This window comes from Martes martes (assembly GCF_963455335.1).
Source record: "Martes martes genome assembly, chromosome: 1".
In the NCBI taxonomy this organism is placed as follows: Eukaryota; Metazoa; Chordata; class Mammalia; order Carnivora; family Mustelidae; genus Martes; species Martes martes.
The window spans coordinates 206687907-206759995 of NC_137888.1; the positions used below are offsets into that span (position 1 = coordinate 206687907).

A 72089-nucleotide genomic window follows, 5' to 3' on the forward strand; every position below is an offset into this window, starting at 1 on the left:
CAGTGTGAATGAGTTGGTCAAATCCACGCTAACCTTCCATTCTCCCTAAGCCTCTAAATCCATTACTTTACATTAAACCACAATAGGTCTGGCATTTCCAACTCACTCACTGCAGCCTACATTTAGTCCATGTTTCAACCAAATAAAGTAAGTTCCCAAGCTGCAACATTAAATGCAGAATATCTGCTTAGTGAGCCCATATCAAAAATTCAGCCTGTTCCAATTTTATGTTCCTTCTTTCATTATCCCACACTCTTAAAACATCCATTCCCAAACATGTTCTCTGGATTTCTGTCTGTATAAATTAGAAAAATCAAGTAGTTCTTTTGGAGTGTAGCACACCTCCCTATAGGTCAGTCTGCACTTTACATTTAGGGGCCTGCTGGTACCTCAGTCTAGTTATGTAACTAAAAACAGAAAGGAGTGGTTTGGATGAGACTTGAGGAGACAGCATTGTCTTGGGCAGCAACTGCTTTGTGGGGAGCCATGAGTTTCCCTAGGTAAGGCAGGGAAAATCCTCAGAATGAAGTGGAAAGGTGACACCACTGGGGCTGTGGATGACCTTGTCACTGAGGATGGGGAAGTCAAACCCACTGGGGTGGGGAGGCAGCTTCCATTGGCAAAGAAGACTTATCAAACTTAGGGGTTCAATTCTCCAGCTTCATCAAGGCCTTCCCACTTGCCCTCATTCCAACATGCAGGATCCCATTCCTTCCCAAGTAGTGCTTCAATTTAACTGTGGACCTCCTACTTGGCTACTCAACCAACTTGCATTATAATGTAGACAGTCACAGGATGAAAGATACTTAGCAACCTTAGCTTTACAGATACAGGAAATAAATGTCCCCTTCAGGGCACACATATAACTTTTCAGATCATTTATGAGGTATTTGAACTAATAATTCAACTGTGCTAATCTTCTCCTTTCCCCCACTTTGTTCAGTGACATTAGGAACAAGCCATCAATCTCAGTATATTTATTAGTTTGCAACAATGTTTGGAGGTATCGGATACACAGCCATCCAGATCCTCCCTTTTTATCATTGTTTTAGTAGGAATATCCAATGGTAATATTTTGCAGATCTCTATTGCTCTCTTCCTTACTGGAAATAAAAGTTATTAGTCTCTTTAAATCTATTCATATTTGAGAACTAATTCTAGAAACTCCAGAACCAATTCAAAAAACTCACATTGGCAAAAACTAATGAACAAATGAATGAATGAATACATGGAAAAATATGTGCCAAAAATATTTCAATCATTTATATAGATATTCCATATTCAAGGAAGCAGAAACTAATTTACCAATAGTGAATTGTGGGCTACACATGGTAACTCCCTTATAAAGAGTACAATGTGGAAAGGAGGAAAAACAATGACTTTACAGTGGAGAAAACTATAAACAGTAGTTTATTCGTATGTTCAATACCAGCGCAAAGTCACAATGATAGTTTGTATCCTTGATATAAAGTGATAAAAATGACAACCTCTGTGTGTTTCCCTCCTGCCAAAAAAAAATCCATAACACTAGTGTAATCATGAGTTAACCATCAGACAAATTTCAAATGATAGAATACTTTTCAAGATATCTTACCATTAATTCTCTAAACTATCAAGTTCTTCAAAACAATGAAAGGCTGAGAATTGTTCCTAACAAATAGATGCTCAAGGAGAAATGATGGCTAAATGTAATGCATTCTGGATGACCAATGTTAAGAATGGGGAAACCGGTGCAGATTTATGGAACTACCTGTAAAATTTTTGCAACTTCCTTGTAAACCTAAAGCTGTTTTTAAAAATGAGGTTAGTAAACTCTATTAAAATAAAATTATTTTTTGTGTTGAGTTTGGTAAGTTATTTATAGATTTTTGGATACTAACTCTTTATCAGATATGTCATAAAAATATCATTTCCCATCCCAAGGATTGCCTTTTAGTTTCATTGATTGATTCCTTCCTTGTACAGAAGCTTTTTATCTTAAAGAAGTCCCAATAGTTCATTTTTACTTTGTTTCCCTTGCCTCTGGAGACATGTCTAATAAGCTGCTATGGCTGAGATAGAAGTGACACTTAATGATAGAGAACAAACTGAGTGTTGCTGGAGGGAGAGTGTGTGGGGGTGGGCTAGATGAGTGATGGATATTAAAGAGGGTACTGGTGATAAGCACTGGCTGTCATATGTAACTGCTGAATCACTGAATTCCATTCCGGAAACCAATATTGCATTGTATGGTAACTAACAAAATTTAAATTAAATTAAATTAAAATAATGAAAATTTAAAAAATAAATAAAATTTAAAAAGAACAAAATGTAATATATTTATACAGAGAAAAAATAATTTAAAAAAGAAATAAGATTATTGGTGAAATGCAAAAGACTTGGAAACAGTGATCTCTGAGCTGACTCCAGACTCCATTGCATGTTTATTGTATCTCACATTGTTCATACACAAAGTCCTACCGCATTGTTACTGAAAGAATTAAGCAAAATAAACAAAACAAAATTCCCACCTGTATCTAGTATTAACAGTAAAGCTTGGATGACTTTCTTCAAACCTCAAACATTCATCCCCCACTTCCCACCTCCATGTCACTCTCCCTATTTCCACCCGTCATTATCTATGGCTTTGGCTTTTACAGCAGTGATAATGTATTCCTCCCATTGACCCAGATGACCTTTCCACAAGGAGAGTTTAGTCATGGACATCATCTGATATAAACTCTGCACTGATGTCGCACTAATTTCAGGAGCATATATCAATTCTGTAGTCAGAATGTAAGACTTTCTACTATTTGGTGGCTCTTTCCTGGCCAGGCCCAAATTTTATTTTTCATTCCGAACTTCACATTGTTGGCTGAGTATTTAGAACTATTCCTCATTACCTAACACAATACACACTTTTTTAAAATTTAAATTCAATGAGCCAAGGTATAGTACATCATTGGTTTTTTATATAATGTTCAATGATTCATCCGTTCAGTATAACACATAGTGCTCATCATATACAGTTTGTTTAATCCCTGTATTTGTTGCTATTCCTCTGGAGGACTCTCTCACTTACCCCACCTGGAATAACTATGTGCCTACTTCAAAGCTCTGTCCATTTATAACCTAGACTGTGAAGACTTCATTAATCTCCCCAGGAAAAGTCTACTCTTTTATGACCCACTTTACCAGAATTGGAACACCATATCAGATATTGCATTTATTTATTTCTATGTTTCTTTCCCCTTTTAAACCAGAAGCACCTTGAGATAAGGAACAATATCTTATTAATTTCTTTATTCCCAGAATATAAGTTAGTGCTTACCATGCAGTAATTTCTCAATAAATGTTTGTGAAAAGGACAAATGGTTAAGTGATAATAAAGGAGATATAATAAAACAACAGAACAAGCCAGGGAGACAGGGAGGCCCTATGACTGACAGCCAAGACCAGAGGAGACAGATGGGAACAAAGAGATATTTCAGTGCATCCAACATTGATCTCCAAAATTTGGGATCTTTAACTTGCCAGAATTTTGTATTACCAAACTTTTCTTGTTATGCTTTTGCATAACATTAAGTTACTGCCAAAAGAAAGAGATTTATGCATCATTATCATACTCCCCAGTACCTGTAAAGATGCTGTGGTTCACCCAGATACTGTCACAGAAAAGGCTGAGCTCACTCATGAAGCTCCTTCCCTGTGTGATTAATGAATTTGCCCCCAGAAGTGGTAGGGAGACAGAACCACTCATGAGGCCTCTAGAAGGTAAAATTGTGTTTTCTCATCATCTGAAATTAGTAGAATAGACTTGAGAGGGTTTAGTGGAAGGATTTAAGAGTTTCTGTGGCTGGAGGAGCTGAATTCCCATGAGCCTCATTGGTGAAGTATTCTTTTGTCTCTCTATTCCTTGAGAGATTTAGTTCCCTGGAGCCAAAAAAGAAAAACAGAGTGCAAATATGTCCTGGATTTAGTCCCGAGAGATGTCTTTGGAGTTCCTATCTCTTTGGACTCTTTCATCTCTGGAGGAGGTCACCACTTTTTAGGTACGGCTGCTATAAAACCCACAATACCTGCTGTATCCCTGATTCTGGAGGGACATTGTATGTTCACCAGAATACCTTCTTTCTCGCATCTGTTTTCTCTGGTGGTGTCCTCAACCATGACTTTAAACAAATTCTCTTTTGAACTCCAGGCTGACAATCAAGCTAAAAGAACAGTGATATCAGATACGACACATAAAAAAGAATGCAGTTTTTACAAAAATCATTTAGGATAATACCCAACAAACTATAATCTGTAGGAAACAATAAGACATTTCCTGGGGAGCATGGATACTGATGATTCTCATTGTTACCATATCAAAATATTGAATATGTCTCTATAATTTTTAGAAATTGAAAATAATATCAAACATCTTCTCCAACCAAAATTAACTGAAACCAGAAATCAGTATCGAAGTAAAACTAAAAAATTGCTATATACATGACCATTTAAACCTTAATGACCTTAACCATGACCTTAATCACCTTAACATGACTTTAACCAACCAATGGGTCCAAGAATAAATAACGAGGGATATTATAAAATCCTTTGAGAAGGATTTTAAATAAAAGTACAACATCCCAGAATTTATGGGATTTGACAAAAACAGTGATCCAGGGGTAAGTTTATAGCTGTAAACCCCCACGCCTTGAAAAAAGGGAAACTTTATTTTTTTTAATGTTTTATTTCTTTTCAGCGTAACAGTATTCATTGTTTTTTCACCACACCCAGTGCTCCATGCAATCCGTGCCCTCCCTAGTACCCACCACCTGGTTCCCCCAACCTCCCACCCCCCGCCCCTTCGAAACCCTCAGGTTTTTTTTCAGAGTCCATAGTCTCTCATGGTTCACCTCCCCTTCCGATTTCCCTCAACTCCCTTCTCCTCTCCATCTACCCTTGTCCTCCATATTGTTTGTTATGCTCCACAAATAAGTGAAACCATATGATACTTGACTCTCTCTGCTTGACTTATTTCCCTCAGCATAATCTCTTCCAGTCCTGTCCATGTTGCTACAAAGGAAAACTTTAAATCAATATCCTAGTTTTATACCTTAACTGAAATAATAGTAAGAACAAACTAAATTCAAATCTAGCTAAGGTTATAATAGAGATTTGTGATAAGAAAATGTAGATTAGTGGGCTTAGAAAAAAATGGGATTTTAGAAGTTTTTTCTTTTTTTTTTAGTTCTACTTAATTTAATTTTATTTTTTCAGTGTTCCAAGATTCGTTGTTTATGCACCACACCCAGTGCTTCATGCAATACGTGCCCTCCTTAATACCCGCCACCAGGCTCACCCATCCCTTCACCCCACTCCCCTCCCAAATCCTCAGTTTGTTTCTCAGAGTCAGCAGTCTCTCATGGTTCATCTCCCCCTCCAATTTCCCCCAACTCACTTCTAAAATCCCATTTGCTCTAAGCCCACATGCTCAGGCACTACATACAAACATCTTGAAATATATTTCTGGAAAATCCTTTGTACACTTACTTTAAAAAATAAAACTCTAAAATAAGAAGAAAATGTAGATTAGATTGTTCTGAAAAACAATCTGAGGGTTTTGAAGTGGCAAGGGGTGGGAAGTTGGGTGAGCCTGGTGGTGGGTATTATGGAGGGCACATATTTCATGGAACACTGGGTGTGGTGCATAAACAATGAATTCTGGTACACTGAAAAGAAATTTACAAATAATAATAAAATAAAATAAAATTGAAGGAGAAATATTTTTTAAAAAGAAAATATAGATTAGTAATACAAGAAAGAAAATCAATGAAACAAAAATCTGGTTTGTTGAGAACATTAACAAAGTTGACAAAAGTTAACCTAAACTGAAATGAAGTAAAATAGAGTAGACTCAATTTAAGAGGTAAAAAGAAAATAAGGCAAAATCAGAGAAGGAAACAAACCATAAGAGATTCTTAAGTATAGGAACAAATTGAGGGTTGTTGGAATAGAGGCGAGTGGGGGGATTGGGTAACTGGGTGATGGGCATCAAGGAGGAAACTCGATGGAATGAGCACAGGGTATTATATGCAACTGATGAATCACAAACTTTACCTCTGAAACTAATAATACGCTATATGTTAATTGATTGCATTAATTTTTTTAAAGTGTGAACATTAGTATGGACCATATAAAAACAAACATAAGAGAATATTATGAAACATTTTACACCAGACAGGTGAATTCATAGAAAAACTCTAAAAAACTGGCTCAAGTAGAAATGAAAAATCTCAATGTATCTACAAGAAATAAAGAGATTAGAGCAATAAAAAAAAAATTCCCATCAAAGGAAAGCCCACGATTTGATGGCTTCACTGGTTAATTCTATCAAATGCTAATTTACACCAAACTTTCTCCAACTCTTCCAAAGCACATTTGATGATACCATTATCACCCTGATACCAAACCAAAGACAACAAGAAATGGAAATTACAAACCACTCTTCTTATGAGTACAGATGCAAAAATCCTCAACAAACTACTAGAGACCAGAATCCAGTAACATGTTGGAAGGATTCTATACCATGACCAAGAGGGACTTTGACAATGACTTCTTAAATATGACACCCAAAGCACATAAAACAACAACAACAAAAAATAATGTTATTTTTTAATCATGGTAAAAACTTTCATGTGTCAACAGACACTAGTTTTTTTAATCAAAATTGGGTGAGTGTGCATGAAAATGAATTCTACTGGTCACACTTCATTGAATATGGAAAGGAATTTTTGAGCAAACCAAATATATTGATGGAATGCTCTATCAGAAACTCAGGTCTCTATGGGAGCTTGAGCAAATGAACATATTTAAATACTTTTCATCATTTAGTTGACTGAAGTTTGGATTCAAAGTGGCCTGTTCTAAAAGAAGTTCAGTCTCCTAAGTATATTATTTTAGAAGATAGCAAGAAAACCAAGGCACAAGCCAACAGGAATGTGGCAGTTGATTTCTCTTATGTGCAGTCACTCACTTCCCATATACCCTCCCAGAAGGGTTTCAGAGGTCATTACATTCACCGAGAGATTGAGAAAGTAATTTGTATGGTGTGAAACAGCTTCCTTGAAGAGCTCTGTAGTGGTTTTCCATGTATGATAGAGCTCAGATGGGGGCTGTTGAAGTTGAAATGAGCTCCTCCTGACTCCAGGAGAGAGAATGTCATCTGTGGGATACTATGTGGGAATCATTTGACTCTCAGAAGGATGGCATTCACAGTTAATGTGATGGGCATCAGGGCTAGCTTATTTTTCCCAATACATTAAAACACTGGGATCATTGGAAAAGACAATTGATCATAGTATTTCGGTGAATAAAGTAGATAGGAAGTTTTCAAGGACATAACCACCTATGTAAATATAAAAACTACTTCTAAGTTGAGGAAGTTTGACCTGAGATACCAAAATGAGTAACAATGTCTCGCTTGATTCTCAGACCTGAGACTTTTCAGTGACCGGGATCCTCACTGCTATTGAGGATGGACTATAAAATTGCCATAGATTTATGTTCTCCATTGCTCCCTTAAGCTCCCTTAACCAAATGTTTAAAACCTCTTTAACTGAGAAACATTCTCTACACATTTCTTGTTTTCAGGATAAGAGAGATGATCACTAGGTCACTAGGACTTAAAAGTTTTGAAGAACTAAATTAAAATAGTTTTAGCAGTTTGTAGAAAGATGTCTGCATTTATCTTACTAATGTTTTTAAAGGGAATAGTTTATGTCCTTTTTTTTAGATTGTAGATAAAAGGGTTCAGCAAGAGCACAACCATCCTGTACTTCACTGAGACTATGGCACATGCCCTGGAGTTTGGAGTAACAGTAGAACTAAGATACATTCCAAGGCTTGTACCATAAAACAGAGTGACAACTGAGAGGTGAGACCCACATGTGGAAAATGCTCTATGATTCCCTCCAGATGAGGAAATTCTGAAAATGGAGGTTACAATTCCAGAGTAAGAAAAAAGGATACCAGTGAGAGAAGTAAAATCTAGTTTTATTTCTGAAGACCAGTTGCACAATTGATCACAATTCATCATTGAGGAAGGTGCCAGAATGGGCAAGGGGGACCACTTGATTAAGTGCAAGGAAAAAGTGTGGAATGCCAACTCTCTGTAAAAAGACAGTTGTAAAATCATTAGGCCCTTTAATAAGGACTCCAGAATGCTCAGTAACCAGCATGCCAGAATCAGGATATGAAGTATAACTTGGGATTCATGATAAACATACAGTGCAGTGGGTGACAGATGACCACAAACCAGTCATAGGCCATCACTGTCAAAAGAAAGTTGTCTAATACTCCAAAAATGATGAAAAAACTATATCTGGCTGAGGAAGCCTTTGCAGGTGATTACTTTGCTCTGTGTCTGGATGTTCAGCAACATCTTAGTGGTGATGGAGGTGAAACAGATGCCTACAAAAGACAGATTGGAGAGGAAGAAGTACATGGGTGTGTGGAGGCAGGAGTCCAGAGCAATGGTCAGGATGATGAGCAGGTTCCCACTGAAGGTGACCAGGTACATGGACAGAAACAGCCAAAAGACCAATGACTGCAGCTTCCTTTCTTCCTATAGTCCAAGGAGTAAAAATTCTGAAACACGGGTTTGCTTTCTTCATTCCATGTAACTGCTGAAACCATTAGAACAGAGATGAGAACATTGCAAATTTGGCCCCAGGCAGCGATTGATACATTAAGAGAAATTATATGGTTTGTGTTTTAAAAACTCAACATGGGTGGGACTGGAGGAGATTATGCTGAGTGAAATAAGTCAAGCAGAGAAAGTCAATTTTCATATGATTTCATTTCTGGAACATAAGGAATAACATGGAAGACATTAGGAGAAGGAAAGGAAATGTGAATTGGGGTAAATTGGAGAGGGAGATGAGCCATGAGAAACTGTGGACTCTGAGAAACAAACTGAGGGTTTTGGAAAGGAGAGGGGTGGGAGGATGGATGAGCTTGGTGGTGGTTATTAAGGAAGGCATATACTGCAAGGAGCACTGCGTATTGTATGTAAACAATGAATCTTGGAACACTGCATCAAAAACTAATGATGAAAAAAAAACTAATGATGTATTTTATGGTGACTAACATAACACAATAAAAAACATTTAATGAATTAATTCTTACATTTTTTTTCTGGTCTGGTACTTTAGCTAAAAATTTCAGAGAATCCCAAGTGCTCCATGTTCTCCATGATATTGAAACTGATTAGCCATCCTTGTCCCAATCTAAACGTTTACTCAAGGTAATGTTTCCTTTTATAAGTTCTCTGGAGCTTTTTTCTGTTTATTTAACAAGAGTTTGATCAATTATTCTATGTGAAGTATTGTTGAAGACATTGGGGAAAGCACTGAAGTTAAATTTAAATACCCTTGGCATTAACACAATTTATTATAGGATATGTGTGTTGTGTTGAGTTGCAGGAGTTCTTTATATATTCTACTTATAAATATGCTATCAATATATGAAATACAAAATAAACGATGTTTTCAATTACTTGATGTAATTTAAATAGATATTTCTCCAATAAAGAGCATACAAATTATCCGTTTTCAACAACAATAACAGAAATATAACCATTGGAATACAGGGAGTATAGAAATAAACTCTTATATATATGATCGAATGATTTTTGACAAGAGTGCCAGGACTGCTCAAAGATGAATGAACGGCCTTTCCAAGAAATAGTGAAGGGAAACCAGAATATCCACATGCAAAAAACAGGAGAGATTCTTCCAATCACTATCTACAAACATGATTCCAAATTGATCACAGATCTAACCACAAAAAAATAAAACTGCATCCACGTAGAAGAAAACACAGAAGTATATCTACATGGCATTGGATTTGACCAAGATTTCCTCGATATAACACCAAAAAGACAGACAAGAGAAAAAAATACTTCAGCAAAATTAAAAGTATCTGTGCAACAAAGTGAACTATTTCCCAAGTGAAAGGTCAACACACAAATGGAGAAAAGATAGGCAACCTACATACCTGATAATAGATTAATATCCAAAATATGTACAAAAATTCCACAGGAAAAAAAAAACTCAATTTTTAATTTTTTTCAGTGTTCCAAGATTCATTGTTTATGCATCACATCCAGTGCTCAATGCAAAAGGCAATGATTTTACTTACATTCCAGTTAGTTAACATGCATGCAATATTAGTTTCAGGTGTGTAATAGAGTGATAAACATTTCTATAATAAAAATATTTTTTAAATTATATTTCAGTTGTTTGTTAAGGGTGAAAGTTTGAGTTCTTCTCTGCCGATTTGGATGCCTCCCATTTCCTTTGTTTTCTGATTCCTGAAGCTAGGACATGATACACTATGTAGAAACCCAAAAGACTTCACCTAAAAATTTCTAGAACTGATACAGGAATTCAGCAAAGTTGCAAGATATAAAATCAAAGCACAGAAGTCAGTTGCATTACTATACATTAACAATGAAGCAGAAGAAAGAGAAATCAAGGAATCGATCCCATTTATACTTGCACCAAAAATCACAAGATACTGAGGAATAAACCCAGAAATGGACTCTCAACTCTATAGTCAACTAATCTTCAACAAAGCAGAAAAGAATATCCAATGGGAAAAAGACAGTCTCTTCAATAAATGGTGTTGGGAAAACCGGACAGCCACCTGTAGAAGAATGAAACTGGACCACTTCTTATACCACACACAAAAGTAAAATCAAGATGGATGAAAGACTTAAATGTGAAACAGGAATCCATCAAAATCTTAGAGGAGAACACTCTTTACCTCAGCCACAGCAACTTCTTGATAGACACATCTCTGAAGGCAAGCAGGAAAAATGAACTATTGGGATTTTATCAGGATAAAAACTTTTGCACAGCAAAAGAAACAGTCAACAAAACTAAAAGGCAGCCTACAAAATGGGAGAAGATATTTGAAAATGATTTGTCAGATTAAGGCTAGTATCCAAAATCTATAAGAACTATTCAAACTCAAGATCCAAAACAATGAATCCGGGGCACCTGGGTGGCTCAGTGGGTTAAAGCCTCTGCCTTCGGCTCAGGTCATGATCCCAGGGTCCTGGGATCGAGCCCCACATCGGGCTCTCTGCTCATCAGGGAGCCTGCTTCCCCCTTTCTCTCTGTCTGCCTCTCTGCCTACTTGTTATCTCTGTCTGTCAAATAAATAAATTAAAAAAAACAATGAATCCAGTCAAGAAATGGGCAGAGGACATGAATAGATATTTCTTGGGAAGAAGACATACAAGTTGCTAACAGACACATGAAAAAAAATGCTCACATCACTCCTAATCATCCCTCATAAATACAAATCAAAACCACAATGAGATACCATTTCACACCAGTAAGAATAGCTAAAATTAACAACTTGGGAAAAAAACAGGTGTTGGTGAGCATGCAGAGAAAGGGAAACCGTCGTGCACAGTTGGTGGGAATGCAAACTGGTTCAGCCACTATGGAAAACAGTATGATGGTTCCTCAAAAAGTTAAAAACAGAACGACCCTTCAACCCAGACATTGCACTAGTAGGTATTTATCCAAATGATATAAACATAATGATTCAAAGGGGCACATGCATCCCAATGTTTATAGCAACAATAGCCAAAATACGGAAGGGCCCTAAATGTCCACCGACAGAAGAATAAATAAAGAAGATGTGGTATATATAAACAATGGAATATTACTCAGCCATCAAAAAGAAGGAAATCTTGTCCTTCGCAAGCACATGGATGGAACGAGAAGGTATTATGTTGAGCAAAGTAAGTCAGTCAGACAAAAACAAATACCGTATAATTTCACTCATATGTGGAATTTAAGAAAATAAACATGTGCAAAGAACAAAAAAAGAGACAGAGACAAACCAGAAACAGTCTCTTAACTACAGGAAACACACTGATGGCCATTATCCAAAGAACAGATAGGAATGGCTCATTAACACATGAAAGATGCACAACATCACTAATCATTAAGGAAATACAAACCAAACCATAATGTGACACCACTTCACACACACTACAAAGGCTATTTTCAAAGCTAAAACAGAAAGTAAGAGTTGGCAAGGATGTGGAGAAATTGGAACCCTGTGGTGCTTTGCTGATAATGATAAGAAGTGACATGGTAGCTGCAGGAAAGAGTGTGCCATTTCCTCAAAAACTGAAACAGAATTATATGATCCAGTTGTTTTACTTCTGTGTATATGCCTACTTATATGCCCCCACAGAATTTAGAGTAGTGCCTAGAACAGATATTTGTACACAAATTTTCATAAAGCTTTATTTAAAGTAGCCAAAATGTGGAGACAACCTTAATGTCCATCAAGGGTGTGTATGAACACAGTGTGGTGAACACATACAGTGAAACATCCTTCAGTCTGTAAAACCAATGGAACTCTGGCACAGGATACAACATGGATGAATCTTGCCAACACTAAACTAAGTGAAAGAAGCCAAACGCAAAAGGACAAATATTATACTATTACACCTATATGAGGTATCTAGAGTACTCTGTTTTAGAAAGAAAGTAGGATGGTGGAAGCCAGGACCTGGGCAGAGGGGCAATGGGGAGTTTGTGTTTCATGGGGACAAAGGTTCAGTTTGAGACGTTGAGAAAGTTCTGGAGATGGATATAGACAGTGGTTGTGCAATGGGGAGAAAGTCCTCAATCCCACGTAATTGAATACTTTAAAAAATTTTTAAAGATTTTATTTATTTGTTTGACAGAGGGAGAGGTCACAAGTTGACAGAGGGGCAGGTAGAGAGAGGGAGGGAAGCAGTCTCCCTGCAGAGCAGAGAGACTAATGTGGGGCTTGATCCCAGGACCCTGAGATTACGACCTGAGCTAAAGGAAGAGGCTTAACCCACTGAGCCACCCAGGCACCCTATACTTTAAAATTTTTAAATAATATATTTAATATATATCTAACCATGACAAAAAATTCTCTAGAAGATTGTCAGTGCCATAAATAACCTCATATGATATAGAAGAAGGAACCCACAGTTCAGGAGATAAGGGCATTGTAATGGCTTATCTTGTGTGATTCAATACCTCAACCCCAAAGTATACCTAAAATAAGATTTCAGAGGACATAAAACTCAACATAAGGTCATTGAGAAATAACCTGGTGAGGCTGTAATATCTTCCTTGACAAGCTCTACTGAGTCATACAATCTTGCAGGACATGGTTAGTATGAACAAGCTCAAACTGAAATGGATTTGTCCTAAGGTCGACCCATCCTGAACTGGCAGACAGACCATGTCAGCAGTCCACAACCATCTGATATTGTGTTCATAGTTCATGTAAGAGTTCACCATTCTAGTATACACTGGGTGAGCCACGGGGATTTCTCAAAATGGCAAATTCTTCATGGCATCTCCATGAAACAAATTTATGGGCAGCTTACTAAGGACCCTTTTAATCTGAGTAACCAAAACAATTAAAAAACATAAAAACTCTCTAATTCTCATGAAGAAAACTTGACGTGAGTCACCACAATGAAGGGTCCTGATCTCACAGGCCCAGTTCTAGATTGATAGAACTAGTTACTCCTGAGTGAAAACTCTAAAATGGCAACAAATGTGTTACATATTCCTCCAAATCCAACCCAAAGACTCTGAAGCCGTGGTGCTAGGCAGCTGACAATGACACCTGAGGACTGTGGTCTGAACTAAAATTGGTAGCTTGAAATTGGGCAAGATGAGGGGTGTCTGGTTGGGGAAGTCGGTTCAGCAACCAACTCTTGATTTTCCCCTCAGTCATGATCTCAGGGTTGTGAGATAAGCACAGACCCTGCATAAGATTCTCTATCCCTCTGCCTCTGCCCTCTCCGCCCCTCATTTCTCTCTCTCTCATAAATAAGGTTTAAAAAATAAAAATAAATTTTCTTTTTTTAGTTTTAACTTTTATCTTTTTAAATTTTTAATTTTTCTCTTTTTATTTTTTAAATAAAAATAAGAAAGAAAAACAAATTTTAAAAGACATTGGATTATTTGCTCCAGCTCTTTGAAAAATGCTGGTGGAATTTTGATTGGAATGGCATTAAAAGTACAGATTGCTCTTAGGCAGTATAGACATTTTAACAATGTTTATTCTTCTGATCCAAGAGAATGGAATGGTCTTCCATCTTTTTGTGCATTCTTCAATTTCCTTCATGAGTGTTCTGTAGTTCCTTGAGTACAGATCCTTTACCTCTTTGGTTAGGTTTATTCCCAGGTATCTTATGGTTCTTGGTGCTATAGTAAATGGAATCGATTTTCTAATTTCCCTTTCTGTATTTTCATTGTTAGTGTATAAGAAAGTAACTGATTTCTGTACATTGATTTTGTATCCTGCCACGTTACTGAATTGCTGCACGACTTGTAGTAGTTTGGGGTGGAGTCTTTTGGGTTTTCCATATAAAGTATCATGTCATCTGCGAAGAGAGAGAGTTTGACTTCTTCATTGCCAGTTTGGATACATTCAAAGAGCTGGAGCAAATAATCCTAAAATTTCTATGAAATCAGAAGAGACCCCGAATTGCTAAGAATGTTGAAAAAGAAAAACAAAACTGGGGGCATCATGTTACCTGATTTCAAGCTTTACTACAAAGCTGTGATCACCAAGACAGCATGGTACTGGCATAAAAACAGACACATAGACCAGTGGAACAGTGTAGAGAGCCCAGATATGGACCCTCAACTCTATGCTCAAATAATCTTCGACAAAGCAGGAAAAAATATACAGTGGAAAAAAGACACTCTCTTCAATAAATGGTGCTGGGAAAATTGGACAGCTATATGTAGAAGAATGAAACTCGAACATTCTCTTACACAGTACACAAAGATAAACTCGAAATGGACCAAAGACCAAAACGTGAGACAGGAATCCATCAGAATCCTAACAGAGAACATAGGCAGTAACCTCTTCCATATCAACCAGAGCAACTTCTTTCAAGATATGTCTCCAAAGGCAAAGGAAACAAAAGCAAAAATGAACTTTTGGGACTTCATCAAGATCAAAATCTTCTGCACAGCAAAGGAAACAGTCAACACAACAAAGAGGCAACCCACAGAATGGGAGAAGATATTTGCAAATGACAGTACAGACAAAAGGTTGATATCCAGGATCTATAAAGAACTTCTCAAACTCAACACACACAAAACAGATAATCATGTCAATAAATGGGCAGGAGATATGAACAGACACTTCTCCAATGAAGACATACAAATGGCTATCAGACACATGAAAAAATCTTCATCATCACTAGCCATCAGGGAGATTCAAATTAAAACCACATTGAGATACCACCTTACACCAGTTAGAATGGCCAACATTAGCAAGACAGGAAACAACATGTGTTGGAGAGGATGTGGAGAAAGGGGAACCCTCTTCCACTGTTGGTGGGAATGCAAACTGGTGCAGCCACTTTGGAGAACGGTGCGGAGATTTCTTAAGAAATTAAAAATAGAGCTTACCTCTGACCCTGCAATTGCACTGCTGGGTATTTACCCCAAAGATACAGATGGAGTGAAAAGAAGGGCCATCTGTACCCCAATGTTTAAAGCAGCAATGGCCACGGTCGCCAAACTGTGGAAAGAACCAAGATGCCCTTCAACGGATGAATGGATAAGGAAGATGTGGTCCATATACACTATGGAGTATTATGCCTCCATCAGAAAGGACTAATACCCAACTTGTGTAGCAACATGGACAGGACTGGAAGAGATTATGCTGAGTGAAATAAATCAAGCAGAGAGAGTCAAGTATCATATGATTTCACTTATTTGTGGAGCATAACAAATAACATGGAGGACCGGGGATGGAGAGGAGAAGGGAGTTGACGAAAATTGGAAGGGGAGGTGAACCATGAGAGACTATGGACTCTGAAAAACAATCTGAGGGTTTTGAAGGGGCAGGGGGTGGGAGGTTAGGGGAGTCAGGTGCTGGGTATTAGGGAGGGCATGGATTGCAAGGAGCACTGGGTGTGGTGCATAAACAATGAATTCTGTTACACTGAAAATAAATAAATAAATAAATAAGTAAGTAAAAGAAATCAGGCAAGGTGAGAGTAATTAAACTATGGAAACTGGCAAATGCTCGAAGTGCTCTGCTTTATACAATTTAGCTTATTTTCTGCCTATCTTCTTTCTTTCCTTTATTTCTTTGTGTTTTTTTTGAGAGAGATACTTAAACACTTTTCTGAGTACTAGTGTTCAGAATGATCTGTGGACTTTTATCCAAAAACAAACAAACAAACAAACAAACAAAAAAAAAACTATGAACCAGATAATAGGAAGTTACCTTTATGGCCTACAAATCCACATGGAGGCTTTTGGCGTCAGGTGATGAGAAGACATTCGTCTTACTCTGTCTCACAAAGCACAGGTGAGGTCCATGAATATATCCTGCTATTACTGCCTACATTCTGGGGTGCATCATTACGAAGTCTTAGCTGGAAATAGGTAGAATATTCATACTGTTTTTGTGATCTATGAAAGGACTATTATGGCAGGAGGTGCTGAAGGAAACCGCCAGGCAGTGTTGCTGTCTCCCTAAATACTTAAAGAAAAGTAATGATGCATCTCTGGAGTAAGTACTGAGAAGGACATCATCAGTGCCTGGAAAATCAGGAGTTGTAATTTCTATAACCTACACTTAATTTATGTTTTGAACTGAGAAATTGAAAACTGGATGTTTCATATTGAATGTGGGTTATTGTAAATTTCATCACACAGTTTTCCAGGTGCCTCTGCTGTTGCACATGTGATCTCTTTCTGGGATGAATTGAAAGAAACCCCTAGAAACTGCTATATAACCTCTGCTGTGTTAAATGAATTTTCTCCCAAAGCAGATACTCTAAGGGATAGCTACTTTCATTTGAGGGAGGAAGCATCCTACATATTCCTCTGGCTTTTCTGAACATTTTAAGTGTCCAATTTCCTATATTACTTATCTACTGCTAGAAATCCATCCAATATAAAAAAAAATTTTAAAGAAATATGTACACCTCAGTGATGTGGTTAGTTCAGTGTCCAATTATTGTTTTCAGGTTGTGATCTCAAGGCCATGAGATTGAGCCTTGCACTGGGCTGCATGCTCAGCCCGGAGTCTGCTTGAGAGTCTCTCTCCCTCTCCCTCTGCCACACCCACTCATGCTATCTCTATCTCTCTGAAATAAATAAATATGTGTGTGCGTGTGTGTGTGTGTATATATATATATATATATATATATATATATATATATAATTTTAAAGAAATAGACCATAAAACAGACTCTTAAAAATGGAGAACAAAGAGGGTTCCTAGAAGGGAGGTAGGTAGATGGATGAGCTAAATGGCTGATGAGGATTGAGGAGGGCACTTGTGATGAGCACTGGTGTGGTAAGTAAGTGATGAATCACTGAATTCTATTCTTGAACCTAATATTACACCATCTGTTACCTAACTGGAATTTAAAGAAAAACAATAAAAATTGAAAAAAAAGAAACAGTTGATCATTATGTATGAAAAAAAATGGACAGAATATTGTAGGAAGATAAACTGCAGATTGTATTTCAATGAACAGATACAAAAATCATGATCTAGATCTTCTAGGGTCTTGAACCCTAATACACACACCTTCATCTTGAAACAAAGGATACTTATATGTAGAGATTGTCTCTCTGCTAAAGAGCTTTCTTAGGGTCAGCTTTATGTCTCTGTTCCTCAGACTATAGATGAAGGGGTTCAGCATGGGGGTGACCACCATGTACATCACTGAAGTTATGGCCGTTGTCCTCGAGTTTTGTGAAGCAGCAGAACTAAGATACACTCCCAAATCCTGTACCATAGAATAAAGAGACAACTGAGAGGTGAGATCCATATGTGGAAAATGCTTTATACTTGCCCCCAGAAGATGAAATTTTCAAAATAGAGGTTACAATTCTAGAGTAAGATAAAAGGATACCAATGAGTGGAATAAAACCCAGAAGCCCACTTGTAAGATAAATTGCCAGGTTACTGAAGAAGGTACCAGAACAAGCAAGCTGAATCACCTGATTAAGTTCACAAAAAAGGTGAGGGATTTCTAACTGCGTACAAAAAGACAACTGAAAAACCATTAAGTCATGTAATAGAGAGTCCAGAACACTCAAAACCCAGCATGCCAGAAGCAGGTTACCACAAAACTTGGGGTTCATGATAACCATGTAACACAGTGGGTGACAGATGGCCAAACTGGTCACAGGCCATCACTGTCAAAAGAAAGTTGTCTAATCCCGCAAAAAGCATGAAAAATATATCTGGCTGAGGCAGCCTACATAGGTGATCACTTTACTCTGTGTCTGGATGTTCAGCAGCATCTTGGCAATGGTGGTGGAAGTGAAAGAGATGTCTACAAAGGACAGGTTGGAGAGGAAGAAGTACATGGGTGTGTGGAGGCGAGAGTCTGTGACAATGGCCAGGATGATGAGCAGGTTTCCACTGCAGATGACCAAGTATATGGACAGGAACTGCCACAGGAGCAGTGGCTGCAGTTCCCCCTCCTCTGAAAGTCCCAGAAAGATAAATTCTGAAACAACAGTTGGATTTCTTTATTCCATGGTACTGCTGAAAACAGCTGGAACAGAGAAAAGAGCATTATGAAGTCACAAACAGTGAGCACAGAATTAAAAGAAATGCTATGACTGGGGTTCCTGAGGGGCTCAATCGGTTCAGCAACCAACTCTTGATTTCAGCTCAGGTCATGGTCTCCTGGTGGTGAGTTCAAGCCCCACATTGGACTCTTCTGGGAGCAGAGACTATGTCAGATTCTCTTCCTCCCCTTCTCCACTCTGCCCATTTGTTCTCTCTCTCTCTCATCTATTCTATTTGAGAGAGAGAGAGAGAGAGAGAGATGCTGAGATTTGTCTGGTGAAATTTTTGTTTTCGAATTCCTTCGCTCATTAATTCTTATACACAACCTACCAATCTAGAATAATTAGCTAAAAATTTCAAGGACCTCAAAAGCTCCATGTATTCCATGATACTGAAAAAATTGCACTCCTGAATTGAAACATTTACCCAAAGCAAAGCTGTCCTCTATAGATTTCCTGAGATGTTTTCTGTTCACTTAACAAATATTTTAACCAGTTATCTTGTGGCAAGCATTGTTGAAAGCATTGTAAAGTAGTGATATCTGTTTGACCTTAAGAAGATTGAGTCTAAGATGTGTGTGTGTGTGTGTCATAGGGAGCAATAAAATATTAATGAATGAGGAAATGACATTTCGAGTGGTGGTTATCAATAATAAGTAAAATAATGTACTTCCTAAAGTGAAGCGAAAACTTTCCATTGTATCTTCTCTGATAACAGGATTTTGAGCAGGAAACCTGAGGCTAGTGGATTCATGAACCATGCACATAATTTTGAGAAAAACAATTAAGGCAGAGAAAGAGCCTGTGCAAACAGCCTTAGACAAGAGCTCACCAAAACCATATGGCAACATCAAAGAGAAAGCTCAATGGGAAAAAGCTGACAGCCTTCCCTTTGAGATCAGGAACACAATAAGGATGCACACTCTCACCACTCTTGTTCAACATAGTATTAGAAGTCCTAGCAACAGTAATCAGACAACCAAGAGAAGAGGTATTGAAATTGGGAAGGAAGAAGTCGAACTCTCTCTCTTCACAGATGACATGATACTTTATAGGGAAAACCCCAAAGTCTCCACCCCCAAATGACTAGAACTCATACAGCAATTCAGTAATCTGGCAGAATACAAAATCAATGTACAAAAATCAGTTGTTTTCTTATACACCAACAATGAAAATACAGAAAGGGAAATTAGGGAATCAATTCCATTTATTATAGCACCAAGAACCATAAGATGCCTGGGAATAAACCTAACCAAAGAGGTAAGGGATCTGTACTCAAGGAGCTACACAACACTCATGAAAGATATTGAAGAAGAGACAAAAAGATGGAAGACCATGAAATGCTCATGGATTGGAAGAATAAACATTGTTAAAATGCCTATACTGCCTAGAGCAATCTATATGTTCAATACCATTCCAATAAAAATTCCATGGGCATTTTTCAAAGAGCTGGAGAAAACAATCCTAAAATTTCTATGGAATCAGAAGAGACCCCGAATTGCTAAGGAAATGTTGAAACACAAAAATAAAACTGGGGGCATCATGCTGTCTGATTTCAAGCTTTACTACAAAGCTGTGATCACCAAAACAGCATGGTACTGGCATAAAAACAGACACATAGACCAGTGGAACAGTGTAGAGAGCCCAGATATGGACCCTCAACTCTATGCTCAAATAATCGACAAAACAGGAAAAAAAAATACAGTGGAAAAAAGACAGTCTCTTCAATAAATCGTGCTGGGAAAACTGGACAGCTCTATGTAGAAGAATGAAACTCGACCACTCTCTTACACCGTACACAAAGATAAACTCGAAATGGATAAAAGACCTCAACGTGAGACCGGAATCCATCAGAATCCTCGAGGAGAACATAGGCAGTATCCTCTTTGATATCAGCCACAGCAACTTCTTTCAAGATATGTCTCCAAAGGCGAAGGAAACAAAAGCGAAAATGAACTTTTGGGACTTCATCAAGATCAAAAGCTTCTGCACAGCAAAGGAAACAGTCAACAAAACAAAGAGGCAACCCACGGAATGGGAGAAGATATTTGCAAATGACAGTACAGACAAATGGTTGATATCCAGGATCTATAAAGAACTCCTCCAACTCAACACACACAAAACAGACAATCATATCCAAAAATGGGCAGAAGATATGAACAGACACTTCTCCAATGAAGACATACAAATGGCTACCGGACACATGAAAAAATCTTCATCATCACTAGCCATCAGGGAGATTCAAATCAAAACCACATTGAGATACCACCTTACACCAGTTAGAATGGCCAAAATTAGCAAGACAGGAAACAACGTGTGTTGGAGAGGATGTGGAGAAAGGGGAACCCTCTTACACTGTTGGTGGGAATGCAAGTTGGTGCAGCCACTTTGGAGAACAGTGTGGAGATTCTTCAAGAAGTTAACAATAGAGCTTCCCTCTGACCCTGCAATTGCACTGCTGGGTATTTACCCCAAAGATACAGATGGAGTGAAAAGAAGGGCCATCTGTACCCCAATGTTTAAAGCAGCAATGGCCACGGTCGCCAAACTGTAGAAAGAACCAAGATGCCCTTCAACGGATGAATGGATAAGGAAGATGTGGTCCATATACACTATGGAGTATTATGCCTCCATCAGAAAGGACGAATACCCAACTTTTGTAGCAACATGGACAGGACTGGAAGAGATTATGCTGAGTGAAATAAGTCAAGCAGAGACAGCCAATTATCATGTGGTTTCACTTATTTGTGGAGCATAACAAATAACATGGAGAACATGGGGAGATGGAGAGGAGAAGGGAGTTGACGAAAATTGGAAGGGGTGGTGAACCATGAGAGACTATGGACTCTGAAAACAACCTGAGGGTTTTGAAGGGGCGGGGGGTGGGAGGGTGGGGCAACCAGGTGGTGGGTATTGGGGAGGGCACAGATTGCATGGAGCACTGGGTGTGGTGAAAAAACAATGAATACTGTTACACTGAAAAGAAATAAAAAATTTTAAAATATTTTAAAAAAAGGTGAACTCTCTTACGTTGTTGGTGGGAATGCAAGTTGGTATAGCCACTTTGGAGAACAGTGTGAATATTTTTCAAAAAATTAAAAATAGAGCTTCCCTATGACCCTGCAATTGCACAACTGGGTATTTACTCCATAGATACAGATGTGTTGAAAAGGGCCATCAGTACCCCAATGTTCATAGCAACAATGGCCACAATTGCCAAACTGTGTAAAGAGCCATGATGTCCTTCAACAGACGAATGGATAAAAAAGATATGGTCCATATATATACAGTGGAATATTATGACTCCATCAGAAAGGATGAAGCCCAATTTTTGTATAAACATGGATGGGACTGGAGGAGATTATGCTGAATGATATAAATTGGGCGGAGAAAATCAATAATCATATGGTTTCACTTGCATGTAGACCATAAGGAATAACATGGAGGACATTAGGAGAAGGAAATGAAAAGTGAATTGGGAGAAATCGTAGGTGGATACGAACCATGAGAGACTGTGGACTCTGAGAAACAAACTGCGGGTTTTGGAAGGGAGGCGGGTGTGGGGATGCATGAGCCTGGTAGTGGTTGTTAAGGAGGACACATGTTGCATGGAGCACTGGTGTGGTGCATAAACAATGACTCTTGGAACACTGAAAAATTAAAATAAAATTTAAAAATAGAAATGCAGGGAAATGGGAAGTGGGAAGGGGAGGTGAACCATGAGAGACTATGGACTCTGAAAAACAACCTGAGGGTTTTGAAGGGGCGTGGGGTGGGAGGGTGGGGGAACCAGGTGGTGGGTATTAGGGAGGGCACAGATTGCATGGAGCACTGGGTGTGGTGAAAAAACAATGAATACTGTTACACTGAAAATAAATAAAAAATTTAATTTAAAAAAATAGAAATGCAGAAGAAAAAGTTGCTTCTTATGTATGAAAAATTAGAGGCTGAAGTATGTAAAAGGTAAATTTCAGATTATTCCTTTGAATTGATATAAAGATCGTGATCTAGGTCTTCTAGGGTTTTGAGACCTATGACCCAAGCTGTCATCTTGAAACAAATGATCCTTCTCTGCAGAGAATGTCTTTCTACTAAAAAGCCTTCTTAGGGCCAGCTTTATGTCTCTGTTCCTCAGACCATAGATGAAGAGGTTCAACATGGGCATGACCAATGTGTATGTCACTGAGACTATGGTAGTTTTGTGAAGAGGCAGAGCAAGTAAATTGGATATTCTTATAAAGTTTGCTGAAAAGTGAAGGATTTCCAACTCTGTGAAAAAAGAGAGTCATAAAATCAGTAAGTCATGTAATAGAGAAAGACTCCCAAGTTGGCAGAAGAGTGGGGAACTCTGTTTCTACCAGTCCCCTGAATTTAGCTATAAATCTACCAAGCCACTCTGAACACCCAAAAATTCAGTCCCTGAATTTAACTAGAAATCTAACAAGCCACTCTGAACACCCACAAAATCAGCCTTAGATGTAAGATTATACACATCTGGGTCTCCACGGGGGCAGAGGATCATCAATCGAGAGGTGCAAAGGACTGAGTTGTGATTACATGGATAGATATTGGAGGATAAAGAGTAGGAGGGCAGGAACCACCAGAAGCTACCCACTGGAAAGTAATATCCCAGGGTAAAAGTGTCCTGTGCCTTGGCACCCAGTGATGGCTTGGAGGCCATTGGTGGTGAGACCAGAAGGGACTGATAACAGGGCTCAAACAGAACACAGGGATTAAGGGGCAAGTGTTGAGATCACAAACTGAACATCCAAGAAAACAAATAATCAAGTCAAAAAAATGGGCAGAAGATATAAACAGACACTTCTCCAATGAAGACATACAAATGGCTAACAGACACATAAAAAACTGTTCATCATCATTAGCCATCAGGGAAATTCAAATAAAAACCACATTGAAGAGAGACAAGATGGCGGGGAAGTAGGAGGAGGCGCCTTTTCAACCTGCACCCTAAAGTGAGCTGATTACCTACCAAAGAACTCCGATCACCCATGAAATCAGCCTGAGATCAGAATTATACACGTCTGGATCTCTACGGGGGCCAGAAGACGCCAGTGGGCAGGTAAAGTGGAGTGGGAACGTCGGACTGATATCGGAAGATAAACAAAAGGGGGAGGGAGCCACCAGAGGCGACCGACTGGAAAATAATACCCCAATACGAGAGTGCCCGGCATCTGGGGTCCAGCATTAACTTGGAGTCTTGTTGAAAGCACTCAAAAGAGCAAAGACTCGCGCGGGGAAATTGTGGGAATCGGGGCGGATAGGGATAGGGGCTTAAGTCCCCAGACCCAGGGCAGCATCCCCTGGCGCTGAGCCGGAGAGTGCGGCGGAGAAACCTGGTCTTTGTCCCGGAGCCGCCAGTGCGCCCGAGAACGGGTGGAGTCCGGCTCCCGTGAGGGACTGGGAGCCACACCAGACGGCAGAACGCGCACCTTACTGGAGATGCGTGCGTGCCTCAACCTCCCCTGAGAGAGGTGCACGAACGCCCAGCCTGGTGTTCTGGGACCCACGCGGTGATAGACCCACGCGGCGATAGAGCCGATAGAGCTGGAGGCGCCGCGCCCCAAAAAATCCCCTGGGAGAGGTGCGAGCAAGCCCTGAGCTCTCAGCCCCAGCCAGCGGGAAAATCTCAGTGTGCGATTGCTGCTTGGAACCTCTCTGGCGGTCTGGAGCTGCCCAGACAGCCACAGCTGCCTTGGTTTTGCGTACAAGCAGGAGATCCTGCGTCCCCAGGGACCGCGACTCAGAACCTGCTCTGCCAGCGGCCCAGCGGCTGCAGCACCTGCAGGGGAGCAGACTGAGGCTTCTCTCTGAGAGGGAGGTTGGGGTGCAGTTTTCTTTCCTCTAAACCTCCCAAAACCATCAAAAGCTGTCAAGGCGAGAGAAAAGAAGTGAACAAACATAAAAACCTCCAGAGAACAAAAACCTGAAAAAAACGTTTTTCTCAGAGCCCACCCCCTTGAGGGGGTCGGGAGGACTTAACTCAGGGAACATCATTGACTGAAAACCCACGTGGCAGCCCCCTCCCCCAGAAAACAAATCAGGAAAAAAAAAAAAAAAAAGACTACAAGAGAACAACCACCACTACTTCATAGATACAACTTTTATTTTTAATTCTTTCCCACTATTCTGGTTCATTTTTTTTTCTTTTTTTATATAGATAATTTTTTAACCTATTTACCATCACAGTGAGATGTCCAGTACATCAAATTCCATGATAAACTTCTAACCTGAATTTTTTTGATACATACACATGTGTTTTTCTTTTGCTTTTCTATTTTCTTAATTTTTAAAAAATTTTTTAATTTAGTTTAGTCCAGTTTATTCCTTTTTTATTTTTATTTTCTAATAGTCATATAGAGTTAAACTTCAAGGTAACCCCCTTTCTCCAAGCAATGCTACCCCTATAGGTGAACCAATTTTTAATCCCCCTTTTTCTTAGGAAAGTTGAGTCCTTTAACAAAGATATCAAGATACATCCAGGAAGAATCAAAATAACCTTCCTCGCCCACACCGAGAATCTATAACCATGCTCCCATCTTTTTCTTCAGCCAGTGTCTCTGTGTATTTATGTTTGTCTGGATAGTATATAAATCTTATACTTGGGGTTCTTCTTGACGAGGCTCCTCCTTTTTTTTGCTTATATATATATATATTTTCTCTCGTCATATACTTTTATCAGTCTTTTTGTTTGTCTGTTTTTGTTTGTATACGTCATAAACCTTACCCTGGGGCCCATTTGGGCTGAACCTTCACTTTTATCTTCCCTTTTTTTCCTGTCTCTCTCTCTCCCTCTTTTTTCTTTTTCTTTTCTTTTTTCTCTCATTTGGGTGGGGAATCCTGAGTGCTCAGAAGCGTTCCAGGGTGCACCTTGACTGCACCACGGTCAATACACCCAGCTACATCTGTCCAGTCATCTCTCACCAAAATGACTAGGAGGAGGAATCCCCAACAGAAGAAAAATACAGAGGATGGGCCTTCTGCAACAGAGCTAACGGCTATCAACATAGACAATATGTCAGAAAGAGAATTCAGGCTAACAATTATCCAGGCAATAGCTAGGTTGGAGAAAGCTATGGATGACCAAACAGAATTGATTAGGGCAGAATTGAAAGCGACCAGAGAGGAGGTTCATAATGTTAGGGCAGAGCTGAAGGCCACCAGGGATGAGGTTCACAACGCTCTCAATGAGTTCCAATCTAATCTAAATTCTCTAAAAGCTAGGGTAACTGAGACAGAAGATAGAATTAGTGATCTGGAGGACAAACAAATAGAGAGAAAGGATCAGGAGGAAGCCTGGAACAAACAGCTTAGAAGCCACGAAAACAGAATCAGGGAAATAAATGATGCCATGAAACGTTCCAACGTCAGAATTATTGGAATCCCTGAAGGGGAGGAGAAAGAAAGAAGTCTAGAAGATATAGTGGAACAAATTTTTCATGAAAATTTTCCCAACCTTGCGAATGGAACAAGTGTTCATGTACTAGAAGTAGAAAGGTCCCCCCCCAAGATTATAAATTCAAAAAAAACATCCAGGCACCTCATAGTAAAATTGAGGAATCATAATTGTAGATACAATCTCTTGAAAGCCGCTAGGACAAAGAACCTCCTTACATACAGAGGAAAGCCCATCAGAATAATGTCAGACCTGTCCACAGAGACCTGGCAAGCCAGAAAGGGCTGGCAAGATATATTCAGGGCACTAAATGAGAAGAACATGCAGCCAAGAATACTTTATCCAGCAAGACTGACATTCAAAATGGATGGAGAGATAAAGAGTTTCCAAGACCGGCAAGGCTTGAAAGACTATGCAACCACCAAGCCGACACTGCAGGAAATATTAAAGGGGGTTCTATAAAAGAGGAAAAATCCTAAGAATAGCATTGAACAGAAATATAGAGACAATCGACAGAAAGAAAGACTTCAAAGATAACACAATGTCAATAAAAACGTATCTCTCAATAATCACTCTCAATGTGAATGGCCTAAATGCACCCATAAAACGACACAGGGTTGCAGATTGGATAAAACGACAGGACCCATCCATATGTTGTCTACAAGAGACCCATTTTGAACCTAAAGATACACCCAGACTGAAAGTGAAGGGATGGAGAAGCATCTTTCACGCCAATGGGCCTCAAAAGAAGGCTGGGGTAGCGATTCTCATATCAGATAAATTAGATTTTAAACTAAAGACGGTAGTCAGGGATACAGAAGGACACTACATCATTCTTAAAGGGACTATCCACCAAGATGATCTAACAATTGTAAATATCTATGCCCCCAATATGGGAGCAGCCAATTACATAAGAAAACTATTAATCAAGATAAAGAGTCATATTGATATGAATACACTAATAGTAGGAGATCTTAACACGCCTCTCTCAGAAATAGACAGATCATCGAAGCAGAAAATCAATAAAGAAATAAGAGCATTGAATGACACATTGGACCAGATGGACCTCATAGATATATACAGAACATTCCACCCTAAAACAACAGAATACTCATTCTTCTCAAGTGCACATGGAACCTTCTCCAGAATAGACCACATACTGGGTCACAAATCAGGGCTCAACCGATACCAAAAGACTGAGATGATTCCCTGCATATTCTCAGATCACAATGCTTTGAAACTGGAGCTCAATCACAAGGAAAAGTTCAGAAGGAACTCAAATACCTGGAAGCTAAAGACCACCTTGCTTAAGAATGCTTGGATCAACCAGGAGATCAAAGAAGAACTTAAACAATTTATGGAAACCAATGAGAACGAAGACACTTCACTCCAAAACCTATGGGATACAGCAAAGGCGGTCCTAAGGGGGAAATTCATAGCCATCCAAGCCTCCCTCAAAAAAATTGAAAAATCCAGAATACACCAGCTGTCTCTACACCTTAAAGAACTGGAGAATCAACAACAAATCAAACCAACTCCACACGTAAGAAGGGAAATAATCAAGATTAGAGCAGAGATCAACGAGGTAGAAACCAGAGATACAGTAGAACGTATCAACGAAACTAGAAGCTGGTTTTTTGAAAGAATCAATAAGATCGATAAACCATTGGCCACACTAATCCAAAAGAAAAGAGAGAAAGCCCAAATTAATAAAATTATGAATGAAAAGGGAGAGATCACAACTAACACCAAGGAAGTAGAAACAATCATCAGAAGCTATTATCAACAGTTATATGCCAATAAGCTAAGCAACCTAGATGAAATGGATGCATTCCTGGAAAACTATAAACTCCCAAAATTGAACCAGGAAGAAATTGACAACCTGAATAGACCGATATCTAGTAACGAGATTGAAGCAGTGATCAAAAACCTCCCAAAAAACAAGAGCCCAGGACCTGACGGATTCCCTGGGGAATTCTATCAAACTTTCAAAGAAGAAATAATACCTATTCTCCTGAAGCTGTTTCAAAAAATTGAAGCAGAAGGAAAACTTCCAGACTCTTTTTATGAAGCCACCATCACCCTGATCCCCAAACCAGGCAAAGACCCTACCAAAAAGGAGAATTTCAGACCGATATCACTGATGAATATGGATGCTAAGATTCTCAACAAGATCCTAGCAAACAGGATCCAACAGCACATTAAAAAGATTATCCACCATGACCAGGTAGGATTCATCCCTGGGTTACAAGGATGGTTCAACATTCGCAAATCAATCAATGTGATAGAACAAATCAATAAGAGAAGAGAGAAGAACCACATGATCCTCTCCATTGATGCAGAAAAAGCTTTTGACAAAATCCAGCATCCGTTCCTGATTAAAACGCTTCAAAGTATAGGGATAGAGGGAACATTCCTGAACTTCATCAAATCTATCTATGAAAAACCCACAGCAAATATCATCCTCAATGGGAAAAAGCTTGCAGCCTTCCCATTGAGATCAGGAACACGACAAGGATGCCCACTCTCACCACTCTTGTTCAACATAGTATTAGAAGTCCTAGCAACAGCAATCAGACAACAAAGAGAAATAAAAGGTATCCAAATTGGCAAGGAAGAAGTCAAACTCTCTCTCTTCGCAGATGACATGATTCTTTATATGGAAAACCCAAAAGACTCCACCTCCAAACTACTAGAACTCATACAGCAATTCAGTAATGTAGCAGGATACAAAGTCAATGTCCAGAAATCAGTGGCTTTCTTATACACTAACAATGAAAATTCAGAAAGGCAAATTAGAGAATCGATTCCATTTACTATAGCACCAAAAACCATAAGATACCTCGGAATAAACCTAACCAAAGAGGTTAAAGACCTGTACTCGAGGAACTACAGAACACTCCTAAAAGAAATTGAAGAAGATACAAAAAGATGGAAGACCATTCCATGCTCTTGGATGGGAAGAATAAACATCGTTAAAATGTCTATACTGCCCAGAGCAATCTATACTTTTAATGCCATTCCAATCAAAATTCCACCAGTATTTTTCAAAGAGCTGGAGCAAATAATACTAAAATTTGTATGGAATCAGAAGAGACCCCGAATTGCTAAGGAAATGTTGAAAAACAAAAATAAAACTGGTGGCATCACGTTACCTGATTTCAAGCTTTACTACAAAGCTGTGATCACCAAGACAGCATGGTACTGGCATAAAAACAGACACATGGACCAGTGGAACAGAGTAGAGAGCCCAGATATGGACCCTCAACTCTATGGTCAAATAATCTTTGACAAAACAGGAAAAAATATCCAGTGGAAAAAAGACAGTCTCTTCAATAAATGGTGCTGGGAAAACTGGACAGCTATATGTAGAAGAATGAAACTTGACCATTCTCTTACACCGTACACAAAGATAAACTCGAAATGGATAAAAGACCTCAACGTGAGACAGGAATCCATCAGAATCCTCGAGGAGAACATAGGGAGTAACCTCTTTGATATCAGCCATAGCAACTTCTTTCAAGATATGTCTCCAAAGGTGAAGGAAATAAAGGCAAAGATGAACTTCTGGGACTTCATCAAGATAAAAAGCTTCTGCACAGCAAAAGAAACAGTCATCAAAACAAAGAGGCAACCCACGGAATGGGAGAAGATATTTGCAAATGACAGTACAGATAAAAGGTTGATATCCAGGATCTATAAAGAACTCCTCAAACTCAACACACACAAAACAGATAATCATATTAAAAAATGGGCAGAAGATATGAACAGACACTTCTCCAATGAAGACATACAAATGGCTACCAGACACATGAAAAAATGTTCATCATCACTAGCCATCAGGGAGATTCAAATCAAAACCACATTGAGATACCACCTTACACCAGTTAGAATGGCCAAAATTAGCAAGACAGGAAACAACGTGTGTTGGAGAGGATGTGGAGAAAGGGGAACCCTCTTACACTGTTGGTGGGAATGCAAACTGGTGCAGCCACTTTGGAGAACAGTGTGGAGATTCCTCAGGAAATTAAAAATAGAGCTTCCCTATGACCCTGCAATTGCACTGCTGGGTATTTACCCCAAAGATACAGATGTAGTGAAAAGAAGGGCCATCTGTACCCCAATGTTTATAGCAGCAATGGCCACGGTCGCCAAACTGTGGAAAGAACCAAGATGCCCTTCAACGGATGAATGGATAAGGAAGATGTGGTCCATATACACTATGGAGTATTATGCCTCCATCAGAAAGGACGAATACCCAACTTTTGTAGCAACATGGACAGGACTGGAAGAGATTATGCTGAGTGAAATAAGTCAAACAGAGAAAGTCAAGTATCATATGGTTTCACTTATTGGTGGAGCATATCAAATAATATAGAGGACAAGGGTAGATGGAGAGGAGAAGGGAGTTGAGGGAAATTGGAAGGGGAGGTGAACCATGAGAGACTATGGACTCTGAAAAACAACCTGAGGGTTTTGAAGGGGCGGGGTGGGAGGGTGGGGGAACCAGGTGGTGGGTATTAGGGAGGGCACAGATTGCATGGAGCACTGGGTGTGGTGAAAAAACAATGAATACTGTTACGCTGAAAATAAATAAAAAATTAAAAAAAAAAAAAAAAAAAAAAAAAAAAAAAAACCACATTGAGATGCCACCTTATACCAGTTAGAATGGCAAAAATTAACAAGGCAAGAAACAACAAATGTTGGAAAGGATGTGGAAAAAGCAGAACCTTCTTACATTGTCGGAGAGAATACAAGTTGATGTAGCCATTTGGAAAACAGTATGGAGTATTCTCAAAAAAATTAAAAATAGACCTACCCTATGACCCAGCAATTTCACTACTGGGTATTTACACCAAAGATATAGATGTAATGAAAAGAAGGGCCATATGCATCCCAATGTTCATAACAACAACTTCCACAACCATGGCAAGAGTTGAGATACCCTTCAACAGACGAATGGATAAAAATGTGGTCCATATACACAATGACATATTGGTCAGCCATCAAAAAGGATGAATACCCAAATTTTGCATCAACATGCAAAATGTTGGGTGGAAAGAAGAAAGGATGGGATGAAGGGGATACACTAAGTGAAATAAGCAGAGAAAGTGAATTATCATATGGTTTCACTTATTTGTGGAAAATATAGAACAGCGTGAAGGACATTAGGAAAAGGAAGGGAAAAGTGAAGGGAAGGTGAAACCAGAGGGGGTGAAAAACCATAAGAGACTATGAACTACGGGAAACAAACTGAGGGGTTTTGAGGGTATGGGAGTAGGGGGATGGGTTAACCCAGTGGTATTGAGGAGGGTATGTATTGCATGGAGCAATGGGTGTTACACGCAAACTATGAATCATGGAACACTACATCAAAAACAAATGTACTGTATCATGAATAACATAACATAATAAAAATAAATTAAAGATACGGTTTTTTAAATTTTTTTTCAGTGTTCCAAGATTCATTGTTTATGCATCACACCCAGTGCTCCATGCAATACATACCGTTCTTAATACTCACCACCAGGCTATTCCATCCCCCCACCTCCCTCCCCTCTAAAACCCTCAGTTTGTTTTTCTGAGTCCATGGTGTCTCATGCTTCATCTCCCCCTCGATTTACCACAATTCGCTCTTCCTTTCCTTCTCCTAATGTCCTCCATGTTATTCCTTATGCTCCACAAGTAAATGAAACCATATAATTGATTTTTATAAATAAATAAATATTCTGCTCTCAGAAAAGTGGAACATAATTCCTCACTCCTTAAGTGTGGGCTGCACATGGTAACTGCCTTACAAAGACTCCAGTTTGAGAAGGGGAAAAGAGAATATTTATAGTAAGGAAACATAACAAGCACTTAGCCAGGTAACAGTCAGTGCCACAGTGAACAGTGACAAGATATATTAGTATTATGTACCTTGGATATGTGGTCTTCCTCCACAAAACCCATAGCCCCTGCCAGATCATGAGAAAAGCATCAGACAAATCCAAATCAAGGGACATTTTATAAAATACTCGACAGTACTCCTCAAAATTTAAGTTTACTAAAACACGGTAAGTCTGAGAAACAGTCACATCTAAAAGGAGCCAAGAAGAAAGGATGACTAACTGTAATGCACTACCCTGGATGGAAGATAAAAATAAGAGAAATTGGGTGTGGAATTGATGGGGACTGTCTATCTTTACAATTTTTCTGTGAGTTTAGAACTGTTTGCAAAGTTAAAAAAATTTAATGATAAAAATTAATATCAGTGAAATGTAACTGTCTTAGAGACAGCAATCTCTGAACTTGACTCCAGTGTCCATTATACACCTGTTGTAAAGCTCACATTCTTTATCCATAAAATCAGAATGAGAATTCCAACTTCATAGTTATGAGAGAATTAAAATAATGAATAAAAATGGAGCATAACAAATAATATGGAGGACAAGGTAGATGGAGAGGAGAAGGGAGTTGAGGGAAATTGGAAGGGGAGGTGAACCATGAGAGACTATGGACTCTGAAAAACAGCCTGAGGGTTTTGAAGGGGCGGGGGGTGGGAGGTTGGGGGAACCAGGTGGTGGGTATTAAGGAGGGCACGGATTGCATGGAGCACTGGGTGTGGTGAAAAAACAATGAATACTGTTACGCTGAAAAGAAATAAAAATTTTAAAAAAATGTCCATGTATGCCTACTATTAATCAGTGAACTTTTGGACACACTCTTTCAATGTCTCACACATTTGTTCTCCACCTCCCATGACTACCTCCAATGTGTTATTTTCACTCCTGTTCTCTGTATGACATTAACTACCAGCAATTCTCTGTTCCTTGCATTGGCCTGGGTCATCTTTCCACATACTGAGTCCTACCATGAACATAATCTACTGTAAACTCTGACTTGAATCCACTAATTTTAGAATGAAGAATTAATCCAATAATGAATATGTAAGGTCTTGTTATCTGGCTGCTACTTAGCCCAATTCACATTTCACTCTTTGTCCTCTGTCCTCATTATTGGTCAGGTATTAAGAACTACATCAAAAACTAATAATGTATTATATGTCAGCTAATTGAACATAATAAAAAAAGAACTATGAAAACTTTCCTAACCAAACTTTTATAGCCTAATTAATCCCCACGTCTGTTTCCCTACCACCTCATCCCTTTTCTTCACTGGAAGAATTCCACTCCCACTTTTGGGCTTGGAAAAAGTTAAAAATATAAACTTGTCTATGAAGCCTTCACTCACCTCCCCAGAAAGAGTTGAGTACTTTTGGATCCACTTCACCAGGAGTCAATGCCACATCAGGATATTTTCTTTATTTGTTTTCCTTTTTTAAGTATAAGCCCCATGAGAGAAGAAATGATGTCTAACGCTTTCCTTCAATCCAAGAACATAGTTTAGTGCCTAACATGCAGTAATTACTGAATAAATATTCATTAAACAACTAAAAGTACAAATGGCAGAAAGAGGTTTAACAGGCATTTCCATCAATGGGAGAGAAAGGAGAAGCAGCAAAATAAGAAGAAATGCTATTGAGGAAGGAAGCCCCAATGATTTGAGAGCCAAAACTAGAGGAGACAGATTGAGGATAACAATTTTTTACTATATACAGAATCTTTGTCCAGAACCATGGATGGTAACTTGGCAGAGCTTTGTATCATTAAATTTTCCTTTACTTGTCATCCCTGTTGACTCCCTCCAAAGTTCCTATCAATAAAATGAGTTCCTTGTGCTACACCATACATCCTCCAATGTCTGTAAAGATGCTGTGGCTCACCTATATATTATCAAGTAACAGCTGAGCTCAGTGATCCAGTTTCTTTCTTAGATAAGGGATGAAGCGGGAGACTGCTCTCAGCAAGGGCAGCAAAATGGAACTACTCATGAGCATCCAAAGGAATGCACACAACCTTACACAGGTTCACCACTACATTTTTATCATTATACCCATGTTGATTAGTTGGTAATTGGGAAAAAATAAAGGAAAAGTCGTCGTTATCAAGGGGGCATTAGGAGAAAGGCCTATAAAATGGTTTCACAGGCAAAAGCCCTGGGAATATCTATACATGCTGGGGAAGGGGGGGTGGTCACAAGATGCAGAGACTGGTCATCATCTTTTTAGATTTCTGTGTAGAAGGAAACAGGTTCCGGGATTAAGAGTACATTTATCATGATGAGCATAGAGTAATTATATAGAATTGTTGAATCACTATACTGTACACCTAAAACTAATATAACACTGTATATTAATTATATGGGCTTTTAAAAAAAAGAACTAATTCTCGAAATGAAAAAAGAAAGGAACAGGTTCTGTTATGAGACTGGCTCATACACAGTGCTCAAAGTTTATTTCATAATATTGCACATCATATAACAATATATAAGTGTATTCAAGGAATACGCTATTAGCTATAAAGATGACTATACAGTCTAAATCAATGAGAAAGGTTATATTCATGTTAACCCCTTACAGCAAATTGAATATGATCTTTGGTAGATTTCTACACTGTGAATGGGAAACACAAAGATTTATGTGTACATATTGCAAAAGAATCCAATATGTTTGGGGATATTAGCATAGAAGAGGGAAAACTTTTGTGAGGAGGAACCACTTATTTTCGGTTCTGTTGTAAATGGAATTGATTCCTTAATTTCTCTGTCTTCCGTCACATTGTTAGTATATAGAAATGCAACTGATTTATGTGCATTGGTTTTGTATCCTGCCACGTTGTTGAATTGCTATATGAGTTCTAGCAATTTTGGGGTGGAGTCTTTTGGGTTTTCCACATAAAGTATCTGTGAAGAGAGAGCATTTGACTTCTTAGCTAATTTGAATGCCTTTTGTTTCTTTTTGTTGTCTGATTGCTGAGGCTAAGACTTCTAGTACTATGCTGAACAAAAGTGGTAGGAGTGGTCATCCTTGTTATGTTCCTGACCTTAAAGGGAAAATTCTCAGTTTTTCCCCATTGGGAATGATAGAGTATACTACAACCCAGTAATTGCACTACTGGGTATTTACCCCAAAGATACAGATGTAGTGAAAAGAATGGCCATCTCTACCCCAATGTAGGGGTAGCAGCAATGTCCACAGTCACCAAACTGTGGAAGGAACCGAGATGCCCTTCAACAGACGAATAGATAAAGATGTGGTCCATATTATAATGGAATATTACTTAGCCATCAGAAAGGATGAATATCCAATGTTTGCATCGGCAGGGTTGGACCTGGAAGAGATTATGCTAAGTGAAATAAGTCAAGCAGAGAAAGACAATTATCATATGGTTTCACTCACATATGGAGCATAAGGACCACAGGATAAGGGAGGGAAAACTGAAAGGGAAGAAATCAGAGAGGGAGACAAACCATGAGAGACTCTGGACTCCAGGAAACAAACTGAGCATTTTAGAGGGGAGCGGGCTGGGGGATGGATGAACCTGACAGTGGGTATTAAGGAGGGCACGAATTGCATAGAGCAATGGGTGTTATACAGAAATAATGAATCTTGGAACACTACATCAAAAACTAATGATGTATTATATGATGACTAACATAACGATAATAAATAAATAAATAAATAAATAATAAAACCTCCAAACCAAAAAAAAATTAAAATTAAAAATTAAAACTTTAAAACTCTATATTATTTGTTATGCTCCACCAATAAGTGAAACCATATGATACTTGACTTTCTCTGTTTGACTTATTTCACTCAGCATAATCTCTCTCATGGAAGGAAACATATAGAAAAATCTTTGAAACATTAGTCTCTGCAATCATTTCTTGGATACGACACCAAAAGCACAAGCAACAACAACAAAAATACATACATAGGACTACACAAAACTTAAAAACTCTGTGCATCAAAGAACACAATCAACAGAATGAAAAAGCAATCTGAAATAGAAGGAAATATTTGCAAATCATATATCTGATAAGGAGTTAATATTCAGAACACACAAGGACTCCAACAACACGACAACAACAAAAAGCAAATAACCCAATTTTAAAATGGACAAAGGAAATGAATAGACATTTCTACAAGATTATAATGACCAACCAACAGGCATATGTAAAGATACTCAACATCACTGATCATGAGAGAAATGCAAATCAAAACTGCAAAGAGATATCACCTCATACATCCTCAGTGAAGATATAGAGAAATTGGAACACTGGTGCCTTGTTGCTGGAAACATAAAAAGGTTCAGCCACTACAGAAAATGGTAATTCCCAGCAATTCCTCAAAATATTCAAAATGGAATTATTATATGATCTAAAAATCCTTCCAGTCCCATCCGTGTTGCTACAAAAGTTGGGTATTCATCTGGGAATATATCCAAAAAAATTGAATGCAGGATTTTGAAGATATTTCTGCATGTCCATGCTCATAGTAACATGATTCACATTAGGTAAGAGATGGAAGGAATCCAAATGTCAATTAATGGATAAACAAAACGGTGTATAAAAATGCAATGGGAAAAAAATGCAATGGAATATTACCCAGTCTTAAAAAGGAAGGAAAACTCTGTCAGATGCTAAAGCATGGATGAGCCCTGAGGATATTATCGTAAGTGAAATAAGGGAGCTGCAAAAAGACAAAGATTGCATGATCCCACTTATATGTGGTATCTAAAATAGTCAAATTCATAGAAAGAGAAGATAAGATGGTGATTTCCAGGGTGCTAGGAGAGGGGATAATGGGGAGTTGTTGTTTAACGGGTTGAGAATTTCAGTTTTACAAGATGAAAAAGTTCTGGAGATCCTTTGAACAACACCATAAATATATAGAATACAAATGAATTGTAAACTTTAAAAATGTTAAAAAGGTAAGAAAAAAATGTATCAAGTTGTGTATTTTAAATATATGAAGTTTATTGTATATCAATAATACCTCAATAAAGCTGCTATAAAAAGATATAACCACAAAATGAAATGTTACTAAACTGGGCTTTATTAAGATGGAGAATTTCTTCTATTCATGAGAAAGAGATAGTTTACAATACCAATATCCTCCAAAGGGCTCCAGAATATACGAAGAACTTCCAGGAACAGAAAAGAAATGCAACCAAAATAAGAGTGGGGAAAAGATTTGAGTTTCACAAAGGAGGCTATGCAAATGATCAGTATGTGTAACATCATTAGTCATCAAAAAAATGCAAATAAAAACCACGAGGAACCCTCAATGGGAAGAAGTTTCCTGTATTTAATCTGAAAACAGAAAAAGGCCACTAATGGGAAAAAATGGTGAAATCGAGACAAAGTCTGTAGTGAACAGTAACATACTTCTCACGGTTTTAATTTCCTATTCATAGCAAATGTGTCATAATTATGTTAGATGCTAACATAGGAAAAGCTGAGTGAAGAGCATATGGGAATTCTCTATATTACTCGTGCAACTTTTCTAGAAATCTATAATTATTCCAAAATAATGTCTATAATTTAGAAATTATAAAAATGAGAAAGCACTACACACCCTCTACATACCTGCTGGGATAGCTAAAATTTTAATGAAGAAAAATAGTAAGCATTATGGAAGATGTGGACACTGAAACTCCTGCAGTGATCATGGAAATATAAACTGATAGGAACACTTTAGAAAAGTGTTTAGCAATGTTACCCAATTATATGTAACATGTATCCATCCATGTGAGCCATCATTTCATTCTTATGAATCTCCAAAAATTGAGTGCATGAGTGCATCAAAAATGTACAGGAATGTTTATGGAAGCTTGATTTATAATAAAAAAAAACACGAGATAATCCAAACGATCATGAACAGTAAAATGAATAAATAAATTGTAGGGTTTTTATACAATCGGATACTACCCAGCAATAAAAAACAGCAAACTGGGGTGCCTGGGTGGCTCAGTCAGTTAACCACCCATCTTCCGCTCAGGTCGTGATCTCAGGATCCTGGGATGTAGTCCCGCATTGGGATCCCTACTGAGCAGGGAGGGAGCTTCTCCCCCTCCCTCTGCCACTCCCCATGCTTGTGCTCTTTTGAATGCTCTCTTTATTTCAAATAAATAAGTAAAATATTTAAAAAAAAGGTTTAAAAATAGGGAACACTAATCTCTGGTCTCAGAAATCAAATAGGAGTGACTTTAGTGGAAAAAGAAAAAGAGAAATTGGATATATTTCTTAGAAATCATAATTCATTAAAATTAATCCAAAAAAGTATAGAAAATTTACAGCCCTATCATTTTTAACAGCTTTATGGAGGTATAACTGACAAATAAAATGTGTATATATCTAACATATACAATGTGATGTTTTGATACAGGTATACATTGTGGGTATACATTGTGAAATGATCACCACAATTAAGCTAATTAACATATACATAACTCACATTGTTCTTTTTTCTTTGGTGAAAAAATCATTGTCTCCTCTATGAGCAAATTTCTAGAACACAATGCAGTGTTGTTGACTATACTTGCTATGCTGTACATTAGATCACCAGGATTTACTCACCCACATAACTGAAGCCCTATAAACTTTGACAAGCATTTCTCTTTTGTCCTTCCCTCCAGCCCCTGCTAACCACTTGCCTACTTCCTGCTTCTCAGAGATCAAAATTTTTAAATTCCACATATAAGTGAAATCATACAGTATCTGTCTTTCTGTGTCTGGCTTACTTCACTTAGCATATTGTCCTCCAGGTTCACAAATATTGTTAAAAATTAAAGGATTTCCTTCAACTCTAAAGCTGAACAATATTCCATTATGTGTGTGTGTGTGTGTGTGTGTGTGTGAGTGCGTGTACAAACAATTATACATATATTTTTATGTATCCATATTTTCTTTATCCATTTATCAAACGATGGACACATGGTTGTTTCCATATCTCCATTATTGTGAGTCATGCTGCAATAAACATGGCAGTACAGATACCTCTTTGAGATACTGACTTAATTTCCTTTGGATACATATGCAAAAATTAGATTGCTGAATTGTATGGTAGCTATACATTTTTCAAATTTCTATGCAATTTTCCATAAAACCTGTACCAATTTATATTCCCACCAATAGTGCACCAGGGTTCTTTTTTCTCTGAATTTTCTCTGACAAATGTTATCATTTGTCTTTATTATTTTTATTTTTTAATATCTTTTCAGTGTTCCAGAATTCATTGTTTATGCACCACACCCAGTGTTCCATGCAATATGTGCCCTCCATAATACCCACCACCAGGCTCACCCAATCTCCCACCTCCCTCTTCTCCCAAACCCTCAGTTTGTTTCTCAGAGTCCACAGTCCCTCATGGTTCATCTCCCCCTTCAATTTCCCCCAACTCCCTTCTTCTCTCCAGCTCCCCAAGTCCTCCATAAGCAAAACCATATGATAATTGACTCTCTCTTCTTGACTTATTTCACTCATAAACCCCTCCAGTCCCATCCTTGTTGATACAAAAGTTGGGTATCCATCTTTGCTGATGGAGGCATAATACTCTAAGTATATATGGACCATATCTTCTCTATCCATTCGTCTGTTGAAGGGCATCTTGGTTCTTTCCACAATTTAGTTATTATGGACATTGCTGCTATGAACATTATGGTGCCTATGGCCCTTCTTTTCACTATATCTGTGGAAGATATCTCTTTTTTTTTTGAAGATTTTATTTATTTATTTGACAGATCACAAGTAGGCAGAGAGGCAGGCAGAGAGAGAGAGGGGGAAGCAGGCTCCCTGCTGAGCAGAGAGCTCAATGCGGGACTCAATCCCAGGACCCTGAGATCATGACCTGAGCTGAAGGCAGAGGCTTTAACCCACTGAGCCACCCAGGTGCCCCACTGTTTTCACTTTATAACCAGTCATTTTCACTTGGTGTGAATACAAGCTGGTATTTTCTCAGTAATCTTTGGTAATGGCTTGGATTTCTTAAAACAATAAGTCAAATCTCATGTATTTAATATATATACTGAGTGATGAATATGTGCCTATTTTGGAAATGTCCTAAAAACTCATTTACAGAGATGTTTTCTCCAGTCATGTGAATCAACTCAAAAATTTGCCTCCCTCCTTTTATTTTCCCCTGATCTGATTCACTTTCCTTCCAGTGACATCAATTTTACTAAATTTCTCAGCTGTCCACAATATAGATTCCTTGAATTTCAGAACTGTCTCTTACCTATCTTTGAAAGTGCAGTGCCTAGTACAGTTCTCAGTATGGAGTTTATGTTCAGTGAGAATTTGCTGAGTGAAAAATGGATGGGTGGGTTGTTAAATACAGTCAGGAACAGAAAAAAATGCACAGATTTAATGAAAGCTTTTGAACTAGAAAATAAATTTGTTGGGGTTATGTTTTGTTTTGTTTTAAGATTTTATTTATTTATTTGAGAGAAAGACTGCACATGGTGGAGGAGAGGAAGAGGGAGGAGCAGACTACCTGCTAAGCAGGCACCTCCACAGGGCCCTGTATCATGTTGTGTGCTGAATGCAGAGGCTTAACTGACTGAGCCAACCCAATGCCCAAGTAATTTGGTTACGGATATGGATCTTGATAACAGAAAATAATGATAGCAGTCTTCCAGCACTGTTTAAAGTATTTATACACATTATCTCATGTAAGTGTTCCAAAAATACTCATGTGATCAGTATCATTCCCTGTTTATTGTGGAGGGGGAGGTAGAGCTTATAGTGTGTAGCTGACTCACTCAAGGTCAAGGCTGTGGTGAAAAGGCTAACACCTTCTGAGGTCTATGGAGGGCTGCCTGATTCTGAGGCTCTCTCAGGCATCAGGTTATGTTGCCTCTAGTCAAATCTTATTATAAAAGTTTAATGCCTAAAATATAAATGCCCACTTCTAGAAGTCAGCACTCCAGCTAAGAAGTGTCTCAGGGCACCTGGGTGGCTCAGTGGGTTAAAGCCACTGCCTTCGGCTCAGGTCATGATCCCAGCGTCCTGGGATCGGGCCCGCATCAGGCTCTCTGCTCAGCAGGGAGCCTGCTTCCTCCCTTCTCTCTCTGCCTGCCTCTCTGCCTACTTGTGATCTGTCTGTCAAATAAATAAAATCTTGAAAAAAAAAAAAAAAAGAAGTGTTCTGTCTCTGGGGGGTTGCAGCCTTAGAAATAAATCACCGCCTACAGTGAGACTGACTAAGGTTTCCTTAATATTATAATTTCACTTCATTAGGTTGTTACAAAGTTTAGTACATCAGCATGTATTCTTCCTATGTTTTTGTTTTCCATACTTAGATCTTTTCGCATCTTAGGTATTTTTATTCTAATTGCTTTAAAATATCTTTTTTCATGTCTACATTTTATTTTTTGTAATATGGATATCTGTTCTATATATTTTCTATAGTTTTACACTTCTTTTTAAATTTTCTTAGAATTTACATCAGCAATATTCCAGCCCAGGAAACTAGAAAAATATGGAAATCATGCCCTAGAATCTATCAATTATATTCTCAGCTCTTTTTTTTCCATTATGTTATGTTAGTCACCATACAGTATATCATTAGATTTTGATGTAGTGTCCCATGATTCATTGTTTGTGGATAACACCCAGATCTCCAATCCTCGTCCCCTCCTTAATATCTGTAACCAAGCTCACCTATCCCTCCACCCCTCTCCCTTCTAAAACCCTTAGTTTAATTCCTAGAGTCCATAGTTTCTCATGGTTCATCTCCTCCTCTGATTTCTCCCCCTTCATTTTTCTCTTCCTTCTTTTAATGTCCTCCATGCTATTCCTTATGTTCCACCAGTAAGTGAAACCATATGATATTGACTTTCTCTGCTTGACTATTTAACTCAATATAATCTCCTCCACTCCCATCCATGTCGATTCAAAAGCTGGGTATTCATCCTTTCTGATGGCTGAGTAATATTCCATTGTATATAAGAACCACATCTTCTTTATCCATTCATCTATTGAAGGGCATCTTGGCTCTTTCCACAGTTTGCATATTACAGACATTGCTACTATGAACATTGCAGTTCATATGGCCCTTCTTTTCACTACATCTGTATCTTTGGGATAAATACCCAAGAGTGCAATTGCCAGGTCATAGGATAGCTCTATTTTTAATTTCCCGAGGAATCTCCACACTGTTTTCCAAAGTGGCTACACCAACTTGCATTCCCACCAACAGTACAAGAGGGTTTGTCTTTCTCCACAGCCTCTCCAACACTTGTCCTTTCTTGCCTTATTAATTTTTGCCATTCTAACTGGTGTAAGGTGGTATCTCACTGTGATTTGGATTTGAATTTCCCTGATGACTAATGATGATAAACATAGTTTCATGTGTCTGTTAGACAATTAGACAAAGAAGCCATGTCTTCTTTGGAGAAGTGTTTGTTCATGTCTTCAGCCCATTTTTTGACTCGATTATTTATTTTTGGGGTGTTGATCTGGAGAAGTTCTTTCTAGGTCTTGGTATCAGCCCTTTGCCTGTAATGTCATTTACAAATATCTTCTCCCATTCTGTCGGTTGCCTCTTTTGTTTTGTTGACTGTTTCTTTTGCTGTGCAGCAGCTTTTATCTTGATGAAGTCCCCAAAGTTCATTTTTGCTTTTGTTTTCCTAGCCTTTGGAGATGTGTCTTGAAAGAAGTTGCTGTTGTCAAGGTCAAAGAGGTTACTGTCTATTTTCTCGTCTAGGTTTTTGATGGCTTCCTGTCTCACATTGAGATCTTTCATCCATTTTGAGTTTATTTTTGAATATGGTGTAAGAGAATGGTCTAGTTTCATTCTTCAATATATAGCTGTCCAATTTTCCAAGCACCCTTTATCAAAAACATCGAAATGGTCCATATGTGAGCTCTCTATTCTGTTTCATTGGTCTATGTGTCTGTTTTTGTGCCAGTAACATGCTATATTGGTGATCACAACTTTGTAATATAGCTTGAAATCAGGCAATGTGATGCCCCCCAGCTTTGTTTTTCTTTTTCAAAAATTCCTTGGTGATTCAGGGTCTTTTCTGTTTCCATGCAAATTCTGGAGTGCACATGGAACATTCTCCAGAATAGACCACATACTGGGTCACAAATCAGGTCTCAACTGATACTAAAAGATTGAGATTATTCCCTGCATATTCTCAAACCACAATGCTTTGAAACTGGAACTCAATCACAAGAAAAAGTTTGGAAGAAATTCAAAAACTTGGAAGCTAAAGAACGTCTTGTTCAAAGCTATTTAGGTCAATGAGGAAATAAAAGAATAACTTGAGGAATTCATGAAACAAATGAGAATAAAGACACATCAGTCCAAAACCTATGGGATATGGCAAAGGTGGTCCTAAAGGGGAAATATATAGCCATCCAAGACTCACTTTAAAAAAAAAAAAAGAAAAATCCTGAATACACAAACTGTCACTGTACCTTAAAGATCTGGAGTATTAACAATAAATTAAGCCTACCCCACACAAGAGAAGGGAAATAATTAAGTCTAGAGCAAAGATCAATGAATTGGAAACCAGAAATACAGTAGAATGCATCAATGAAACTAGAAACTGGTTCTTTGGAAGACCAATAGACCACTGGCCAGACTTATCCAAAAGAAAAGAGAAAGGACCCAAATCAATAAAATTATGAATTAAAGGGGAGAAATCATGACTAACACCAAGGAAATAAATACCATTATGGGAAATTATTATCAACAGCTATAGGTCAATAAGTTAAGCAATGTGGAAGAAATGGATGCATTCCTGGAAACCTATAAACTACCAAGACTGAAACAGGAAGAAATTGACAACCTGAATAGACCCATAACCAGTAACGAGATGGAAGCAGTGATCAAAAACCTCCTAAAAAAACACCAGTCCAGGGGCTGATGGACTCCCCCAGGGAATTCTACCAAACATCCAAAGAAGAAATAATACCTATTCTCCTGAATCTGTTTCAAAAAATAGAAACAGAAGCAAAACTTCCAGGCTCTTTCAATGAGGAAAACATGACCTTGATCCCAAAACCAGGCAAAAATCCCATCAAATAGGAGAATTACAGACCAATATCTCTGATGAATATGGATGCCAAAATTCTCAACAAGATCCTAGCTAATAGGATCCAACAGTACATTAAAAGAATTATCCACCATGACCAGGTGGCATTTATCCCTGGGTTGCAAGGGTGGCCCAACATTCACAAATCAATCAATGTGATAGAACACATAAATAAGAGAAGAGACAAGAACCACATGGTTCTCTGAATTGATGCAGAAAAAGCATTTGACAAAATACAACATTTTTTCCTGATTAAAACTCTTCAGAATATAGGAACAGAGGGAACATTCCTCAACTTCAAATAAATCTATCTATGAAAAACCCATGGTAAATATCCTTCTCAGTGGGGAAAGGCTGAGAACCTTTTCCATAAGATCAGTAACAGGACAAGGATGCCCGCTTTCACCACTATTGTTCAATGTAGTACTGGGAGTTCTAGCAACAGCAATTAGACAACAAAAAGAAATAAGATGTATTCAAATTGTCAAAGAAGGAGTCAAACCTCCTCTCTTTGCAGATGACATGATACTTTATGTGAAAAATCCAAAAGACTCCAACCCCAAATTGCTAGAATTTGTACAGCAATTCAGTAATGTGGCAAGATACAAAATCAATACACAAAATTCAGTTGCTTTCTTATGCACTAACAATGTAACTGTAGAAAGAGAAATTAGAGAATTGATTCCATTTTTTTAAGATTTTTATTTTTATTTATTTATTTTTACTTATTTGACAGACAGAGATCTCAAGTAGGTGGAGAGACAGGCAGAGAGAGAGAGAGAGAGAGAGAGGAGGAGGAGGAAGCGGGCTTCCCGCTGAGCTGAGAGCCCAATGCAGGGCTCGATCCCAGAACCCTGGGATCATGACCTGAGCCGAAGGCAGAGGCTTTAACCCACTGAGCCACCCAGGTGCCCTGAGAATTGATTCCATTTATAACAGCACCAAAAATCACAGAATACGTTGGAATAAGCCTAACCAAAGACATAAATAGTCTATACTCTAGTAACTATAGAACACTCATGAAAGAAATTGAACGAGACACAAAAAGATGGAAAAAGATTCTGTGCTCATGGATTAGAAGAATAAACATGGGTAAATGTCTACAGTGCCCAGAGCAATCTATACTTTCAACGCCTTCCTGATCAAAATATCAATGGCATTTTTCAAAGCACTGGAAAAGACAATTCTAAAATATGTTCTCAGTTCTTTTACTTCCATCTCGCTTATGCTCAGAGGACTAATCTAATATTTCTTCTAGATGTCCCTGGCTATTTTACATTTTTTTTCTACAAGTTCATTTTAGTCATTTGATTTTTCTATATCTTCAGTCACTTTATGCCAGTGAGTGGTTGACATTAAGATAGAAATATATGTTATTTAACTAAGCACCAATTGTTCAAATGTCATTTATTTCCAAAGCCTTGCTTTCCTCATTGGTTCTGATTCGCCTTTTAAAATACAACAGCTTATTATTTTATAGAATTTGTGTTTTTTGAATTCACCTGTCTTGACAACAATTTAGCCTCAAGTCAATTTCACAATGTTTTGATAAACAGAAGTTTGTAACACATTTTAATCATGAACAGAGGCTTTCCGATGTTTTGTTTTGTTTTGTTTGTCTGTTTGTTTGTTTGTTTTTACAATGAGTACCTTCACTCCTCTTCCTGATAACATGGACCCTAACACTGTTCTGTTTAAGTGTCAGGCTTCTGGCAGGGTGCTCAGGCAGGAAAGCCCAGGCACTCCCCTGCACCCCTGTGCTTGTGGACATTCCCACAGACACTTCCCTGACCAGAATCTCTGTTGTGGCTGCACCAGCCCTTGTATTCTTATTGTGATTGCAATACACACCTCATTAATGCCCATCAGAGAACTCTAACAAAGCCAGGCTTATTACTTATTACTGGGGGGTAGAGTAAGAAAAGCCTGGGGGGTGGTATAGAGATTCATAGCACTGAGAGAAAACCCATAACTAAGGATCCTGCCTTTATTGGGGCCCATGGGCAGAGTGGCTATGGGTTTGCAGGTTCAGTCTCTATTGACAAGTTTAAAACATAAGAGTGAAATTCTGGCACAGAGGGAAAACATTGTCACTCACATGTCATATTGAGGTTACCCAGATCTTTCTGAAAAGGTACTTATGTCTGGTGTAGCCTGAGTGCTTCTCTGAGTGTTTCTCTGGTAATTGTGTCCTACACCAGACAATATGTTCATTCAGCATGGTTGTCCTTGTAATGCATAGCTTAGAAATCAAAAGCTTCAAGTCAGGAGCATTCCCTGCAAACATGCTACTGTGCTTTAAAATTATTTTTAGTCATCTGTGGAATATAAGAAGTAGCACAGAGGATCATAGGGGAAGGGAGGAAAAATTAAATGGGAAGCAATCTGAGAGGGAGCCAAACCATGAGAGACTCTTGACTCCAGGAAACAATTTGAGGGTTGTGGAAAGGAGCAGGAGTGGGATGATGGAATAACTGGTGATAGGCATTAAAGAGGGCATGTGATATGAGGAGCACTTGGAGTTACACAAAACCAACGAATAATTGAACACTACACCAAAAACTAATGATGTACTGTATGATGGCTAATTGTATTTATTTACTATCATTTGTATATAATATAAAATGAATTATATTTATATATTATTTTATTATATATTATTTATTTATTTATTATTTATTATATATGAGAAATTATTTTATTATTTTTTAAAGATAAAAATGCATATCTTTTTATTTTTATTATTATTTTTAATTAATTAATTAATTTATTTATTTATTTATTTATTTATTTTCAGCGTAACAGTATTCCCCACACCCAGTGCTCCATGCAATACATGCCCTCCCTAATACCCACAACCTGGTTCCCCCAAACTCCTACCCCCCGCCCCTTCAAAACCCTCAGGTGATTTTCAGAGTCTGTAGTCTCTCATGGTTCACCTCCCCTTCCAATTTCCCTCAACTCCCTTCTCCTCTCCATCTCCCCAGTCCTCCATGTTATTTTTTATGCTCCACAAATAACTGAAACCATATGATAATTGACTCTCTCTGCTTGTATATTTATATATTATTTTATTATATATTATTTATTTATTATTTATTATATATGAGAAATTATTATTTTATTATTTATTATTTTTATTATGTTCAGTTAGCCAGTGCATGTGTGTGTGTGTGTGTGTGTGTGTATGTGTATGGATTTCCTTGCTTTCCCCTATGGTCCCCTGTGCTATTGCTTATGTTCCACAGATGAGTGAAACCTTATGATAATTGTCTTTCTCTGCTTGACTTACTTCACTTAGCATAATCTCCTCCAGTTTCACCCATATTGATGCAAATGGTAGGTATTCATCATATCTGATGGCTGAGTGCTATTCCCTTGTGCATAAGTACAACATCTTCTTTATCCATTCATCTATTGAAGGGCACTGCTGCTCCTTTCACAGTTTGGTAATTATGGACATTGCTGCTATTAATATTGGGGAGCACGTACACCTCCTATTCACAACTTCTGTATCTTTGGGATAAATACCTAGTAGTGTAATTGCTGGATCATAGGGTATTTCTATTCTTAATATCTTTATTAACCTCCATGTTGTTTTTTTCAGAGTGGCTGTGCCAACTTCCATTCCCACCAAGAGTGTAAGAGGGTTTCCCTTTCTCCACATCCTCACCAACATTTGTTGTTTCCTGTTTTGTTAATTTTGGCCATTCTAACTGGTGTGAGGTGGTTTCTCATTGTGGTTTTGATTTATATCTCCCTGATGACAAGTGATGTGGAGCATGTTTTCATGTGTCTGTTAGCCATTTGTATGTCTTCTTTGGAGAAGTGTCTGTTCATGTCTTCTGCCCATTTGTTGACTGGGTTATTAGTTTTTTGAGCGTTGAGTTTGAGAAGTTCTTTATCGATCTTGGATATAAGCACTTTGTTTGTAATGCCATTTGCAAATATCTTCCCCATTCCATGGGTTGCCTCATAGTTTTGTTGACTGTTACCTTTGTTATGCAGAAGCTTTTCATCTTGATGAAATCCCAAAAGTTAATTTTACTTTTGTTTTGCTTTCCTTGGAGATGTGACGTGGAAAGAAGTTACTGTGGCCAATCCATAGTATTGGCACAAAAACAGACACATGGACCAGTGGAACAGAGTAGAGAGCCCAGATATGGACCCTCAACTCTATGGTCAAATAATCTTCGACAAAACAGGAAAAAATATCCAATGGAAAAAAGGCAGTCACTACAATATGTGGTGCTGGAAAATTGGAGAGCTACATATAGAAGAATGAAACTGGGCCATTCCCTTACACCGTACACAAAGATAATCTCAAAATGGATGAAAGACCTCAGTGTGAGACAGGAAGCCATCTAAAACCGAGAGGAGAACATAGGCAGTTAACTCTTCAACATCACCTAATTGAATTTAAAGAAAAAAAAAACAATTTCCTTGTTTTATTCTATTATTCCTTGACATGTCTGGATTGTGTATGATAGTCACTGCCAAACACTCATTAGTAAACATATAACCCCAGTGTAGTCTGCATGGAAAGATAAATTTGAATAAATAGATTGACCTGTTATGTGGTTAGTGTCAGAGATGGCCAGAAATATGAGGATGAAATTTCTTTGGGTAATTCCCAGTAGTGTGATCTCTGGATCATAGGTCAGCTCTATTTTAATTTTTTGAAGAACCAGAGTGACTGCACCAGTTTGTATTCCTACAAATAGTACAAAAGGGTTACTCTTTCTCTATATCCTCCCCAACATCTATTGTTATCCTGTGTTGTTAATTTTAACCATTTTGACATATGTGAGATGATATATCATTGTGATTTTACTTTGCATTTCCCTGACAATAAGTGATGTTGAGTATCTTTTCATGTGTCTGTTGGTCATTTGTATGTCTTCATTGGAGGAAAGTCTGTATATGAATTCTGGCCATTTTAAAATTAAATTTTTATTAATTTTTTTTGTGTTGACTTCTTTCTTTATATATTTTGGTCAATAACCCCTTGTGTTATATATCATTTGCAAATATATTCTCCCATGTAATTATGTTGTCTTTTTGTTTTGTTGACTTTCTTTTGTTGTGGAGAAGCTTTTCACTTCAATGTAGCCTTTTGCAATATTGATGGATTAAGAATGTATAATAGTAAGTGAAATCAGTCAGTCAGAAAAAGACAAATACCTAATGATTTCACTCATGTAGAATTTAAGAAACAAACACACAAACAAACCAAAAAAGTAGACAAACAAAAAACCAGTCTCTTCAATATGAGGAACGAAATGGTGTTTACCATAGGGGAGAAGGGATAATGGGTGAAATAGGTCATGGAAATTAAGAGTACACTTATTTTGGTGAGCACTGAGTAATGTATAGATTTGCTGAATCTATGTTATACAACTGAAACTAATATAACACTCTATGTTAATTATACTGGCATTAAAGAAATAAAAAAAATTAAAAACTACAAGGGTGCAGCTTTCTAAACCATGCATTTAATTATGATCCAAATTAATTCTTTTTTGTATTGCGCCTCTATTTATTGAAACATAGATGATTGGTACCTGCAATTGAGTGGGTTTATTCATTGAGGTGAAGGATTTCTTAGGGTGTCCTATGTTTTATCACATAATTATAATCCTGTTTCTATTTGAAAACGTCCAGTGCTAACTGTTAGTATGACTCTTTTATTGCTACATGAAATAACTTCCTTTTCCTAATATTTATCATAAATACTAAGGGATAGCAAATGAACAATATGAATGAGAATCAGCTACCTATGGTCTAGATCTTACCCATAGCCATGCACCATTATATTTGTTCTACTGAATTAATCTTTGGAGTAAAATTACACACAATAACCTGCATAAGTAAAGGATATGCTTTGTTGAATTAAAGGAGATACACAAACATGGAAAGCATGTAGTACAAGTTTTTATTTGTGTGTAATTTTAGACTATACATAAATTTTTATTGCTTTATTAGGTGATTATTGAAATTTAACCGTCCTGAGCACCATTTTCTCTATTTCTTTTTTTTTTTTTTTTTTTTGGCCAGTAAGTGTATTTGTTTATTGGTCAGTTATAGAAACAAGTTTATGAACAGATTAAAAACAGATGATTCAATGGGAAGGCTGTGAGCTTTTTCCCATTGAGGATGATATTTGCTGTGGGTTTTTCATAGGTCGACCTTTAAGAAGTTGAGGAATGTTCCCTCTATCCCTATACTTTAAAGTGTTTTAATCAGGAATGGATGCTGGATTTTGTCAAACGCTCTTTCTGCATCAATTGAGAGGACCGTGTGGTTCTTCTCTCTTCTCTTACTGGTTTGTTCTGTCACATTGATTTGCGAATGTTGAACCATCCTTGCAACCCAGGGATGAATCCCAACTAGTCATGGTGCATAATCTTTTTAATGTGCTGTTGGATCCTATACGCTAAGATCTTGATGATAATCTTGGTGTCCATATTCATCAGGGATATTAGTCTGAAGTTCTTCTTTTTCATGGGATCTTTGCCTGGTTTAAGGACCAGGGTAATGCTGGCTTCATAAACAGACACAGGAAGATTTCATTCTCTCTCGATTTATCAATTTATCTATTTATTTACATTCTGGTTTCTGTTTATCTAAAGAACCACTTGAGCATTGGCACGGGGTCATCACTGTTAAGATCGGACAAATTCTAGTATGGCAAATATTTTTTTAAATAAATTTTTTATTTATTTTCAGCGTAACAGTATTCATTGTTTTTTCACCACACCCAGTGCTCCATGCAATCTGTGCCCTCCCTAACACTCACCACCTGGTTCCCCCAACCTCCCACCCCACGCCCCTTCAAAGCCCTCAGGTTGTTTTTCAGAGTCCATAGTCTCTCATGGTTCACCTCCCCTTCCAATTTCCCTCAACTCCCTTCTCCGCTCCACCTACCCTTGTCCTCGATATTATTTGTTATGCTATACAAATGAGTGAAACCGTATGATACTTGACTCTCTCTGTTTGACTTATTTCACTCAGCATAATCTCTTCCAGTCCTGTCCATGTTGCTACAAAAGTTGGGTATTCGTCCTTTCTGATAGAGGCATAATACTCCATAGTGTATATGGACCACATCTTCCTTATCCATTCATCCATTGAAGGGCATCGTGGTTCTTTCCACAGTTTGGCGACCGTGGCCATTGTTGCTATAAATATTGGGGTACAGATGGCCCTTCTTTTCACTACATCTGTATCTTTGGGGTAAATACCCAGCAGTGCAATTGCAGGGTCATAGGGAAGCTCTATTGTTAATTTCCCGAGGAATCTCCACACTGTTCTCCAAAGTGGCTGCACAAGTTTGCATTCCCACCAACAGTGTAAGAGGGTTCCCCTTTCTCCACATCCTCTCCAACACACGTTGTTTCCTGTTTTGCTAATTTTGGACATTCTAACTGGTGGAAGGTGGTATCTCAATGTGGTTTTGATTTGAATCTCCCTGAAGGCTAGTGATGATGAACATTTTTTCATGTGTCTGGTAGCCATTTGTATGTCTTCATTGGAGAAGTGTCTGTTCATATCTTCTGCCCATTTTTTAATATGATTGTCTGTTTTGTGTGTGTTGAGTTTGAGGAGTTCTTTATAGATCCTGGATATCAACCTTTTGTCTGTACTGTCATTTGCAAATATCTTCTCCCATTCCGTGGGTTGCCTCTTTGTTTTCTTGACTGTTTGTTTTGCTGTGCAGAAGCTTTTGATCTTGATGAAGTCCCAAAAGTTCATTTTCGCTTTTGTTTCCTTCGCCTTTGGAGACATATCTTGAAAGAAGTTGCTATGGCTGATATCAAAGAGGTTACTGCCTATGTTCTCCTCGAGGATTCTGATGGATTCCTGTCTCACGTTGAGGTCTTTTATCCATTTCGAGTTTAGCTTTGTGTACGGTGTAAGAGAATGGTCAAGTTTCATTCTTCTACATATAGCTGTCCAGTTTTCCCAGCACCATTTATTGAAGAGACTGTCTTTTTTCCACTGGATATTTTTTCCTGTTTTGTCGAAGATTATTTGACCATAGAGTTGAGCGTCCATATCTGGGCTCTCTACTCTGTTCCACTGGTCCATGTGTCTGTTTCGATGCCAGTACCATGCTGTCTTGGTGATCACAGCTTTATAGTAGAGCTTGAAATCAGGTAACGTGATGCCGCCAGTTTTATTTTTGTGTTTCAACATTTCCGTAGCAATTCGGGGTCTCTTCTGATTCCATACAAATTTTAGGATTATTTGCTCCAGCTCTTTGAAAAATATTGGTGGTGGTGGAATATTGATCGGAATGGCATTAAAAGTATAGATTGCTCTGGGCAGTATAGACATTTTAACGATGTTTATTCTTCCGATCCAAGAGCATGGAATGGTCTTCCATCTTTTTGTGTCTTCTTCAATTTCTTTTAGGAGTGTTCTGTAGTTCCTCGAGTACAGATCTTTAACCTCTTTGGTTAGGTTTATTCCGAGGTATCTTATGGTTCTTGGTGCTATAGTAAATGGAATCAATTCTCTAATTTGCCTTTCTGTATTTTCATTGTTAGTGTATAAGAAAGCCACTGATTTCTGGACACTGACTTTGTATCCTGCCACATTACTGAATTGCTGTATGAGTTCTAGTAGTTTGGGGGTGGAGTCATTGGGGTTTTCCATATAAAGAATCATGTCATCTGCAAAAAGAGAGAGTTTGACTTCTTCCTTGCCAATTTGGATACCTTTTATTTCTCTTTGTTGTCTGATGACAGTTGCTAAGACGTCTAATACTTTGTTGAACAAGAGTGGTGAGAGTAAGCATCCTTGTCGTGTTCCTGATCTCAACGGGAAGGTTGCAAGCTTTTTCCCATTGAGGATGATATTTGCTGTGGGTCTTTCATAGATAGATTTGATGAAGTTCAGGAATGTTCCCTCTATCCCTATACGTTGAAGCGTTTTAATCAGGAACGGATGCTGGATTTTGTCAAAAGCTTTTTCTGCATCAATGGAGAGGATCATGTGGTTCTTCTCTCTTCTCTTATTGATTTGTTCTATCAAATTGATTGATTTACTAATGTTGAACCATCCTTGTAGCCTAGGGATGAATCCCACCTGGTCATGGTGGATAATCTTTTTAATGTGCTGTTGGATCCTGTTTGCTAGGATCTTGTTGAGAATCTTAGCATCCACATTCATCAGTGATATTGGTCTGAAATTCTCCTTTTTGGTAGGGTATTTGCCTGATTTGGGAATCAGGGTAATGCTGGCTTCATAAAAAGAGTCTGGAAGTTTTCCTTCTGCTTCAATTTTTTGAAACAGCTTCAGGAGAATAGGTGTTATTTCTTCTTTGAAAGTTTCATAGGATTCCCCAGGGAATCCGTCAGGTCCTGGGCTCTTGTTTTTGGGGAGGTTTTTGATCACTGCTTCAATCTCGTTACCAGATATCGGTCTATACAGGTTGTCAATTTCTTCCTGGTTCAGTTTTCGGAGTTTATAGTTTTCGAGGAATGCATCCATTTCATCTAGGTTGCTTAGCTTATTGGCATATAACTGTTGATAATAACTTGTGATGATTGTTTCTACGTCCTTGGTGTTAGTTGTGATCTCTCCCTTTTCATTCATAATTTTATTAATTTGGGCTTTCTCTCTTTTCTTTTGGATTAGTGTGGCCAATGGTTTATCGATCTTATTGATTCTTTCAAAAAACTAGCTTCTAGTTTCATTGATACGTTCTACTGTATCTCTGGTTTCTACCTCATTGATCTCTACTCTAATCTTGATTATTTCCCTTCTTACTTGTGGAGTTGGTTTGATTTGTTGTTGATTCTCCAGTTCCTTAAGGTGTAGAGACAGCTGGTGTATTCTGGATTTTTCAATTTTTTTGAAGGAGGCTTGGATGGCTATGTATTTCCCCCTTAGGACTGCCGTGGCTGTATCCCATAGGTTTTGGAGCGAAGTGTCTTCATTCTCATTGGTTTCCATGAATTGTTGAAGTTCTTCTTTGATCTCCTGGTTGATCCAAGCATTCTTAAGCAAGGTGGTCTTTAGCTTCCAGGTTTTTGAGTTCCTTCTGAACTTTTCCTTGTGATTGAGCTCCAGTTTCAAAGCATTGTGATCTGAGAATATGCAGGGAATAATCTGTCTTTTGGTATCATTTGAGCCCTGATTTGTGACCCAGTATGTGGTCTATTCTGGAGAAGGTTCCATGTGCACTTGAGAAGAATGAGTATTCTGTTGTTTTAGGGTGGAATGTTCTGTATATATCTATGAGGTCCATCTGGTCCAATGTGTCATTCAATGCTCTTATTTCTTTATTGATTTTCTGCTTCGATGATCTGTCTATTTCTGGGAGAAGTGTGTTAAGATCTCCTACTATTAATGTATTCATATCAATATGACTCTTTATTTTGATTAATAGTTTTCTTATGTAATTGGCTGCTCCCGTATTGAGAGCGTAGATATTTACAATTGTTAGATCATCTTGGTGGATAGTCCCTTTAAGAATTATGTCATGTCCTTCTGTATCTCTGACTACCGTCTTTAGTTTAAAATCTAATTTATCTGTTAAGAGAATCGCTACCCCGGCCTTCTTTTGAGGCCCATTGGCATGAAAGTTGCTTCTCCATCCCTTTACTTTCAGTCTGGGTGTATCTTTAGCTTCAAAATGGGTCTCTTGTAGACAACATATGGATGGGTCCTGTCGTTTTATCCAATCTGAAACCCTGTGTCGTTTTATGGGCGCATTTAGGCCATTCACATTGAGAGGGATTATTGAGAGATACATTTTTATTGACATTGTGTTATCTTTGAAGTCATTCTTTCTGTCTATTGTCGTTATATTTCTGTTCAATGCTATTCTTAGGGTTTTTCCTCTTTTATAGAACCCCCCTTAATATTTTCTGTAGTGTCAGCTTGGTGGTTGCATAGTCTTTTAAGCCTTGCCGGTCTTGGAAACTCTTTATCTCTCCATCCATTTTGAATGTCAGTCTTGCTGGATAAAGTATTCTTGGCTGCATGTTCTTCTCATTTAGTGCCCTGAATATATCTTGCCAGCCCTTTCTGGCTTGCCAGGTCTCTGTAGACAGGTCTGACGTTATTCTGATGGGCTTTCCTCTGTACGTAAGGAGCTTCTTTGTCCTAGTGGCTTTCAAGAGATTGTATCTACAATTATGATTCCTCAATTTTACTATCAGGTGCCTTGATTTTTTTGGAATTTATAATCTTGGGGGGCACCTTTCTACTTCTAGTACATGAACACTTGTTCCATTCGCAAGATTGGGAAAATTTTCATGAAGAACTTGTTCCACTATATCTTCTAGACTTCTTTCTTTCTCCTCCCCTTCAGGGATTCCAATAATTCTGACGTTGGAACATTTCATGGCATCATTTATTTCCCTGATTCTGTTTTCGTGGCTTCTAAGCTGTTTGTTCCAGGCTTCCTCCTGATCCTTTCTCTCTGTTTGTCCTCCAGATCACTAATTCTATCTTCTGTCTCAGTTACCCTAGCTTTTAGAGAATTGAGATGAGATTGGAACTCATTGAGAGCATTGTGAACCTCATCCCTGGTGGCCTTCAGCTCTATCCTAACATTATGAACATCATCCCTGGTCGCTTTCAATTCTGCCCTAATTAGTTCCGTTTGGTCATCCATGGCTTTCTCCAACCTAGCTATTGCCTGGATAATTGTTAGCCTGAATTCTCTTTCTGACATATTGTCTATGTTGAAAGCCGTTAGCTCTGTTGCAGAAGGCCCATTCTCTGTATTTTACTTCTTGGTTGGGGATCCCTCCTCCTAGTCATTTTGGTGAGAGATGACTGGACAGATGTAGCTGGATGTATCGACCGTGGTGCAGTCAAGGTGTAACCTGGAACACTTCTGAGCACTCAGGATTCCCCACCCAAACGAGAGAAAAAAGAAAAGAAAAAGAAAAAAGAGAGAGAGAGGAAAAAAAGGGAAGATAAAAGAGAAGGTTCAGCCCAAATGGGCCCCAGGGTAAGATTTATGATGTATACAAACAAAAACAGACAAACAAAAAGACTGATAAAAGTATATGACGAGAGAAAAAAAATATATATATGCAAAAAAAAGTAAGAGCCTTCTCAAAAAGAACCCCAAGTATAAGATTCATATACTATCAGGACAAACACAAATACACAGAGACACTGGCAGAAGAAAAAGTTGGGAGCATGGTTATAGATTCTCAGTGTGGGCGAGGAAGGTTATTTTGATTCTTCCTGGATGTATCTTGATAACCTTGATAAAGGACTCAACTTTCCTAAGATAAAGGGGGATTAAAAATTGGTTTACCTATAGGGGTAGCATTGATTGGAGAAAGGGGGTTACCTTGAAGTTTAACTCTATATGAATATTTGAAAATAAAAATAAAAAAGGAATAAAGTGGACTAAACTAAACTAAATTTTTTTAAAAAATTAAAAAAATAGAAAAGCAAAAGAAAATCACATGTGTATGTATCAAAAATTCAGGTTAGAAGTTTATTATGGAATTTGATGTACTGGACATCTCACTGTGATGGTAAAATGGTTAAAATTTATCTATATAAATAAAAGAAAAAAAATGAACCAGAATAGTGGGAATGAATTAAAAATAAAAGTTGTATCTATGAAGTAGTGGTGTTTGTTCTCTTGTAGTCTTTTTTTTTTCCTTTCCTGATTTGTTTTCTGGGGGAGGGGGCTGCCACGTGGGTTTTCAGTCAATGATGTTCCCTGAGTTAAGTCCTCCAGCCCCCCTCAAGGGGGTGGGCTCTGAGGAAAACAGTTTTTTCATACTTTTGTTCTCTGGAAGTTTTTATGTTTGTTCACTTATTTTCTCTCGCCTTGACAGCTTTTGATGGTTTTTGGAGGTTTAGAGGAAAGCAAACTGCACCCCGACCTCCCTCTCAGAGAGAAGCCTCAGTCTGCTCCCCTGCAGATGCTGCAGCCGCTGGGCCGCTGGGCCGCTGGCAGAGCAGGTTCTGAGTCGTGGTCCCTGGGGACGCAGGATCTCCTGCTTGTACGCAAAACCACGGCGGCCGCGGCTGTCTGGGCAGCTCCAGACCACCAGAGAGGTTCCAAGCAGCGATCGCACACTGAGATTTTCCCACTGGCCAGGGCTGGGACTGCCTGGTCTTTCCAGGTCTAAGAGCGCCAGGCTTGCGTGCACCTCTCCCAGGGGAGGGTGTGGGGCACGGGCGTCTCTGGCTCTAGCACGGCGCGGGTCCCAGAACACCAGGCTGGGCATTCGTGCACCTCTGTCAGGGAGGGTGAGGCGCGCATGCATCTCAGGCAAGGTGCACGTTCTGCCGTCTGGCGTGGCTCCCAGCCCCTCACGGGAGCTGGTCTCCACTCGTTCTCGGGCGTGCTGGCAGCTCAGGGACCAAGACCTGGTTTCTCTGCCGCACTCTCTCTGGCTCAGCGCCAGGGTAGGCTGTCCTGGTTCTGGGGACTTAAGCCCCTGTCCCTAGCCGCCCCGATTCCCACAATTTCCCCCCACGATCCTTTGCTCTTTTGAGTGCTTTCAACCAGACTCCAAGTTAATGCTGGTCCCCAAACACAGGGCACTCTCGTATTGGGGTATTATTTTCCAATGGGTCACCTCTGGTGGCTTCCTCCCCCTTTTGTTTATCTTCCAATATCAGTCCCACGTTCCCACTCCACTTTACCTGCCCACTGGCGTCTTCTGCCTCCCGTAGAGATCCAGACGTGTATAATTCTGATCTCAGGCTGATTTCATGGGTGATCGGAGTTCTTTGGTAGGTAAACAGCTCACTCTAGGGTACAGGCTGAAAGGGCTCCTCCTCCTACTTCCCAGCCATCTTGTCTCCCCTCCTCCCCACTTTTTAAAAGACTTTTTGTTATATTCTTTTTTTTCTAAATTTTTAAAAAATAATCTCTACCCCCACATGGGACTCAAATTCATAACCTCAAAATCAAAAGCCACATGCTCTACCATTGAGACAGCCCCCCCCATTTTCAAGTCTTTAGCACTTTAATTGTTGAGTTAGTGACCCATGTTGATGTCATTATATTAATACTATTTGGTGCCCCCTTATAAAGTTAATTTTAGATTGTCTTTGTGTTTCAGACTGTTATTTGAGATAGCTCCTTACCTATCTATTCTCATTCCTACTGCTCCAAATCTAAGCATCTTACAGTACTTAAGATTATATCCTCTAGATTCATCCATGTTGTTGCAAATGGCAAGATCTCATTTGTAACTCTTAATACCAAATATCTACTCCCTCAGCGCCTACCCTCTGGCAAGTACCAGTTTTTTCTTTGTATTTGTCTGTTAATTTGCTCTATTTTTTAGATTACGCATATAAATGAGATCATATGGTATTTGCCTTTGTCTGATTTATTTCACTAATATACCTCTGGGTCCATCCATGTTGTTTCTAAAAGCAATGTCTCATTCTTTTATATGGCTGTATTCTGCTGTATGTATACATACAAACCAATCGTCTTTATCCATTCATCTGTCACTGGACCCTTGGCTGCTTCCATATCTTGGTTATTGTAAACAATGCTGCAATAAACATTGGGTGTATATATATTTTCAAATTAGTGTTTTGTCTTCTTTGGGAAGCAGCATTACTTGACCATGAGGTGGTTTGACTTTTAATTTTTTGAGGAATCTCCATACTGTTTTCCACAGTAGCTGAACCAGTTTGCATTCCCACCAACAGTGCATGAGTGTTCCCTCTTCTCCGCATCTTTACCAACACTCGTTACTTCTTATCTTTTGTATTAGTCATTCTGACTGGTGTGAGGTGATATTCTCAATCTTTTGGATGTCATGTAAATGCAATTATTTTATTTCCTTTTCAGATGTTCACTGTTCATATGTAGAAATGCAACTGATTTTTTGAGAGTTGGCTTTGTATCCGGTGACTTGGCTAATTAATTTATTAGTTCTATTAGTGTTTTTGTGGCAACTTTAGGATTCTCTACATATAAGATCATACTGTATGCACACACAAGTTTATTTCTTCCTTTCCATTTTGGATGCCTTTTATCTCTTTTTCCTTAATTGCTCTGGGTAGAACTTTCAGTTTTATGTTGATTTGAACCTGTGAAACTGAGCATCCTTGTCTTGTTCCTGATCAAAGAGGAAAAATGTTCACTATATTCCCATCGAGTATCATGTTTGTTGTGGGTTTTCATAAATGGCTTTATGTTGAGATAGTTTCCTTCTGTTCCTAATTTTTAGTGTTTTTATCATGTTCCATACCTAAATAGAAACAGTAATTTCTTGAGTGCAGAAAATAAACAATAATGCACCTGCCAGGTTAATAATGCATGAATGTGTCATGTTCTTTGTCTCTTATTTTGCTGATCCCATCAATGACATGGAACTAGAGAATGATACACAAATTCCAGAATTTCTTCTTCTGGGACCTTCAGAGGAACCAGATTTTCAGCCCTTCCTCTTCGGGCTTTTCCTTTCCATGTACCTGGTCACCATAATTGGGAACCAGCTTATCATCCTGGCGATCAGCTCTGACTCCCACCTCCACAACCCCATGTACTTCTTCCTTGTCAACTTGTCCTTTGTAGGCATCTGTTTCACCTCCACCTCCACCTCCATCCTCAGTATGCTGTGGAACATCCAGAGTCAGAGCCAAGTCATAATTTATGAAGGCTGCATCATGCAGATGAATGTTTTCATACGTTTTGTAGGTTTGAACAACTTCCTCCTGACTGTGATGGCCTATGACCATTTCGTGACCATCTGTCACCCCCTACACTACATGGTCATCATGAACCCCCAGCTCTGTAGACTGCTGGTTCTGGTGTCCTGGATCATAAGAATCATTCATTCATTGTTAGAAAACTTAATGGTGTTGTGGCTGTCTTTCTGCACAGTCTTGGAAATTCCCCATTTCTTCTGTGAACTCAATCAGATGATATAATTTGTCTGTTCTGATACCTTTCTGAATAATGTGGTGATTTATTTTGCAGCTATCCTGCTGCGTGGTGGTCCTCTTGCTGGGATTCTTTACTCTTACTTTAAGATAGTTTCCTCCATATATCAGATCTCAACAGCTGAAGGAAAGTACAAAGCATTTTCCACCTGTGCATCTCACCTCTCAGTTGTCTCTTTATTTTATTGTTTGAGCCTGGGAGTGTACCTTAGCTCTGCTGCTACCCAGACCCAGAGCCCCCATTCAAGTGTAGTGGCCTCAGTGATGTACACAGTGGTCACTCCCTACGCTGAACCCCTTTATCTACAGCCTAAGGAAGAAAGACATAAACTAGGCTCTAAATGTACTTTTCAGGGTGAAGTCATTAAAGGGCCATTTTTAAAGAAATACCTGTAAGTTCAGCCTTAATGCTTAACAGCCAGAAATTGTGATTATTTAATCAGATCCTGAAAGATGAACTTAATCCCTCTATTTATATCCTAGAGTTTCAAATTTTTCTGAAGTTCAACTGCTTTATTAAACTTTCTGCTCCTTCTGATAGCCAACAATTTTTCCTGTTGTTTTCTTAATTTCCAAAGTTGGTTCAACCTTGAGTCAGAAACAATTTAGGGATTCATACAAGCCTCATAGGGTGATGAACTGTCATAGTTTGATGAAATAAATTACATTTGGCAACTGAGGCCATTTTTATAATATTATTGTAGAGGAAATTCTGAGATCACAGTTTTTCACTCTCTGTCTGCCATTCCTTTCTACTATATTACCTTCAATGTTTTTCCTGATAATATAGATTTTAAGCTACTAGTTTGTTTTGTAACTAGTCATGGGGCTTCATGATTCTCAAGAGGATCTTATTCTCTTATCAGCTCAGCATACACAGTATCTCAGGCACAGAATAATAAGACAAAAAATGCTTATGCAAACATCTTTCAAGTGGCACCTGGGTGGCTCAGTCATGATTCTGGGATCCTGGGATCGAGTCCCACATTGGACTCCCCCTGCTGTGTGGGGAGCCTGTTTCTCCCTCTCTTTCTGCCTGCTATTCCCCATCTTGTGCTCTCTGTGTGTGTGTGTGTGTGTGTCAAATATATAAATAAATAAATTCTTAAACAAAAACAAACAAACAAAAACACCCTTCAAGTGTAATCTACAAAAAGACAAATTTGTATAAATGAAGTGACTAAATGTGGCTCAGTATCAGAGAAATCCTGAAATATGATGCAGTAAAATTTTCTATCACACCATATTTTATTGCAGAAATCCTGTCTTCAGTGATGTTCATCTACTCATCTACTCAAATGTGAGATATTTGATATCCATGTTTAGAGGTGTTTTGTTGTTGTTGTTGTTGTTGTTTAACTGGAGTGAAGAATTTGGTGGCAGATTTTATATTATTTAATTGGCTGATTTCCATTTGAAAATTTCCAGTGCTACCTACAAATATTACTCCCTCTATTGCCCCAAACTTAAATTCTTCCCTTTTAGAAATGTCATAAATGTTGTATTGTGAGAGATCAATAAGTGTATTTACTCTGTCATTAATTTCTTTGTTATGTTATAAACTCTCTCCAATACTATGATCTAAGATGACTCAGAAAAGAGCTGGAATTTCTGCTCATAAATGTCTGGGAATGAAAACTTGTGACTGAAGTTCCCACAAATTATTCCTGCAAAAACACACAGGTCTTTCCAACTTCTACCAGTAACCTAGCAAAGAATCTCAATAGTAATTACTTTTTAGTACAGTTATCTGAAATAAATATGAATAACCAGGCCATTATGCATACTCCTATCAAATATCAGAACAAATATCAAAAATAAGAAGCAGTAGATTATTAATATTCTCAGTTCTGCTTACATTGATTATTGAATCAGTCAGCTATTGCTGCATAATAAGACAAGCCAAAATGAAACAATATATGCTATATATATATTTTTTTTAATTTTATGGGAGTCTATGATGGAGAAGTCTTCCTGTCTCTCCTGGTCTCTTCATGAATGTGCTGCCAGCTGTGGGCCCGCTAGAAATGCTCTGCTAATTCTGGCCATGTTCTCACATTTGGGGTGCTTGCTTGTGGTATAATGGTTTAGTTTGGCCATTGTGAGAGCAACTGGGTTCTGCTTCACATTATTTCTCTTCCTACAGCAGAATAGCCTAGATTTATTTACATGGCAGAGGCAGGGTTAAAAGAGAATGGCAGAAACACACCAAGACCCCTTGAAACACAGTCATTTTCATCATACATTATTAGGCAAGGCAAGTAAAATGTTACGTTCAGTCCAGATTCAAAGGTGGAAAAAATATATTCTACCTCTCAATGTAAGGAGCTTCACAGTCACCTTGCAAAGTACATGGATTCAGTGATAAGTGGAGAATGGGGGCCATCTCTGCAAAAGGTCTACCACAAGTGTCATTTTCAATTCCATATAGTTTTATTGGTGCAAGACATAAAATCAACATACAGAACAATATAGTCAGTACAACAGTACAAAAACTATTACAGTAATTCAACAATTCTACACATGACTAGGGGCTTATCATGGAGACTGTGTTCTTAAGGGTTGAGTCTGCAGGATTTTAATATTTAGTTCTTATCATCTGTAAATAAAGACAATTTTACCTCTCCCTTCCTTTCTTTCTCTCTTCCTTTCCTTTCCTTTCTTTCCTTCCTCTCTTTCTTTATTTGTCTTTCTTTTACTTTCTTTCTCTGCCTTCCTTCCTTCCTTCCTTCCTTCCTTCCTTCTTCCTCTTCTTTCTTTCTTTCTTTCTCCTTCTGTCTCCCTCTCTCCTTCCTTCTTTCCTTCCTTCCTTCCATCCATCCTTCCTTCCTTCCTTTCTTACTTCTTTCTGATTTGGATGCCTTTTATTTCTTTATCTACCCTGATTACTCTGGCTAGGACCTGCAGTATTATGTTGGATAGGATTAGTGAGAGTGGACACCTTGTCTTGTTACTGATCTCAGAGTAAAAGTTTTCTAACCATTAACCATTTAGTATGAAGTTATTGTGGGTTTGTCATATATGGTCTTTTTTTTATGTTGAGGTATGTTCCTCCTATACCTAGTTTGTTGAAGATTTTTTTTAACTCATGAAAGTATGTTGTTTTTGTCAAAACCTTTTCTGCATGCATTGAGATGACCATAAGACTGTTATATTTCATTCTATTAATGGGGTGTATTACATTTTTTGACTTGCTTGTGTTGAACCATCCTTGTGTCCCAGGGATAAGTACCAGTTGATCATGACATAATCTTTTCAATGTGTTGTTTAATTCAGTTTGTTAATTTTTTTGAAAAATATCCTGTCTATGCTTATCAGGGATATTGATCTATAGTTTGTTTGTTTGTTTGTATAGACATTTTCTGTCTTTGGTATTAGGGTAATGCTGGTCCTATAAAATGAGTTAGAGAATGTGTTCTCCTCTCTAAGTTTCTGGAAAGTCTTGAGAATTATTTTCATTAATTATTCTTTAAATGAGTAGCAGAATACACCTGTGAAGCTCTCTGGTCCTGTATTTATTTTCTTTGCTGGGAGATACATGATTACTGATTTAATCACCTTACTCATTATTTGTTTATTCATATTTCCTATTTCTACCTGATTTATTCGTGGTAGGTTGAATGTTTCTAGGGATATATCTATGTATTCTTGGTTGTCCATTTTTTTTCAGAGTAAATTGTTCATAGTTGTCTCTATGATTCTTTTATTTCTGTGGTATTGGTTGTAAGATATCAACTTTTGCTATTTACAAAAATAACTTTAAGAATTTTTTGAAGATTATTTATTCAAAAAGGAGAGAGAAAGAAGGGAGAGAGGGAGACACAGGTAGATTCCATGTTGAGCATGGAGATGGAAGTGGGGTTTGATCTCAGGATACTGAGATCATCACCTGAATGAGAACCAAGAGTCAGACTCTTAACTGAGCCACCCAGACATCCACTGCTTCTTTATTTATTTGCACCTTCTTCCCCACCCCTTGTCAATTTTGCTTAGCTTTTCAAAACCTTGGCTCCTAGCTTTGTTAAACTTTTATATTACTTTTCTGGTCTATATATCATTTCTGTATGCTCTGAAATTTTTAAATTTCTTTTCCTTTGCTGCTATGGACTTAGTTTTTTCTTCTTTTCTCTAGCTCTTTGAATCATAAAGTAGGTTATTTACTTAAGGTCTTTTTTAAAATGTGCTTATTTATTGCTATAAACTTCCCCCTTAGAGCTATTTTTGCAACATCCCATAAGTTTTGATAAGCTGTATTTTCATTTGAGTCAAGATATTTTTTGAAGATTTTATTTATTTGACAGAGAGAGAGATCACAAGTAGGCAGAGAGGCAGGCAGAGAGAGGATGAAGCAGGCTCCCCGCTGAGCAGAGAGCCCGATGCGGGGCTCGATCCCAGGACCCTGGGATCATGACCTGAGCCAAAGGCAGAGGCTTTAACCCACTGAGCCACACAGGCGCCCCTGAGTCAAGATTTTTAAATGTCTTTTTTGGTTTCTTCATTCACCCATCAGCTGTCCTGGTTGGCATGGTTTAATTGCCACATATTTGTGAATATCTCAGATATATGACCCTACATTCATTGCAGCATTATTCACAATAGAGAAGTTATGGAAACAGCCTAGTATCCATCGAGAGATGAATTAATAATGAAGGCATATTCATACAATGGAATTCAACAAATAAAAGAAGGCATCATTTTCTTTGTTAAAACATGGATTGATCCTGAAGGCATTACACTAAGTGAAATAGTCAGAGAAAGGCAAACAGTGTATGATCTCACTTATATGTGAAATACAGAAATCTGAACTCCTAGTAACAGAGAGTAGTTTGATATTTGCTAGTGGTTAGGGTTTGGAGAAATGAGAAGATGCTGGTGAAAGCCTACAAACCTTCAGTTCAGGAAATGTAGTGTACAACATGGTCATTATGGTTAACTATATTATGTTGTACACTTGAATGTTGTTAACAGAGTACATAGTAAATGTTCTTACAATAAAAGAAAATGGTAACTATGTGAAGTGATGGTTGCATCCACTAACCTATTGTTGTGATCATTTCACAACGTATGTGTTTACGAAATCACCATAGTTTTAGATGTCAATTACACTTCAATAAAACTGAATAAATGAAGAAAAATATTTCTAAATCTGTCTTCTATATGCATTTAATTTTTTAAAAATAAGTTTTATTCAACCAAAATTGCATGATGAGCATTAATAATTTTCTTCTATTCTGGTTAAATACTTCATTTTTATAAAATTTGTCATTTATTTGACTATATAATTTGTTCATATCTCCCCAATTACTGCCTCTTAATTAGAGAATACATTGTTTCTTTTAAAAAGTTTCAAATGATGAAAAAGCTAGTAGTTTGCTGGATAAAATTCTGGTGACTATAATGGACATGGCAGAATTTAGTATCCCCAATTAACTTTGCTTTAGTGGCTCCTGACATGTGAGGTCAAATGCTGTCATGTAAAAATGTGGGCTCATGTTTATAAATCAAAGGATGCTTTTTTAAATCAAAAGTTTCATGTACAATTCTAATTCCTTCTGGATATGCTACTGCTGTTGTTTCACCAGGGTTTAAACAGTAGTAATTAATCTTTCACAGATAACCACGTGGCCTTCAGAAGTTTTTTGGTCACAATGATAATAGTGGCACAAGTTTGAGAGCTTCACCAACATCCAACCATCGTATGAATTGTTATCAATTGTCATACGGTATCTTGTTTTTTGTTTTCTTTTGTTCTGTTTGTTTCTCTGTGTGTGTCTGTATGTGGGTGTGAGAGAGAGAGAGGTCATGATCTGCTCCAAAAACAGGTTTCCACTCTTTTGAATCCTAATGAGTACAACACTGACTGCCTCCATTCTTGATCATGTACCAGGATAATATTCTTGGATCTGTTTTTACACTTTCCCCAGTCACAACAGAAACTCCTGTCTACTTCAAGGTATTGAAATTGTAAGTTAGTTTTCACCAAGGCTTTTTTTTTTATTTCTTTTCAGCGTAACAGTATTCATTATTTTTTCACCACACCCAGTGCTCCATGAAATCCGTGCCCTCCCTAATACCCACCTGGTTCCGCTAACCTCCCACCCCGCCCGCCCCTTCAAAACCCTCAGGTTGTTTTTCAGAGTCCATAGTCTCTCATGGTTCACCTCCCCTTCCAATTTCCCTCAACTCCCTTCTCCTCCCCATCTACCCTTGTCCTCCATATTATTTGTTATGCTCCACAAATAAGTGAAACCATATGATACTTGACTCTCTCTGCTTGACTTATTTCACTCAACATAATCTCTTCCAGTCTCGTCCATGTTGCTACAAAAGTTGGGTATTCATCCTTTCTGATGGAGGCATAATACTCCATAGTGTATATGGACCACATCTTCCTTATCCATCCATCCATGGCCAAAATTAGCAAGACAGGAAACAACGTGTGTTGGAGAGGATGTGGAGAAAGGGGAACCCTCTTACACTGTTGGTGGGAATGCAAGTTGGTGCAGCCACTTTGGAGGACAGTGTGGAGATTCCTCAAGAAATTAAAAATAGAGCTTCCCTATAACCCTGCAATTGCACTACTGGGTCTTTACCCCAAAGATACAGATGGAGTGAAGAGAAGGGCCATCTGTACCCCAATGTTTATAGCAGCAATGGCGACGGTCGCCAAACTGTGGAAAGAACCAAGATGTCCTTCACCCTGGCTTTTAATGTGTCTTGGATCAAAATGGATTCTGATCTCTCCCGAGGCTCGTCTTTGATTCCAGATGCCCAGAACAAAATGTTTTAAACCACAGCTGAGCCATTATTTGCATTTCAAATGTTACCTCCTTCCTGCAGAACCCTCTCCATAAAAAAACAAAACACTATACCAGGATGAAAACCATTATGAATATGTCAATGGGAAGATCAATCAATAGGAAAACAGCATCTGCATAAGGATGCCATGAAGACGACATCAGTGATACAATAGTTCTCAGCTCCATCAGTCATTGAGTTATATAGGAGGTCCTGGTCTCTCTGAGGCATATGGAAAGAAAAACTTTTATTTCTTTGATCTTTTCTTAGACTAGGAATGGTGATCAACAGGCAATGGTGTGGGAAGAAATATTACCTTTAGAGAAAAGTCCTACCCTCTGGAGTGGAATTTCCATACCTTCTCAGTGGACACATAACTTAATCTCAGTGTCTTCTCTAAGATCATTCCACTGCTGAAGGTGGACAGGGACATGAAAAATTTCAGGCTGAAATTTACACCAGTGGTAGACTGTTTGCACAGATGGCCTAACATCCCCATCTTTCTCCATAGCCATGTTTTTGGCAATGTGTGCAGCACCTTTCAGCAGGTAGTGAAAACTATTCCTCTATTTTGATCTGGGCTAGAGTAGTATTTTTAATTTGCTTTGGCCAGAAAAATATGATGGGAGTGATAGTGGACCTTAGAGCCTTGATGCATTTCTCTGCTCTGTCTTGGAACTCTGCCTCCAAAACCCACTTAAGCCAGGTGGGCTGCCAGAGGAAGTGAGGACATGTGAGGCAGAGCCCACTTATCCAAGTCAAGGCAACCCTGGGCTAGCCATAGATAGCTAGCCAAGCCCCAGGTTTATCAGAATGCCCTGGGAAGATAATCAGAGCTCCCTCAGCTGAAACACACCTGACTCAAAACTCTTAAGGAGATGAACAGATATTAGAACAACTCACCACCATAAAATTCCAATTGATCCTAAAAACATTAAAGCAAGCGATTTGCTTTCAGGATGACTTGTTAGGCAGCAACATTCATGATCATCTGTTATTCCAGTTATTTTGTAAAACTGTTAAAAAGTGACTCTAATGAGAATCTTCTTCAGATACCAAGTAGTGAAGGACTTGCATTTTTGTGGAGAAAATATGGAGACCCAGAGTAACATAACTAGTCAGGAATTTATGATCTCTGTGTCTTGCAGAGATATCTTGATTTTAGCCCAATGAGACTCATTTTTGGTTTGACTTTCGTGACTGGAAGAGTGTAAATTTGTTTCTTTTAAACCCTCAATGAGGTATTGATGATAGCAGTAATAGGAAATTGAACAAAGAGATTTCTCCAATAAAATTTTCTTTGAAGAAACTGAATTTTAACTTCTCAATTCATTCACTTAATTTCCTTGAGTAAGGGCATTTTGAGTTGAAACTCTACGTGAAGTAGAAGAAAAATCCAAATTCAGTTTGGAGATATTCAGCCATATTAGCTGGCATAGAGAAGAGCTCCTTGCATAAATGTCAGTGCGGTTGTGTCTTTGAGGACTCTGGGAAATAAGATAGGGAAAGTGATTCACTGTTAAAATTAAAGCCACCTGTTCTACTCAAAAAAATTTTATCTATATTTCACCATTCCTAAAATATCTTGTGAAGGCCAAAGTTCATTCTTTTCATTTCTTTAGGCTCCAAGTTTCTCTCGAGCTCTCTTTCAATGCAATAGACAGGTATAATGAGTTATAGTGAATGTTAGGAGTATTCTGCATGTATATATATGCATGTGAATGTGTTTGAACAAAATATGTATACATAAACATGCATTTAAATACACACAACCCTTACTCTTGAACATACTTTGGTGAAAAAAAGTACTTCCACACATTTCATCTTTTCTCACAATACCCCTTAAAGTCATGTTTATGATTCCATAGGGTGCTCCCAAGAAAATGAGAGCTGGAGAGATTACACCCTAACAACTGTATAGCAAAACAGTTAGACTTATTGTGCACTTTCTTGATTTCTATGGAAATGGAATCATTGCACGTGTACTGGTGATTTTTCAATGATTTTTTTTTAATTCCTAAAGTTGTGCAAATTAAATACGTACTGTTTATCACATGTAATAATGCTCCAAGGTATTCATTAAAATTTAAAATCCTAGGGTGCATTAATCAGGGTCAGATCTGGAGCATAGTTAGCTGAGTCACACCTATCAGGGTGGGTGAGTTGTCTTCCAACCCTGAAAAAGCAAAAGTTCATATAATATAATTCATATAATTATATTTATTATACTTATATTCATATTACATATATTCATATATAATATATATAATTATGTATATCTGTATCATATATATTCAACATAATTATATAATTCATATAATTAGACTAAGACAATTCACATTTGATAAACTTATTGTTTTTTTTATACCCAGAAGATGAATTTACACATATAAAAAGAGTAAATGACCTATATTGTTCAAGACAGAAGAGCACTACAGCCACATACCTCATGGGTAAGTCTTAGAAACACAAAGTAGAGATTTGCACCTGACTAAGGACTCATGAGGATTCCTGGAGAGATAACAACTCCTTACCCTTCCATTCTCTTCAATAATAAAGACATTATATCATTTTATTATATGCTTTGTACACAACAAAGTTCTGATACTCAAAAGTCGCCATCATGATTATTCTGTTTTTCAAGTTTATTGAATGTCACTGTATTAAAAAAGTGAGTCCATTGAGAACCCTTTGAGGTAACATGAAAAGACTGGAAGGACATGTATGTTTGCACAAAATTTGTGACTCTGAATCACACCTGGACAGGATTCTAAACTTGCTGGTGAGTCATCCTGTGGTTATGAGGATAATATATAATGGATAATGCTGATGCTATTTGTTCACTGCCCCTTTCTAGGTTACATAGCAAAATTTCAAATGGTGGGAGATATTTTGTTTAGAGAAATGGAAGGAATCATATTTGTATTTCACACCAGAAATTTTCAACAAGAAACCAGAAAATAATTTAATAAAACCAGTCTTTCATCATAATGAATACACCTTACAAATGGACCCTGATATTCAATAATTCAGGAGATAGAGGAAGTGTGAGAAAGAAATATTTTGCATAACAATAAATATATACTTTAATATTTTGCTTCATCATCCTTAAAGTCAAGTTTGACTCTAGATCATACTATGTCAATCTGTTTTTTCCATATTTGTCTTCCTGTGTAGATTCCACTTGGAGACGTGTATTTTACTATCATTTATTTTGCTAGTGTCTATGGCAGGCATAGTGGCAACATGTTCTGTAACCACAGGATCCTAGTGTGTAGAAAAATCCTCATGATCAGCTGTAACATTCAATATGTCAAAAGTCTGCATTCTCAGGAACAGCAGTTAAGGTAGTGATATACAAAGGAATGATGGTCACAAAAGGGAACCACAGTCTCAGATTTTTCTCTGTTATAAACTTATATAAATAGCTCTTATGGCCAAGAGTACATTTTCAATAGGAGTAGTATTCAGTCAATCAAAAGAAAAAATACTCACTATGATATATTTTATTTGTGAAGAATTGTTCATAACAATCCATGTAGTCATTTGAAATAATTGAGAATATCAAAAAATTTCACATCTACAGTTAGGAAAAATATTAAGAAAGTAGGAAAATGATGAAGGGAAAATCTCTTGGATATCAGAGATACATAAAGCTTAATAAAGTGAGTGATATAAGTACACAGTGGTCAAAATAAAAAAAAATAGAAATTCCAGGGAAAAAATGGAAGAGGTATGCTCTACTTAAATAATCAGATCAAAATATCTCAAGATTTGGCACAGACATTGGGCCTTGCAATTATGGGCACTTCTTCAACTCCAGGATGATTGTCCCTTTTAGAGCTGTCATCCCAGAGAATCTCATCAAAGCCTCCTTTATGTCTTTGTTCCTCAGGCTGTAGATGAAGGGGTTCAGCACGGGTGTGACCACGGCATACATCACTGAGGCTATTGCAATTGAGTGGGAGCTCTGGGTAGCAGCAGAGCTAAAGTATGCTCCAAGTCTCGTAAAATAAAATAAGAAGACAACTGACATGTGAGATGCACAAGTGGAAAATGCTTTATACTTGCCCTTAGCTGATGATATTTCACGTATAGAAGAAATAATCTTAGAGTAAGAGTAAAGGATCCCAAGAAAGGAACCACCACCCAGCAACATAGCTGCAAAATACATCACCATGTTATTGAGAAAGGTGTCAGAATAAGCAAGTTGTATCATTTGATTGAGTTCACAGAAAAAGTGGGGGATTTCAACCTCTGTACAGAAGGACAACCGCAACACCATGGAAGTGTGTAACAAGGAATGCAAGACACTGATGATCCAGGACACCAGAAACAGCAGTCCACAGAGCCGGGGGTTCATGATGACCATGTAGTGCAGGGGGTGACAAATGGCCACAAAACGGTCATAGGCCATCACACTCAAGAGAAGGACATCCAACACGGCAAAGAGTGTGAAAAAGTACATCTGAGTAATGCAGCCTGCATAGGTTATGACTTGGCTCTGAGTCTGAATGTTCCATAGCATCTTGGGGATGGTGGTGGTGGTGAAACAGATGTCTACAAAGGACAGGTTGGTGAGGAAGATGTACATGGGGGTGTGGAGGTGAGAGTCAGAACCAACAGCCAAGATGAGGAGCAGGTTTCCAAACACAGTTATCAGGTACATGGAGAGGAAAAGCCCAAATATGAGGGGCTGCAGTTCTGGCTCTTTTGAAAATCCCAGAAGAAGAAATGCTGAAATTTGTGTATCATTGACTGGCTCCATATGGTGGAGGTGACTACTAGCACAGAGGAACAGAACATGAATAATTTTGACACAAATGGATATTGCTCACATTGTGGAAATGTTACAACATATATTTTCTAATCAGAAGCTAATTTCAATGTTTTGTGAATAGGTGTGGACCTCTTGAAGAGATACTTGTGTCCTCTCTGAATAGAAGTTTCCATCCTGACATCAGATGTTCTCCAAAGATCAAGTATTGTACAGCTTGAATAAGAAATTATTTCAAGCTTTTGAGGAATATACAGTGTCAGCCATGTTTCCAGTATTTCTTAGTCATAAAGTAGAGTGTGATAAAAAACAAAAGTCCTTAGAATTCAATGACGCTGATAGGTTAAAAGCAGATATAAATATTAAATAATCCTGAAATGGGGACAGATAAGAAGAACACAGAAGCAGTCTAAGGAGTGAGTGGATGGGTGTTAGGTTGGGTGTTCAGTCAAGACTGGCTAAGAAGGTAACATCTGAACGGAGACCTCATGGAAGAGAGGGTGGATTACTGGAGGTCTTCCTGGCAGAGGAAACAGCTGTTGCAAAGTCCCTGAGGAAGTGCTTCTGTCAAAAAATCAAGGGTCAGAAGGGAGCCAGCATTTTGAGGGGAAAGGACAAAAGGGAGAGTGATGAGAAGTGGTAGCAGTGTA

At 38.1% G+C, this 72089-nt stretch overlaps 1 protein-coding gene and 1 pseudogene across 2 annotated transcripts; both read right to left on the reverse strand.

The window, feature by feature from the left end:
* Positions 1 to 17575: 17575 nt before the first annotated feature.
* Positions 17576 to 58123, reverse strand: LOC308352171 (olfactory receptor 7A10-like; annotated as a pseudogene). Its single transcript has 2 exons — positions 58047 to 58123; positions 17576 to 18570 (listed from the first exon to the last, which is right to left on the reverse strand). The product of its transcript is annotated as an olfactory receptor 7A10-like (transcript).
* A 12338-nt stretch (positions 58124 to 70461) lies between these two features.
* On the reverse strand, positions 70462 to 71439 carry LOC308340149 (olfactory receptor-like protein OLF4; the record flags this gene model as incomplete). Its single annotated transcript, XM_080799332.1, has 1 exon — positions 70462 to 71439. The coding sequence occupies exon 1, from the start codon at positions 71428 to 71430 to the stop codon at positions 70462 to 70464; it is 969 nt and encodes a 322-aa protein (XP_080655458.1). The 5' UTR covers positions 71431 to 71439.
* Between the last annotated feature and the right edge of the window lie 650 nt (positions 71440 to 72089).